The 72,089-nt window shown below is 39.8% G+C and overlaps 1 long non-coding RNA gene and 1 pseudogene across 2 annotated transcripts; one reads left to right on the top strand and one right to left on the bottom strand.

The window, feature by feature from the left end:
* Positions 1 to 2,491: 2,491 nt before the first annotated feature.
* On the top strand, positions 2,492 to 4,514 carry LOC148782259 (uncharacterized). Its single transcript, XR_016053203.1, has 2 exons — positions 2,492 to 2,953; positions 3,411 to 4,514. It is a non-coding gene; the product is annotated as an uncharacterized LOC148782259 (long non-coding RNA).
* Positions 4,515 to 10,225: 5,711 nt separating this feature from the next.
* Positions 10,226 to 52,727, bottom strand: LOC18442946 (uncharacterized; annotated as a pseudogene). The gene is made up of 10 exons (XR_016053282.1): positions 52,279 to 52,727; positions 51,715 to 51,941; positions 50,299 to 50,699; positions 42,637 to 43,172; positions 41,993 to 42,100; positions 15,795 to 16,097; positions 14,547 to 14,759; positions 12,446 to 12,829; positions 11,313 to 11,421; positions 10,226 to 10,650 (listed from the first exon to the last, which is right to left on the bottom strand). The product of XR_016053282.1 is annotated as an uncharacterized LOC18442946 (transcript).
* Positions 52,728 to 72,089: the final 19,362 nt, after the last annotated feature.

Below are 72,089 nucleotides of genomic sequence, written 5' to 3' on the forward strand. Positions count from 1 at the left end.
AAAACCTTGAATTTATGATTATCTCCAAGAGTGAACGAGTGCTTTTGAAATTAACCCAAAGTGATAGCAAATACGCATACTTGAAAAAAAAAAACAATTAACATGGAAAACTCACTCTTGGTCGCACCAAGGCACCGCTCCTTGGTATCCTCGACAAACGCTTAGGGGATCATGGCGCCCGCGCCACGAACTAGGTCGGGCCGGTTTATACACACGAAGGGGAAAGCCCCCATGCAAATTCCTCCAGCTGGTGTGGGGTTACTGTCTGTTGAATATAATCATGAATTGGGAAATGGAAATTAGGGATGAATTATTTACTATAAAGTGAAGTATGGATGAACAAAATTTAAGAATCTCAAATTGATTATTTATGACAATAATATTGAAGTTACTACAACAACAAAATAAAATATACTAATAACACCAACAAGAATATAAAATCCAGAGGGATTATATTGCAAGACGCGTGTATATAGGGCATGGTATATGGTCCCCAAAAGTTCAACTATCTTATGTCAGCCAGAGTTCGAAAAATCGAACCAGCCTCAAAAACCGATGAAGGACAGGGTCCGAGTAACCGCTAAGTTCGCCGGTTCAATTCGCCTCACCAGGCATGTCCTGGGCGGTCCAAAAAGCATTAAAAAATAAAAAAAACAAAACAAATTAATAAAAATAAAAAACATACATATAAGCATTATTAAACAATGCACATTCAAATGAAGTTGAAAAATAGAGAATAAATTGGATTTTAAAAAATCAGACTGTTCTTAGGGATATTTACAAAAAATTTCAAGATAAATGGGAAAATATAAAAATACATATTTTAAATCTTTGCCAAAATGATAAAAAAATATTAAAAAACAAATTACAAACAAATCCCTTATTTTTTTAGATTTTTTACGTTTTATTTTGAAATTTTTATAAAACACCCAAGCAGACCTCCACAACCTTTGAAGTTTTTATAAAACACCTAGCCAGACCTCCACAACCGGCCAAAACCAAATTGGCTAGTGCTCAATTCCGATTTGACCAGCTGGTTCTGAGTTGGACCGGCCGAGTTTGCGAACACCTATCCATTATTAACTACGGATGTTGTTAACAACTCAAAAAACATAGCAAACAAAATTATAATTTTATACATTGGTTCAAGTTTTTTTGAGTGATTTACCTATGGAATTTAAAATTTTAGGTAAAATACGACATGCTACACATATAAGTGAAAACTACCCTATTAACGAAAAAATTGCCCCTCGATCAACCCTCTTATTTTTTATTTTTTTTTCAAAATTGTCCCATTGTAATCCCACAAAATAGGTGGAGCGTTTTGTATTTTACCTACAAATTTTGGATCCGTACATAAATCACTCTATTTTATTTATACATTTTTATCTATTTATTTATGTATTTTTTAAAGTGGCCCGAGTTGCCCCAAGGTACTCGGGTCGGCAAAACTCGGCCAAATCCAAGTAGATTTGAGAGGTTTTTAATCATTGTTCCTAGCTAATTGATTCACGAAGGTACATGAAGATTCCTTCGCCATATTTGTTTTGTACCATATGTGAGATAAGCATTCCGCTGTTAACAATGGATAAGTGATATTTACTTATTTCCTCCACTCTAGCCCATCATCTCCCCTTGCGCCCATGGACAATACCAAACAAATCCACTCAGACTCGGCCAAGTTTCTCCACTCATATCAAGACAAATCCACCCAAACACTCAAACAAATCCACTCAGACTCGGCCAACTTTCTCGCCTCATATGAGGACAAATCCACCCAAACACTTAGATTCGGCCGAATTTCTCGTCTCATATCAGGACAAATCCACCCAAACCGCCCATACAATACCAAACAAATCCACTCAGACGGATGAATCCACTCAGACTCGACCAAGTTACTCACCGTCAAATCCACTTAATCTAGGCCAAGTTACTTGCCTCTTGCCCATACAATACCAAACAAATCCACTCAGACGGATGAATCCACTCAGACTCGACCAAATTACTCACCGTCAAATCCACCTAATCTAGGCCAAGTTACTTGCCTCTTGCCTCATGTCAGGATGAATCCACTGAGACTCGTCCAAGTTACCAAGTTACTCACCGTCAGAAACACTATTAAAGGGCCTTAATCCCCCATGATCGATGAATTACAAAAACATTATAGAACCCCAAATTGTGTTACACAACCCACTCAATCTCTTCCAGCACGCAAATATCACATCCTATTTTATAGGGCTACAAAACGTTGTGGTACCGCCTGTGTATAGGCTGTTTAACAGATGTGCTTATCCACAGTCAAAGATATCATCCGGATATCATGTTGTTCACCAGATATGCATATCCATAGTCAAAGAATCTATGCGGATATCATGCTATGTATACAATTAGTTGTTTATATTTCCACGCTTCCCCTCGATCTCAAGATGCTTTTAAGAGAGAAATTTGTGTTTGGACAATATAAAATAGCCTTTGAAGCAAAACAAAAAACAGAAAAAGCTTGAGCAACACCAAATCAGCTATCCTTAGAAACCCACACCTAGAATAGAGCAAACCCGCATAATTGCAAATCAATAGGCCACCTGGAAGCCACTTGGAATGGAATAGAGCAAACCGTATAACTAAATCAACAAGCTTTCGAAATAGATAGGATCAAACAGGAACAAGTATCAAAAAATTGACCATCAAACGGGAGGCATAGGATGCACTGATGGTGGAGATGATCAACTGGTGGTGCTGCTTTCCTCAAGGGCAAATGGTAGAAGCTTCAGATCAACAAATAGCGGAGTTTCAGATCCAGCTGACATATTGGGGCAAGCCAAGAGGGAAATATCACATCCAACTAAAGCAATGATGAATCAAGGAGAGGAGCAACCAATTCTCTCTCTCTCTCTTAAATGGAGATCTTAACAAGGCAGCAACCAACTCTCTCTCTAGACTTACGAGAAAAAAGGTTAGAACCTGCCTGACACCTGACGAGACAATAAAAAACTGAGCGACATATTTTTTCTCTAAAAATAAATTTTTTTCAACCGAACAAGATCAATGAACCAAAACCTTGCTTTAATACCATGTTAGAAACTCTATTAATGGGCCTTAAGGCCCTATGATCGATGAATTACAAATGCCCTATGAACTGTATTATAGAATCCCAAATTGGGTTACAAAACCCGCCCAACCTCTTTTAGAACGCACATATCACACCCTATTTTATAGGGCTACAAAACGTTGTGGTAGAGCCTTTGTACAGGCTGTTTAACAGATGTGCATATCCAGGGTCCAAGATATCATGGTACACAAGTGTCATGGTGAGTTAGAAAACATTGGCTGTGAAATTTGTCTAAAATATTTTACCTTCTTTACTCGAGTGAACTAATCCCTAACTCTATAATACTTCCCGTCATTTCCAGACCTCAGAGACATTAGATGGTTGCTTCAATAAGGCAATAATTGCTCTAGAACTTAAATAGAAGATCACGATTTTATTAAGCATGAAGATTAGCTATGGAAGTCTTCAAAAATATTCCCTAATTATGTTCCAAGGTGCTTAATATCCAAGATTACCATGATGCCGCCGAAGTTCACATATACCACAAATCCTGCAGGTCTGTCATCGACCCAATCGAGCATGCTAGTATCAATGCTCCATAGGCTGGAGCCTATGGAGCCCAATTTGGAGTCGGTGATGGCATGCTGGCATAGCATGTGTCCAACTGTGTACAAGACAGGGACCTTAGCATGCATAGCGTCGAGCACAGGTTCTTCAAAGGAGTCAAAGGTGTTGAGGATGACTGCGGTGGATTTGATGGCACATAAAGTATATCTTTATAGGTTTATGTGACATTTAAAGATCTTATGAGTGCTTGTAAAATGAAATGATATAGTGGAATATGAACTCAGTGGGAGTTGGTCCCTCGTGAATCATACTATGCAAATGATATTTGCATATATCGAACTGTGCTTGACGATCTAGGCCAATCGATTGGAAAAAACCCATTTTACTTGTGCATAGAGAGCAAACCAAGAAGGGTTCTAATGGGAAATCCCTTGATGAGGTCGACGCATATGCCTGGATGAGTGAGCTGAGGAACTGTGTGACCCTTGTATGTGATAGTGGCCTACAGAGGCAAGGGCCAAATCTCTTCCATGTGCCATCACAAGGCATGCATATGGATAGATCGTTCAAGAAAGCAAGTAAGTTACCTTCAGGGTGAAGCGTATGTATGTGCTAGAGATACCCCTATGCGTCATAGAGCTGTGGTCGCATTAAGTCTAGATGACCTAGACTCTTCTCTAGGGGAGGATCTGTAATCCATAGAATGAGATTGCCACCCCTTGGCTCATTAGCCAGACTTTAGTGACTCGCTAATCAGCCCCTGCTTGGACTGTAGGTCATGGGAAACACTGAGTCGGTATGATAAAGAAAGTATGATATGTAATCCACAGTTGAAGGTGGAGTGCCCCATGATTGTTGATTCAATTCCTAAACCATATGAATTTTTTTTCCAAATTAATTTAATTGTGTTTGTTTTATGATAAAAATTATTTTAGAATTTTTATTTGAATTTTTATTAACCCCTGAATATTTTATTTATAATTTTTGGAGTTATAAAATTAAAGATATTAGTTTTACAATAGTTTAAATATTCAAATAATATTTTAAATTTTTTTTTTAATTTGAAATATATAAAAATATCATAGGGATCTATTATGTACATGGGCCCACCATATTTCTAGAAGGTGGGTCCCATAAGTGCCTCCCCTCCCTTGGGTGGCACGCCCCACCCTTTATTCTCTTTTATATTTTTTTGTGATATGGCTTGTGGCCATATGGTTGGAAGATATTGACTAAATATTAACTTGATATATATTTGAAAGATTTTTGTGGAAAGATTGAGTAGACTTGTGCTATTTTATTTATGCACAATATTTTGACTAGATTTAATTTATTTAATTTCTATTGATAGGAAAATGGTTTAAAAAAAAGGGATAAAATGCACATTCCATAAATCTATAGAATGAATGGCTCAGATCTATCACCCCACAAATCACCCTTGATCGACGGTCCATGTTTAATATCACTTAAGAGGTAAACTATGAGAAACCCTAACATTGTTCAAAGCCTATAAAAATTGATTATCTCTACTAAAAAATATCTACACCTTATCTCTTATACCTAATTTCATATTTCTCTCTCTTACAACTCTCTCTCTTTCCTTTCTTTAAGGGGCAGACCCCACTCTCTCTCCTCTCCTTCTCTCTAGATCTTCTCTCCCCTAGCCATAGAGGGGGTACGCCCTAGCTCTCCACTTTCTCTCATCTTATATGCTAAGGGTTGGGAAGTATGCCAAAATATTTTTTGGGTTAAGATCTAAGCTTGATGAATTACAAAAGGGTTATTTGTAATAGTTTGGCCAAAATTTACTTTTTCGGTTCAAGATTGAAGCTAGACCGTTGATCCGCACCATCGGATGGTGGTGACTCGGTGTAGAGTGTAATAATCCCAGTTGAGATAATCTTCGGCACTCTCCATTTCATTTTTCATAATTTAATCTTTTTATTCTCAAGCATAAGAAGTGGCATCAAGGTTTTTAAGATCTTGGATTTGTTTTTTTTATGTGAAGCATGAGTTATTGTAATAAGACTATTTGTTATGATCTTTGTCAAAAGAAAAAGAAAAAAAAGGGGTGAAAGGAAGAAAATAAAAATTTATATTCCATGGAAAGATCACATTAGTCTTTCTTTCATATCCAAGTATATCATGTACGACCATCAATGAACAAAACAAAATATATATATCTCATTTTGGATAAAATTGGAACAGGACCCCGTACATCACTATGAATAAGATAGAAATTTGCAGTTGATTTATTTACTCTAGTTGGAAAAAGAAAACTGGTGTTTTTATTCAAAGAGCAACTAATACCAAATTTATTGATAGAATTTAAAACAAGTGCTTTATTGAGCAATGAACCAGAACAAAATGAAGAATCTAATTTATTTGCATTCGCATGACCAAGTCTCCGATGGAGAAAAGAAAGAAGCATAACGGTTTAATTTCTCCAACTTCAAGAAAAACAAACGACCAATTCTAAGCCCTTTCCCTTTCACTGTCCCAGTACGTAGGTCTTGTATTATACAACCATCACGAGAAAATTAAATATTCCAACCATCATCGACAAGTCGGCCCACAGAGATTAGATTAGTAGTTAATTTAATAACTAAGAGAACATAACGCAAATGAAAATGTGTACGTGGGGAGACAGAGAGTGATAGATTATCAGTACTAGTAATATTCAGTGTCTCCCCATTAGTAGTGAGAATCCGACTATTACCTTGATATGGTTTAGTACATGCTGGACTTGTATGCACTCCAGTCATATGGTTAGAGTTACCCGAGTCAATAAACCAAAGGGGATTCACACTTGGGGATAGGTGAGAGTTCATACCAGACAAACCCATAATAGATTAAGCAGAAGAGATAGTCGTAGATAATGAGTTTTATACCAACTGTCGAATATCATCGTATATAGATGATGTCTAGGACACTGTCATATTTGGGTCATGAATAGTACTTGATGGAGGGGTCTCAACCATTAATCCCTTTGATGCATCATTAGCAGCTTGGTATACTCTCTAAAAAGGTTTCCTTGTATCTAATTCCTAGTTGCTTCGTATCTCGACACTCTACGATAATATGCCCAGGATGTTTGTAATAAGTACAAAAAACTTTCTTCTTGCAATAGGATGCTATATGATCATACTCTTTATATTCATAACATTGTAGCGAAGATAGGCCCTTTTTGTGATGGCTTTCCTCTAGCTCGTTGACCCACAAAGACAAACTCTATATCCTTCTTTCCCTCAATGGTTGCTTATGTCGTAATTCTCGTCTCCTCTTGAAGTAATTCACTCAGAATGGCATCCATATTGGCTAATGTTTTGCAATTTAAATTATTGGCTCAAATGATCTTATATTCTTGGCGCAACTTCATAAAAAACTACATCACCTTCCTGTCATCATTTGTCTCCTTTATGCTTTTAATGCAACAAGCACTGGTGATAGCCTTCAAGTTTACAGATTCATATTTTGTCCACAAGTTCATAAAACCAGCGCTATATTCCTGGATGTTTTTCTCCCCTTATCTGTAGGTAAACATATCGTACACAATTTGGAAGGGAAGATTTGATTGTTGATAAACCTTTTTCAAATATTCCCACATTTATTTCGCAGTGCGGAAGCCTCTCATTGTACTTCTAATGTCCAGATCTACAGAGCCTTGGAACCATGAGACAATTTTGGCGTTGTTGATCTTACATTATTGGGTATCTTTAGTGTTGGGTATAGCAGGTTCAGGTTCAGTTCCATCAACATACCACCACAAACCTTTCTCTTCAACAAAAAATTGAATGGAAGTGCCAATCGGGATAGTCTTTTCTATCAAGTTTTATGGCCAATACATCTCTTTTTTCAGAAGCCATAAGCAAATGGTGGGAGCACCCATAATTTCAATCAAAAGACTAAAGCCAAAATCAAAACACTGACTTGAGAAGTACCAGCTGGTATTCCATTTCTTTTTTTTTGGTTGGCTCAATGAGTTTAATTCAAAAGTGCCTCTCTTTAATTTCTCTCTAAATAAGAAGGCTAGGATTGATGTGGGTATCGAAACAACCCTCAAGATATAAAAATAATAATACCCGATTGAAAGCTTGGACCAAACAATAAAACAGAGGAAAAACAACTTGTAACAAAAAAAATACATGGATTTGTGACGGTGAACAAATAATAGAAATGACAGTAATCAATTTGAGAACCCAAAACCAAATTAGAGAACCCCACACCAAATACCCAATCCCAATACTTGACCAAATTGGATAACCCCAAACACTAACTACACCAATCAACGAAGATCTTCAACTATCTCTACATAACCAATTAGGATTAACAAGTTATCATCAAAATTTTAATCCTATGTAATGAGCTAAACCTATCATTAGTACACCAATGACTCACATAATAGGATGTCATCCATGCATTCTTACAATTTGATAAAATATATTTAGAAATTAAATAATTTTGTACATCTATAATATAAAAAAACAATTCATACAAAGAATCTAAACACATCACTGGTTTTTTCCTCTAGTCACATTGGGTTTTCCCTACAGTGCATCCTATAAAAGCTCCAAAATGGATCTTAGTATATGGCATTGTCTCATGTCAACCATATGAGACAACATGGCTTTCGTACCATTATTGAAAAATAAATTTTCGAGATAAAAAGGCTTAAAAGGCCACATTTTCAATAGTATCATCTAACTTTAAGTGCTATTCTAGTTACTTTTTTAATGTTCAAAATATTTTTTATATATTTTTGTATGCCACATAAAATATACATTAGATAAACACGACTCTTTAAACAAGAATAAAAATAGAAATAAAAGTTAAAACAATTTTATAGCCATAGGATATAGCCTTATTCAATGTGAACAATTTTGTTTTTGGTAGATCAGTGGGGAATACTGGCCCTTTCTGTTTTTAAAAATAATTTAGTGGTCCTTTAAATACGTTTGTAGAAATGAAAACCTAGACCAATAATTGAAACTCAAGTGATGCTACCACCACAACCTCAACCCCATTCCCGTTTTCAATGTGAAGAGTTGGAATGGCTGTTGTGCACCCTTCTACTGTCCACGTAGCACATGAGACTTTCCATATAAGGAATCAATTCCATCACTAGCAATAACCACGATATACCACCTTTATTTAATATTTTCAAATGAGGCCCATGGAAATGTGGATTATTGTGGAGAAGAGTGGGGCTTCAATAGCCTAATTTTATTTTCTTTTGAGAAACAAAAGATTTAGACTCAGTTTCAATAGTCTAATTTTATTTTCTTTCGAGAAACAAAAGATACAGACGCATTAGGAAATAGACAGACGTGCATAACATGGGCGAAGTCGTACTATTTTTTCTTGTCGTTTTCTCTCTCAACTGAAAAAAATATACCATAAAAAGTACAAGAAGTTCCCACAACCAATAAAATAAAATAAAAAATGCCAATTCAGACACCAGGAATCACGGAACCTGACCCGAATATCCAATTTCGAAAATTCATTATTAATGTTAATTACCTTGTATACGCCGTTGTTATTTAAGAGCGTGTTAAATTTTCACCTCTTGTGGACTTTTCAATTGATAGCATATTTCCAATCTTTATAGCAGACACCAGAAGCCACTTCCATGTCTTTAGCATTACAAAAGGGCATTATACACTCTTAAGAGAGTTACACAAGGACAATTTGAATATTTTGTGAAAAATATCAATAAAATGATTAAACCATCTTAAAAAATAATAAAGGTGTCGAAATGACCTTTAACATCTTTTTAGTGTTTCAAAGATTAATTTGACTTATGTACCTCCTCGACAACCTTCCTTAAAAGAAGTCAAAATTTCCCCTAATCCAAGATGTAACAAAGAACAAGTAATGACTTTTCTCTAATTGAACCTCAATTTAAGTGAGTCAACTAATTTTAATATTCTTGCTTGTTCCGGCATCCAAACTCATAAGATGTTTATTTTAATTAAGGGTCTTGTTCTAGGTTTGGAATCCAAAAAAAAAAAAAAAGCTGGGTATTCTACACCTTTTGGCTTGGGTGACTCACGTGGGCAGGTCATAAAAATGCTCATAGTTGTTCTAGGTTCCATATTTGGAAAATAATTTTATTTTAAAGAAAACCACTTGTTACAGGAAAAGGGTTGAAGTCGTGGTGGCAGCACACCTCATATCTCAGTTGCACATTTTGGCTTTTATTCACACTACCTAATTTAAAAACAGGTAGGGGCCGATGATCCCCACTAAATTACCACACAAACAAAAAAAATAAAAATAAATAAATAAATCCTTACGGGTTTGAAACCTAAGGAGGGGGTAATAAGTTCATTTTGCTCAAGCGATACAAGTGGGTCAAGATAGCAAAATGTTATAACTAGTTTACAATCTCAAAACAAGGGAATTTAGATATTTTGAACAAAATTTTAAATTACATAAATGAATGAGTACTGCAAATGGTTGATATAATTGCCGTTCTAAAATATAATAGGGATTGTCCCAAAAAAAACAAAAGCACTAAACCTGTGACCCCTTCAATAGCGGTACATCGTTTACTAGGGCATCGAAATTAGTAAGAGAAGAGCCTCCACATTGGATTGCCTTCTTACATTCCTCCTTCCTCTTCATGGCTTTCTCTCTCACTTCTTTCCCTTTTCTCGCTTCATCAACTCCCTCACCTGTGCTTCCACTTCATGGCTTTCTCTCTCTTCACATTGTTATCTATCTCCATCCCCATTCCGTGCAAGCAAAGAAACAGTTTGTCTGCTGCTCTGTGAAGAATGGCCAACATATCATCGGGACCCCGCTGCTCAGGCTCTCGATAGTCGAGTTCCAGCATTTGTGCGTTAGGAACCCACCCACCGTTGGGTGCTGGAGAACTCGCTCTTGCTCGCACCAGCTTGCCAAAAGGCTCCTCTCCTTGGTATCCTTGATTAACGCTTCGGGGATCATGGTGCCCTCGCCACAAACTAGGTCGGGAGCCCACTGTTGGCAAGCCTCCATGCAAATTCCTCGAGCTGCTGTGGGGTTACTATCTGTTGAAAATAAATCATGAATTGGGCAATGGAAATTAGGGATGAATTATTTACTATAAAATGAAGTATGGATGAACAAAGTTTAAGAGTGTCAAATTGATTATTTATGACACTAATATTAGAGTTACTGCAACAGCAAAATAAAATTTATTAATAACAGCAACATGAATATAAAGTCTAGAGGGTTTCTATTGCAAGACACTCGTAAATATGGCATACTATATTGTCCCCAAAGACATTCTCATGTCTTACATTGTTCCAAAATTCGAACCGGCCTAAACAACCGGCTAAGGGCCAGATCTGAGTAACTAGTATGCCGGCCAGTTCAACCGGTCTAACCGAGCAAGTCCCAGCGGGTCCAAAAATATTAAAAATAAATAAAATAATATAGAATAAATTAAAAAAATATAAAAAATATACATATAAATATTATTAAACAAAGCATATCCAAATGAAGTTAAAAAGTAGAGTAAAAAATGGATTTCAAAAAATCAATTTGTGCCAAAGATATTTCCAAAAGTTTCCAAATCAAATGGGAAAATATGAAAATAAGTATTTTAAACCTTTACCGAAAGGATAAAAAATATTAAAAAAATACATTTCAAACAAATCCCTTATTTTTTGACATTTCATATATTTTATTTTGAATTTTTATTAAACACATAAAACGCCCAGCCAGACTACCACAACTGGCCAAAACCAGATTGGCCCAGTGCTCAGTTTTCGTTTAACCAGCTGGTTCCGAGTAGGACTGGCTGAGTTTGCCAACACCTGTTATCAACGGACGGTGTTAGTAACTCAAAAATCATAGCAAACAAAATTATACTTTTATACATTGGTCCTCGGACCCTAAATTAGGTACAATACGACAAACTTTACATATATGTAAAAACTTCCCTGCTAGCAAAAAAAACTGCGCCTAACCCACTTGTTTTTTTATCCAAAATTGCCCCTATGTCAACATGAAATATGATTTGTTTTTAGTTTTTTTTATTTTTTTCATTAGTAGGGCAGTGCGGTTTGACCAAGGTGTAGTTTTGAAAAAATAAAAAAAAAGGATTGACTAACTTTTTTTGTAATTTTCACAAATAGGTGGAGAATTTTGTATTTTACCTAAAATTTTAGATCTGTACATAAATCGCTCTATTTTTTTATAGATATTTTTATATATTTATTTATGTATTTTTTGAAGCGGCACGAATTGCCCCAAGGTACTCGGGTTGAAAAATAGTGAGTCTGAATAACTCAGGACTCGAAAGGTTTTAAATCATTGTCCCTAGCTAATTGATTCACGAAGGTACATGAAGATTCCCACACCACAATGTTTTTGTACCATATGTGACATGAGCTTTCATATGCTTACAATGGATAGGTGATATTACTCATTTCGTCCACTCTGGCCTATCCACTCCGCTTGGCATACATGCAATACTGAACGAATCCAGTCAACCCGGCCAAGTTAATTGCCTCGTTCAAAGATGAATCCACTCAGATTCGGTCAAGTTAGTCACCTCATACAATCTCAGAATCCAAGTGTCATGGTGAGTTAAACACTGGTTGTGAAAGTTGTCCTGAATATTTTACCTTGTTTACTCAAGTGAACTACTCCCTGACTACATAACACTCCCCGTCATTTCCAGACCTCAGAGACATTAGCTAGTTGTTTGAATAAAGCAATAATTGCTCCAGAACTTAAATATTAGGATCACGATTTTCTTAAACACCAAGACAAGTTATGCAATTCTTCAAAAATATTCCCTAATTATGTTCCAAGGTGCTTAATATCCAAAATTACAGTGATGCTGCCGAAGTTCACATACACCACAGATCATGCGGGTCTGTTGTCGAGCCAATCCAGCATGCTAGTGTCAGGGCTCCATAGGCTGGAGCCTATGGAGCTCAAGTTGGGTTCGGTGATGGCTTGCTGGCATAGCATGTGTATTGGTCCAACTGTGTACAAGGCAGGGGCCTTGGCACGCATAGCATCAAGCACAGATTCTTCGAGGGAGTCAGAAGTGTTGAGGATGACTGCGGTGGAGATAAGGGGCAAAATTGAGCATAATGTCGCCCATATCGGTGGTTCGGAGGAAGCTCAGCATGTCTCGTAGGCGTATTGGCGGCATTGATTGGATCCAATTGAGGGGCGTCTCTAGGTAGCCATTGCTTAGTTGGCTAGCGTCTGGATAAGTGAAAGCCAAGGAGAAATTTAGGACGAACCATGTGCTATAAATAGGATCTGTTTATTTTCACCCAATTTACTAGTACCTGCATTACCCCTTTTTTAGTAGTTCACTGGGGAAAGGGAAAGGGTCCCCTACCTATTATAGCAGTAAAACTCAAGACCTCATAGTCCTTAGACTACCATTTTTTGGGTTGTTATGTGGAAAAAGTATCCCCCACCTACGATAGAAATGAAAGCAATATCACATTGTATCATTTCAATATCCTCTGTCTCTCTCTCTACCGTACCAGTGTTAGCAAACAGGAACAGAGAATGGAACCCGGCCATGGGCTGGGTCTGGGTACCCAACACTACTTTGAGTAATGACCCTAACCGGGCGGGTCCCGTCCACATCAAAAGGGTTAAAAAAAAGAGTAATTTATGTATCGAACCTAAATAAATAGGAAAAATACAAAATGCTCCATTTATAGCTCGAAATTACAAAGAAGATCGGTAAACTCGCAATATGTTTTTCCAATATTGCCCCTTGGTCTGAAGATGGCATCCTCAGATCGAATTTAATTCGTTTTTTTAGTTTTTTTTTTAGTAGGCCAGTGCCCTAAGTTTTAGGGGTAGTGCCAAGGCAGTCCAAGGTTGGCATCGTCGGACCGCTTGGAATTCCACGTATCAAAGAATATAAGGCCATCCTAGGATGGCATTCTCAAACCCGATATGTAGTTGACAAGGCAATCCGAGGATGCCAACCTCGGACTGCAAATGAAGTTCTAAACGGTCCGAGGATGCCAACCTCGAACTGCAAATGAAGCTCCAAGCTGTCTAAGGATGCCAACCTCGGTTTATGTTATTCACGTCACACCAGGAGGTGCTCCGAGATTGGCATCTTCCGACCGTTGTTTTTTTCTAAAGAAATAATACTATGGGTCCGAGCATTCTAAACTTGGACCACTTGGGCACGACCCTAAAACTTGGGATAGTGCTCTACTAAAGAAAAAAAACTAGAAAAATAATAATATTCTAATTCGATCTGAGGATGCCTTCCTCGGACCGACGAGAAATTTTGGGAAAAATAAAAAGTCACACGTTGATCGACCTTCTTTGTAATTTTGGGCTATAAGCGGAGTATTTTGTATTTTTCCTATTTTTTAGGGCTATAAGTAAATTACTATAAAAAAAAACATAAGAAAAATCTTTAAAAAATCTCAAAAATATAAAAAGCATGTTTAAAGTATAATAAATAAAATACAACCAAGTGTGATTAAAAAAGTAGTGAAAAAGTGGATTTTGAAAAATTAACTTGTACCTGGAGTATTTTAGAAATAATCCAAGAAAGATGGAAAAATGTGAAAATAAGTACTAGTAGTAAAAAAAACTTCCCAGAAAACAACATAAAACATTTAAAACTATTGCACACAAATTTCTTTTTTTTTTTTTTAATTTTTAAATCTCTGAATTTTTTTTGTTAAGTTAGGGTGATAATTGGCCAAAACCGGCCACTGTTAGTGGCCGGTTCGCCAGGTCCAGGATGGCCCAGCTAGTTTTGAAAACAGGGGCCTCTCTCTCTCACTAATAGTTCCACAAAAACAAACACCAACGAAAAGCCACAAGTTAAAAGAAAACTAAACAAGAGCTTCCAATGCAAATCACGTATCAGCTCATGGAAGCCAAAACATAAACGATGGTTTCTTATGATCATATATCATGTATGTTCCCTCACCTTTTAAAGGCTTGTACCCTCTCTCTATGAGCTCAGGGTACTGAAGGTAAGCCCATAATCCACAGGCACTCGTCGTAACACAACCCTCGGGATCCCTAGCTCGTCGGTTACTGTCCGTGTAAAATTCATGATCCCATCCGAAATCACGCAGCTCACAGGGAGCAAATCTTCTGTCTCGCCACAAGCTCCCTAAAAGGAACAAGGCAGCTAAACCTGTAGAATTCATATTAATTCTTAATTAATCAGTATAGTGATTGTTTATCTTAAAAAAGCGAAAAATCAGTATATTGATTTATATTTTTGTGACCGAATAAATTTATTGAAAAACATAAAAATGTATACAACATTACTAGTGCTAAAACAAAATCCCAATCACTAAAATGTGTTGTGTATTGTGCTTAATCTTGAATCTTTTTTCGATATACTTGACCAGTGTTCAGAAAATCAACTCGACCAAAGTACTGAGGCCCTGTTCGTGTTCGAGTAAGTCAGGTGAGTTCATGTCATGCTTAAAAAAAATTGGTTGGGACCTTCTCAAGTGATTGAGGCGTCAAATTTGTGTCTGAATAAATTTTTAATAAGAAAAAGAACCTTCTTTAATTGTTTAATTAAAACAAAGAACTGCGTACTTTTCAATTAAAAGAAAAACCCTCTAATTGTTTAATAAAAAAGGAACCCCCCCCCCATTAAGACGACTCCTAATTGTAGGGACGTGCATAATACATTTAATTGTTTCATAAAAAAAAAGAACTGCGTATTTTTTTAATAAAAACGGAACCCCATTAAGACTCCCTCTAATTGTATCTAATTGTTTAATAAAATAAGAAACTCTTATTTTTTTAATAAAAAAAAGAATCCCCTTTAATTGTTGAATATGTCTTTGTTTTTATTTTTTTTACCTCGCTGGATTCAGGCGAGTTTAACTTGCCTGAGAAATTTTCGTCGGCCAAGATCCGGGTGACTTGGCCTAGTCATTTTTCTGTACTCTCGGTAACATTAACACCAGAGGAGCCAATCTCTCTTCCTACTTCCCTTTAACCCATCTCCCTCCTCTCTCTCTCTCTCTCCATAATTCAATAAAATACCGTGATTTGCGGGACTTACAAAACCTTCATTTTGGGTCTCCTTTAAAAGGGGTTTTAAATTTTTAATTTTCATTTTTTGACATTAACCAATGTTCAAGTTATTAACCTTTGTCGATTTACCAAAGAAAAACAGTCATGAAAATATTCCCCAATTTTAATTTACCTGGTGTAGTAGCAAAGATCAGGGACACTCTGCGTAGCCTCGATTTCAATTGGCAGGAGGCCATCGGGGATGGACTCGAAGACAAAGCCATGGACGCCCATCGATGGGTCGGGTCCTCTTGATTTGAGGAGCCTCTTGTGATTGTATTCGCTGTTGACAAAGGTTATGTGGAAGCCTCTGGCATGAAGGAGCTTGGCCAGCTGCATCATAGGGATTATGTGCACTTTTGCAGGGGCGGGGACGCACACGGCGTGGGGCTTGTGCTCGTATTTGGAACCCATTTTTCGATAGCGAATTGTGGGTCTGCAAATTTAAGATCTCACTCTCTTTTCCTATATCTAATATATGTAGAAACGTTAGTGTATGAGGTGGTTTGTGAGGGTGTATGAAAAGAATTGGTACATATAGGAGCGATGCGATCATGGTGAACTGATTTCTTAACGCAGGTTGGTTTAGGCAAAGTTTGGTCCTTGAAGAGAACTTTCCATCGTGGGAAAGAGCTTTTCAAGGGAAGAGAACGACTTTCTTAGGGCACAACTTTTTCATGCACAACTTTTTCATGAAGCCAATGTTTTGGAATCCGGTAATTTCTGGTCTGCATCGTCGATTTGGATGGGAATTAGTCGGGATCGAACTGGGTCAAGGATGGTGTGGGTCTCAGACCTGTTGTCCCATAAAAACTCCTAAATATTTTTTTTTTTATTTCTTTTTTTAAGCTTGTCTACTGTTTTCGGAGGTGCCCTAGAAATTCCCATCCCATTTTATTTTGTCTCATTTATTTTTAAATATTTTTTAGATCACCAATTCAGATCCGATTTGAATCGTCGATTTAGCGATCCGACACAAATCTGTGGGTAAATAATCAATTCCATGAGTTTAGAAACATTATATGTGACAAACATAGGAAAACTATAGTGTGGTGGAACTGAATCTTTTGGAGATTTCTTTCAAACAAAACAAACGTCAACCTTGAGATACACATCTTATATATAACATAAAAGGGAAAATTATAGATACTCTACCAATTTCAACTTTCTACATAACCTACCCCGCAATACTTTTTGTATTATATCCTAAACCCCTATGCTACTTTTCTTTGTATTTATCGCAGTCAAATAATCAATGCATTTTATATTTTTTAGGTTTTAAAGTTTTACCTCTCTTTCTACTGAAATTTTATAGCCTTCTTCAATTCCACCTCTCTCTCTCTACCGAAATTTTTATAACCTGCTCCTTAAACCCCCATCTCAAAATGCTTCATGCTCTCTGAAACATTCTCCTCCTCCTCTTCTCTCGAGCTCCAATTTGATTGTCGAGCTTGGCAAAATGACAATCATTCCACTCTGATATATCAACGTTTGGGTTAGAGCAATTCAATGGCCCTGACCTATTAGCCGGTGTGTTGTGCCTTGCAAGTGAGTAGCTCTTCAATAGAGTGCGGCAAAACTCATTTCTGGTAAACTCTGATATATCAACGTTTGGGTTAGAGCAATTCAATGGCCCTGACCTATTAGCTGGTGTGTTGTGCCTTGCAAGTGAGTAGCTCTTCAATAGAGTGCGGCAAAACTCATTTCTGGTAAATCTAGAGAGAAGATTAGACTTCCCAACGCCTGAATCTCCAATCAAAACCGTTTTGAATAGATAATCATCTGGTCTGCTTGCCATTTGATTTCAACCAAAGAAAGCAAATCCCAAGAAAAAGAAAACAATCTCAAAGGAAATAAGACGACCAATAAATTTCTATGCAGAACTAAGGGAATAAATAAAAAGAGAAAGAAAGGAAGAAATGGAGAGTGTTGTCTTTTGGGTCCCAGGTGTAGAGAGAGATCGAAATGGGAATGGGGTGCAGTAGTTTCTCTCTCTATTCTGGCGACTTAAATGAGTTTTTTTCTCTCCGATTTTTCCAAAAAAAAAAAATTCTTTCTTCTTTACAGGTGGGGATTCCTATATCTTTATGATGAACCGCTGAAACCACTTCAGTTGAAGCATCCTTCATAGAGTCACACCCTCCATTACTGAACAAGAATCCTTCTTTCATGGGGCTCTGAGTATCTCATGTCAGCCAATACTGATTCCACATTGTTTTGTAAATGAATATGCAAACGAAAAAGGGGATGTTAAAAATGTTAAAGTGTATTTTCTAGAAATTATGTTAGCTTTTATTTTATTTTATTTGAAGTGATGCAATGAGTGTTATTTGTAATATTGTGTAATGGGAAGTTGTAGAACTAATAAGTAGTTGGTAGTATTTTTATAAATAGGTAGTTATTGCTGTGAAAAGTATTCTGGTAAATGGGTAGTTTAATTTTAATTGTAGGAACCTCTATTTCAAAAAGAGGTATGTGGTCGGATACTTCGATTTCGCCATCTAGGTGATCCGGATCTAGGTGATCGGGTAATACGTGTCTCGGATTCAGAAGACTTAGGACCTGAAATCGCTCTCTCGGGAACCTTGTTCACAAAACAAAGGCAGGTGCCCAATTAGTGAAAGAGGAATTTACTCGTGAGGTGGGGACTAACCTCACTTGGGTCCGTAATTTACTTGGGCTGACTCACGTTGGCGCTCTCTTAGATCATGACAGAAAGCCTTCCAGCTGCTTCAGCTAGTTAGGAATCGCCTCCCTTGACCTGCAACCTCCCTGTTTTCTACACAACACTATCATGTTAACTTGCAAGACTAGTAGGCTGAAGGACCCACCCTTGTCTTAGGGCAATGCACATTCATATGGCAGAGAAGATGAGAAGTTATGATGATGAAGAAGAAGGTTCGAATAAAAAAAGAAAAGAGAAGATGACTTGATAAGGGGACGAGACTAGCATGATACCTGGATCAGTACAGTGACCAAGTTGGAGTGGTAGCAAGACGAGCACGGTAACTCAAACCAATGGGCATAGTACACAGGACCAGCACGACGGCAATACAACTCGACAGCCAGACCGCTATGACAGTGCTAGACTAAGTATGTCCTTTAGTCAAGCAAGAATGAGGAGAAAAGAGAATGAAGAGAAGGCATGATATGACGAAGAGGGAGGGTCCCGATGATGTTAAGATCGCCACCCACTGCCGTCAAGTACCAATGTCGCGGCCCCTAAATGGTGTTGGACACTGCTACTCACGGCGAAAGGGGTAGGCAGTGAACTTCAGATAGCGTTAGGCATCATCGTTGGCAACACGAGAATGTAGCACATCCCTCTGCGGGTTGTGATAGCTTCTTGTGAAGCGCACGACAATAGGAGAGGGATGGGAGAGAAGCGTGCAGACGGCGATAGGCACTGAGCGCACAAAAGAAGCCCGCGGATGGCGATAGGCAATGAGCTCATGAAAGTAGCTTGCAGACAGTGATAGGCACCGAACGCATGAAAGAAGCTTGCGGACGGCGATACGTATCACCGTCTGCGATAGGCACAGGATGTACGAGAGAAGCTTGTGGACGGCGATAGGCATCATCGTCTGCGATACGTGCGAGACGCAAGAGAAGCCTGCGAACGATGATAGGTATTGTCGCATTGCAGGTGGCGATAGGCATCATCGTTTGCGATAGGCGTGCAACAGGATGAGACCCCTGCAGGCGGCAATAGGCATTGCCGTCTGCGCTTACGCAGGACGTTGAGGATACGTCTGCGGACAACAATGAGTAGCGCCATTTGTGAACTTCGTTGAGAGATAGAGACAAATAAAGATAGGAGGAAAGAAACTCATGCATAGCACTACCATCGCCATGCACGACCTGCAAAACCATAGGAAAGGAAAGAAAGAAAGAGGCATGCACGGCACTGCCACTGCCGTCCATGGCCTCTGAGAAAAAACTCAGATGAAGGAGAAGAAAGAGAAGAAGAGAGAGAAAAAGAGAGGAAAGAAGATAAGAGAGAGAAAGAGATTTACCTTAAGCCCAGGGGTACTGACCTAAAAGTTTCTCTCTCCTTGTCTCTCTCAAAACATGACCCAACAATAAAAAGATACGGAAATTTTATTAAGCAAAGTTCGGTCCATGTATAATGATAGTACGTGATATATATAGAGTTTTGCCCAAACAGGGGTGGATTTGTCAATATTAAACCCAATTATTGAAAATTAAGATTTAATTGATTTGCCCCTTTCTAACAATTGGAAAAATTCTAAAACAGTCCCTGCTGCTACCTTAGAACATGCGTGATCTTTCATTGATGATCTGAGGTTGCTCTGGTGCCCGTTTGTCCGAAAGATGATTGTTTTCTAGTAGGGCTCGGCATGGCGATCGATTTGATACCAACTTCGAGCCATAGATCGTGTTTTTGAGCCACGATCATGTGACTTGAAAATTAGATGAATCTTGCTAACTTAGGCATTGCCGTCTGCGCTTACGCAGGACGTTGAGGATACGTCTGCGGACAACAATGAGTAGCGCCATTTGTGAACTTCGTTGAGAGATAGAGACAAATAAAGATAGGGGGAAAGAAACTCATGCATAGCACTACCATCGCCATGCACGACCTGCAAAACCATAGGAAAGGAAAGAAAGAAAGAGGCATGCACGGCACTGCCACTGCCGTCCATGGCCTCTGAGAAAAAACTCAGATGAAGGAGAAGAAAGAGAAGAAGAGAGAGAAAAAGAGAGGAAAGAAGATAAGAGAGAGAAAGAGATTTACCTTAAGCCCAGGGGTACCGACCTAAAAGTTTCTCTCTCCTTGTCTCTCTCAAAACATGACCCAACAATAAAAAGATACGGAAATTTTATTAAGCAAAGTTCGGTCCACGTATAATGATAGTACGTGATATATATAGAGTTTTGCCCAAACAGGGGTGGATTTGTCAATATTAAACCCAATTATTGAAAATTAAGATTTAATTGATTTGCCCCTTTCTAACAATTGGAAAAATTCTAAAACAGTCCCTGCTGCTGCCTTAGAACATGCGTGATCTTTCATTGATGATCTGAGGTTGCTCTGGTGCCCGTTTGTCCGAAAGATGATTGTTTTCTAGTAGGGCTCGGCATGGCGATCGATTTGATACCAACTTCGAGCCATAGATCGTGTTTTTGAGCCACGATCATGTGACTTGAAAATTAGATGAATCTTGCTAACTTAGGCATTGCCGTCTGCGCTTACGCAGGACGTTGAGGATACGTCTGCGGACAACAATGAGTAGCGCCATTTGTGAACTTCGTTGAGAGATAGAGACAAATAAAGATAGGGGGAAAGAAACTCATGCATAGCACTACCATCGCCATGCACGACCTGCAAAACCATAGGAAAGGAAAGAAAGAAAGAGGCATGCACGGCACTGCCACTGCCGTCCATGGCCTCTGAGAAAAAACTCAGATGAAGGAGAAGAAAGAGAAGAAGAGAGAGAAAAAGAGAGGAAAGAAGATAAGAGAGAGAAAGAGATTTACCTTAAGCCCAGGGGTACCGACCTAAAATTTTCTCTCTCCTTGTCTCTCTCAAAACATGACCCAACAATAAAAAGATACAGAAATTTAATTAAGCAAAGTTCGGTCCATGTATAATGATAGTACGTGATATATATAGAGTTTTGCCCAAACAGGGGTGGATTTGTCAATATTAAACCCAATTATTGAAAATTAAGATTTAATTGATTTGCCCCTTTCTAACAATTGAAAAAATTCTAAAACAGTCCCTGCTGCTGCCTTAGAACATGCGTGATCTTTCATTGATGATCTGAGGTTGCTCTGGTGCCCGTTTGTCCGAATAATGATTGTTTTCTAGTAGGGCTCGGCATGGCGATCGATTTGATACCAACTTCGAGCCATAGATCGTGTTTTTGAGCCACGATCATGTGACTTGAAAATTAGATGAATCTTGCTAACTTAGGCATTGCCGTCTGCGCTTACGCAGGACGTTGAGGATACGTCTGCGGGCAACAATGAGTAGCGCCATTTGTGAACTTCGTTGAGAGATAGAGACAAATAAAGATAGGGGGAAAGAAACTCATGCATAGCACTACCATCGCCATGCACGACCTGCAAAACCATAGGAAAGGAAAGAAAGAAAGAGGCATGCACGGCACTGCCACTGCCGTCCATGGCCTCTGAGAAAAAACTCAGATGAAGGAGAAGAAAGAGAAGAAGAGAGAGAAAAAGAGAGGAAAGAAGATAAGAGAGAGAAAGAGATTTACCTTAAGCCCAGGGGTACCGACCTAAAATTTTCTCTCTCCTTGTCTCTCTCAAAACATGACCCAACAATAAAAAGATACAGAAATTTTATTAAGCAAAGTTCGGTCCATGTATAATGATAGTACGTGATATATATAGAGTTTTGCCCAAACAGGGGTGGATTTGTCAATATTAAACCCAATTATTGAAAATTAAGATTTAATTGATTTGCCCCTTTCTAACAATTGGAAAAATTCTAAAACAGTCCCTGCTGCTGCCTTAGAACATGCGTGATCTTTCATTGATGATCTGAGGTTGCTCTGGTGCCCGTTTGTCCGAAAGATGATTGTTTTCTAGTAGGGCTCGGCATGGCGATCGATTTGATACCAACTTCGAGCCATAGATCGTGTTTTTGAGCCACGATCATGTGACTTGAAAATTAGATGAATCTTGCTAACTTTGGATCGATAGTGTGCTCATTCCTTAATGTTTCTTTGTGATTTCTTCATTGTACTACACTGAGCATGCCGTCACGGTCACGTGGCAACAAATACTGCTCGATTTCGTGCCCGGATGAAGATTTCGCAACTTTTGAGTTTCTATCGGAATCTGAAATTCCAGAGCGGGAATTTGCACCCACTTCATCGGCTTCGTGTGAAAACTTTGACCGTTTATCATGCACGGTTTTCAGACCAATGATAGCCATGGACCTTACACACTCGATGAAACTAGTTTCACATCGATCGAGTTTGTGAATGTCATGATTTGACTGATCGAGTGAGGTGTGTCGATGCTGATTTTCCTACAACTTTCTTCACAGATCAGCAACTTCTCTCTAGCATTTCTTCGTGCTCGGGCGTCGTCACGGGGCATGCCATATATCAAAATGCTCATCTTGATGAGATGAACATGCTCACAAAATTTGTACGCGATCTGAATCGAGACGAGTGAGATGTGAGGGTCTCAAGTCACTATTCATGACTGTCCCTTTAATGCAGTTTAGTTGTAGGGTGGCCGCACGGGAATAGTGTGCGAGTCCCCTTGTTTTGATCTTTTACCCATAACTTCTTCCTAGAGTGTCCGTTTAAGTTGAAATTTGACCCCTAAGGGTTTTCAACAGTGCTGGATCCAATGACACTTCTCCCATAACCGTTTGATGCTTTGAATATAGGGCTCCAGTTATCGAGGTCCGTTTAAGCGTGCTAGAGGTTGATTCTATTAAAACTGTTTCTCAATCTGCACTGCCTTAGACATGTCGGATTTCAACTAAACTTGGCAAAATACTTTTAAGAGTCTTGATGAAGATCTTGACCAGTTTTGGGTCCATTATGAGACTGTCAAAATTTCCTTTGTTTGTCAGGCTTTATTAACTGGATTCTCCGTTTTATTCCGTATCGAGGACCCATGGTACTGAAAAATGTCTTCAAACTATATTCCCCACCGAATTTTCTGCTTTGAGAGAAGCTAGAAGGATAACATTCAGAAAAAAAATTTCTAGATTTATTTATTTGTTCTTCTTAGCCACAGGACCACGTGAATGCCGAGGAGATCTACACAATGCTGTAACTAGGATGCTCAGACTTTTGGATGCAATATACAGGTCCATCCATGCAGACTTTAGGGGGAGAAGAGACTTTGAGGGATATTTTGTTCATCGCCCTCACCCTCAGGGCGATTATGAAAGTTTAGGATTTTGTATGGACCTTGTTGGTCAAAATCGGGCCTATTTGGCGGCCAAGTGCTATGAGCCTTTGGTCGGCGTTGTTTGCTGCTACACCAGGTTTGTTTTTGACAATCAAGGTACCTTTGTGGGCCCTCATCCAGTCGGGTCCAGTTGTGGGCTTTTCGTTAGCCTGTCAGCTAGGGAGGGATTTTAGCGACGCGACCTCATGGCGAGGCCTCACCCTGAAGTCTCTGGCAGGTTTCACCCCAACTTTGTCAGTTTCTTGCCTTCATGAGAATTTTTAGCATTTTGAACGGATCTTTCGGTCATCATTCTCACCTTCAAGGACTCTTCATGTTTTTGGAGGGATCTTTCAGTCATCATCCTCACCCTCAAGGACTCTTCTTATTTTTTGGAGGGATCTTTTGGTCATCGTCCTCACCCTCAATGACTCTTTTTATTTTTGGAGGGATTTTTTGGTCATTGTCCTCACTCTCAAGAACTCTTTTTTATTTGGGAGATCTTGTGAGGCTCTCACTCCCAAGTGAGTCATCTGGTGTTGGTGATTGGATCCTGACAGCTGAGGATTTTGTGTGGACCTAGTTAACCAGAATTGTACCTATTTGGCAATTGGGTGCTGGCTGAGGTTATGATGCTGCTTCAACCTGTTTAATTGGTTCAAGCTCTATTTGCGGGTTTTTACCTAGACTGGGGAAGTGGCGCTGTAAAGACGGTTTTCACCAATCTCTTTTATTTTTTGGCTCTTTTACCCAAGATCTTGTGGTCATGTCTGCCCTTTTCATCGGTTTTTTTCTCACGACGCCCTTTCGGGATTTCACTGTGCCTAGGTTTTATTTACGGAACTCTCTTACTCAGGGTTTCGTGACCATGCCCGTCCGTCATTTTTACTCATGGAGTTCCCTTGGTATACACCATCCCGTTATTTTCTCTTTCGTTTTTTTGTGAAGGCGTGTTTAAGGTCATGCCTTCTGAACCTCTACGAAGCCTTTTAACATCATGCGGTTAGGATGTGCACTATAGTTTAGGGTCATACAACTAGACCGTAGTAGTGATTGCTGACAACCTTTTGAGGCCATGGAGTGAGCATGGTGGTGGTTTTGACTCACTTTGGAGAGATGGCACGAGGCTACCTGTGAAAGATGGATGATGTATATGTGGAAGGTGAAAAGTGGTGACCTACTAGCTTACGACGAGTATGGATGGCGGGATGGCTCGTTGTTTTGTGAGCATTGGTAAGACTCACTGGGGAATGATGGATGATGGTGATGATGTGAATGGACTCACTGGGGAAGTAATGAAGGTGGTGCGTGCACATGAACGGGTAAGTTAGGGAAGAAGTGCGCGAAGATGCACGTAAACGACGTGTGCGCATGTGTGGGGGGTGTCTTTAAGGTCATGCCTTCTGGACTTGGGCAAAGCAGTTTAATATCATGCAGTTAGGACGTGTACTATGGTTTAAGGTCATATAGCTTGGACTGTGGTTATGCAGTTTAAAGTCATGGAACTATGACCATGCAATTTAAGGTCGTGCAACTAGACTTCCGCTACAGTTTAGGATCATATAGTTTGGACAATGGTGCTAAGCCTTTTAACATCATACGGCAAAGACGTGCACTACAGCTTAAGGTCATACAACTAGACCATAGTTATGCAGTTTAGAGTCATGCAATGAGGATTGTATAGTTTAAGGTCGTGCAACTAGACCTCCGTTACAGTTTAAGGTCATATAGTTTGGACCATGCAGTTTAGGGTCGTGCACCTAGACCATTTAGGTGGGTTGCCGTGTAGGTGATTCTCCATGGGGAATAGGTCCGTGGATAGCAATCCGACTCCCTTGGGGATAAAAATGGTTAAAGCTAGCTAGAGGTTTAGATGGAGAAGCAGACTTCACTGAGGATTAGGGGACAAATATGATTCCCTAAGGTGAAAGATGGAACTCCATGACTCACGGGAAAGTAACCCAATTCCTAGGGATAGGATAGCTTGGTGCGCGATTGACCCAAGTGTATTGAAGGGGTAAGCATGACTCCACAGGGATAATGAGCAATAGTATGCATGTAACTCCGTTGAGAATGACAGGGCAGAGCACAGGTGCAACCCCACTGGGGATTGAAGAGATAAGAATGACCCTAACTCCACTGGGGATAATGGGCTGCTATACGAATATGACTTCTACTGGGGATGAGGGAGGTGCGTCCATATTAAAGTCATGCACATGGACTATTTGTAATGTCGTTTTAACGTCTTGCTACAGGGACGTGTGCTACAATTTTAAGGTCTTGTCGCTTGGACCATGACTATGCAGTTTAAAGTCCTGCAGCTAGGACTATGCAGTTTAAGGTCGTACAACTTGACCTTCGCTACAGTTTAAGGGCATATAGTTTGGACCATGGTACTCATCCTTTTAACGTCATGCAGCCAGGATGTGCACTACAGTTTAAAGTCATACAACTGGACCATGGTTATGCAGTTTAGAGGCATGCAATGAGGAATGTGCAGTTTAAGGTCGTGCAACTAGACCTCCGCTACAGTTTAAGGTCATATAGTTTGGACCATGCAGTTTAGGGTTGTGCAGTAAGACCATTTAGGTAGGTAGGGAATATGACTCCATGGGAAACAGAGCCATAACTGGAGACTTGACTCCTTGGGGATGCAAAGTTGTTGCCTGCTTGTGGGGATGACAGGTCACGTTATGGGGAAAGGGAAACATCCACAGTCGGCAGCGCTATAGCATGTGCACGGCGTTAGCATAGGAAATTTCAATGGTGCGGCGCACGACATTTAAGCCTTTAGTGAGGTGCAAGACGATAACACTTTGTGGAGCGTGCAATGATAGCTTTTTGTGAAGCACGCGGCGATAGCTTCTTGTGGAGCACGTGGCGATAACCTTTAGTGAAGCACGCGACGATAAGGCATAGCGATAGCAATAGATGGCAACAGATTCATGAGGCATAGGCGGCAACGATTCGTATTCGGGCCTCGGGCTTGACTCGCCCCTGCCCGGACCTATCGTCATCTGAAGATAAGGACTTGGAGCATCATTTCGAATTTGTGAGGGGCACTTTACGACACTACAGACTATAAAAGGGGGTAAACCCCCATTTTACTATTTTACCGTAAGGTAAAATAGTGAAGTGAGTTTCAAAGAGAGTAGGAGCTTCCGTCGAGAGACTTCTGGCAAGAGCTTCCGACCAAAACTCACAGCGCGCAGGCTTTCAGGAGCTCTTCAGTGAACTTGAGCAAGTCTTGAGCCTTGCGGAGTGTTTTGAGAACATTTTTTTCAAAGAGTGTTAAGGCCTCTCGGGCAGGGAACATGGAGCTTCACAGGGCTTCTCCAAGGCTTTTCCGATTAAGAACGGAGGCCATTGAAGCTATCGTGAGAGAAACAATGGTGCCATTAGGTTGTAACACTATTTTCAATGAGCACTGGGAGTCTTTGGTGGACTTCTGGTTGTCTTGCGTTCAGCGGCAGGGAAGGAGAAGGTACAGTGGCTATGCTGGAAACTTTGTGATTTTTTTTGGCAAATAGAGGAGTGAGAAGAAGGGAGAAGGAAAACCCACAGGGTCACAGGGGAGCTTCTATAGGAATTCCAGTGGTTTATTGTTAGCTTCGGTCGCCGGTGAAAGAGAGGGAATAGATAGGGAAGGGTTTCTCGACGAGTAGGAGTGAGTTCCTAACGAGGAGAAGAAATACCAGTAGAACTTGAGGCATCACAAGCTTGTAATAGTTGGGGAGGTGAAGGGTCGTGGGACAGCGAGCGGTCAGCCTCCACAAGCGCGACGATAGGCCTCGTCGCGAGTGTCAAGCGGCGTGCTCAGATTTTGAGGGACGTGGTGTGCCACAAGTGTGATGCGTGTGAATAGCTTGCAGCCGGCGTTAGACGTAGATGTTATTAACCGACGCTTCATCTTGGTCTTTACGTGGTGCTTATGCTTTACTTCGGCAGACAGCGATAACCCCTTAGTCATGAGACAGCGATAGCCCTACCTTCTGCGCATGACGATAGACTTTTGGGTTGTGAGACGGCGATAGCCTTGCCCTCTGCGCATGACGATACTACCTCAGTGGGAAATCGACGATAGCCCTTACAAGAGCAGTCGGCGTTACGCCTTAAGTGACCAGTAGGCGATACGCCCTTGCGAACTCAGCTGGCAATATACCCTTGCGAAAGCAGTCGGCGCTAAGCCTTAGTGTTTTGTGGAAGTCGTACGCTGTCGGTGATAGCCTTGCCTTCTGCGCACGGGGATAAGGCTGCCTCTTAGTGACTTGCGCGTGGAAGTGAAGCCTTTGTTCTAGCTTCATGGCCCCAGCCTTCAGGTGCCATTCCAGATGTGAAGAACCTCCCACGAGTAGGGGAGCTTGGCACTAACGAATTCACCTGCAAAAGCTTGGTGAGGGGTGAGCCAATCTGGCTCACCGAGGCTTTATGTGAATTGAGGTGGCCTTTGAGTGTCACCTTTGCTTGTGACCCTATTCGCTTTGAGGTTAGCGAATACGGAAATGGGAATTTAAGAATAGAAGAAGGGGTAGGCCTCCTCCACTGTTTACATCGAAATATAGCATCAGGCGGGGACCCGCTGATCCAGGCAAGACAATGGTGAAGACCCCGGGCTTGAAGTGATCTTCTGCTAGTCTCCGAGTGCAAGGGGAGCACCCGTATCTGAAAGGGTATTCTTCCTGGACTGTAAGGGTGTTGAGTCGATACAGGGACACGATGAAGCGTGCTTCCCTGCTGGGCACCATTCAGTGCTCGACGGGATACTGTGACTGTTGTTCAAACACGGTCAAGGTGTTATTGAAAACTTGGAGCCATGCCAGTAATACATGGCTACTTGGTCATGGGGAAGCAAGGATGGCTTTGCTAGACTTGTACTTCATCGGTGGGCTCCCGCTCATCGGTGGTATATATGACGAGTTTGTACCCCCGAACTCGATCATTTTTGGAGGTAAACGAGTTGGGAAAGATGACCCGTTAGTTGGATTGCAAGAATTGTTCGAGATTACCAGCCGCTCTACTCTAAGTCCAAGAAGGGACGCATCTCCTTCACCCAATGGGTGGCATTCTTCTATGGAGATGGTGATGATGAGGCTGGTCCAAATCCTAGAAGAAAGGGGAAGACATCCACGGCGGGAGCCCCTCCAGTATTTTAGCAGCATAGAGGGAACAATCACATCTTTCTGGTGGCGTACCTGGTGCGCTTTTTGTGCAAGTTTGCTCTCCCCGGAGGAGTAGACACCATTCGTCTAAGCACTTCCTATGTAACCTGTGACATCGCGAGGGGATGAAGGTACGTGCTCGCACAGCCGGTCTTGTGCAGCATCTATTATAGCTTGGGAGCCATATCCAAGGGAAAAATCTATTAGGGCGACGATGGAGGGAACAACATAGTGGATGGAGAAGCCTTCCCAAGGGACTTCAAGACGCCTTTCCCCATCCACTATGTGTATGACTGGCTTGGGGCTTATTTCTCCAACACCTACCTCAAAAATAGGGTGTTGGATGAAACAATATGCCCATTTCACTTGAGGATCGCTGGGCAGAAAGCGATCTTCCATACTCTTGGTCACGCACGTAGCTTGTTCTTCAATGACCAACTTCATATGAGTTGAACCGCCTTCCCGATATGAAACCTAACAGATCGTGCTTTTGTTAATGAGCTGAGCAAGAGCCTAAATGGTGCTCCTACCACTCATAAGGAGCTGATGTATATGCTGAGTGTCAGAGGCGGGGTGCTACCTTACCGTACCATTCTTAGTGCCTAGCTTGAGGGGTATTTCTCTCATCGATTTGCCCGACAGCAGGGGCTGGACCAAGGGTGTCCATTCTCGGTGTTCTTTGAGAAGCAGCATAGCAAAGCCAATCGTAGGAAGAAAGATAAGCTAGGGACCCATCGTGGGACCTGGCTCCCAAGGCACATTTGAACAGCTTGGGCCACATGCTTGGAGTTTATAGAGGTCAACAACTACGTGCTGCCATATTTTGGCAGAATAGTGCGAGCAATAGAGGCCCACAAAATCTGGTGGCAGATCACTAATAAGGGGTATTGGGAAGCTGACCACTCCTGAAAAGGGGATAACTCTCGTTGGAGCCAGAACACATGACAAAGGAAAATGGCGATGACTCCTGCTTTGGGGGGATATTCACCCTGGGCTTCCCCTGGAACTGGAGCGTCGTTGGGCGGCCTCGTCAAATTGCCTTGGACAAGTCTTTGTCATGGTTTCTCAACGTGGAGAAGAAGGCAGAGAGAAATTTTAAAAACCTCTCTATTATCTTCAAATGGAAGGAGGGCCGCAAGGTTCCAGGTTATGAAGGGTGCTCGGTCCACGATTTGAGCGAGTTGATGGGGAGCGGCCCTCACAACAAGCTTGTTGCCTGCTCTCTCGAGGGGGTGCTTCTAAGACTGCTGCACCCTCTCAAGTGAAAGGAAAGAAGAGGAAGCGGGCTGCCCCGATCGTTCCTCGTGCACCTGCTCATCGGGCTCCGAAGCGTAAGGGGATCAAGCGTCCAGTGGTTAGGAAGTCGGAAGATGGCCCTTCACCAGCTGCTTCTTCGGAGTCATACGTGTCTCCCGATGGAGGTGAAAGGGGTTGATGAGGCGATCGAGGCAAAGAGGACCTCTAGAGCTCAGGAGGTTGCCATGCCTACCAAGGAAAGGGAAGCCTCGGTAGAGCTTATGATCATAGAAGAGGCCGGTGCCCCAGGGACTGAAGAGGGGCCACCCGAGTAGCAGGAAGTTGCTGCCCCAGGTGATGTAGCTGTAGGGAATGCAAAGGAAGGAGATCCTCAGGGGTCGGACTTTAAGGGCCTAGAGGCAATACCCTGGCTGTAGAGGAGGCGGACCCTATGGGAGAGCCTGTAGCTGAAATGGTTGCCATGGAGGACAAGGGTGAAGAATAAGAGGGGGAAGGTGTCGAATTTACTGAGGCGAAGATGGCAGTTCAAGAAGAGAGGGAGATGGAGTTGGCCCTGAAAGGGCTGAGGCCGCTTTGGAGCATATTGCAACTACTCTAGAAAACGAGGGGCAAGGAGAAGAGGTCAGCCTTGGAGGGACCATGCTTGCTAATGGTGAGGCTGACGGGGTAGGTGAGGAAGTTGTGAGGACCGAGCAGGTTGAAACTAGGGCCCCCTTCGCACTCACAAATGATGAGGGCTTGGGCTTCACAATCTCTCGGTAAGAGCAAATAACTCACATGGCTATCATCCCTTCGCGTTCTGCCGTGGAGACTGATACTCCTTCCATTGTAGCGGCCCCAGCAGCATTGCTTAGGCCTAGCTTGAGTGGGATGTCCGGTATAATTATGGACATGCTTCTTTTGGGCATGTAGAGACTGAAGGGTGTGCCTCTTACTGAACTTAATGGTGCAATCCAACAGTTGAGGAAGGTCGCCCTTGCAGGGGGTACACCAAAGGTCATCCCTTACTTTGATGATGTCGTAAACGAGCCAGAAGGGTGGAGATTAAAGGCCTTGCATGAAGAAACAACTGCACAGCGACTGGAGAGCTCGCAATTACCCCCTTTGGAGTCCTCCGTTATGGGCAATCGCGAACAGGTAGAATCTCAATTGCAGCAAAAGGATGCCGCAGTCTCTCAGAGATCCAACCTTGCGGAGAAAGCTGTCGCTCGTCACCGCAAGCTGATGACCCTGCGGATGAAGATATTAGCGCTGACGTAAAATCTTGACAAGCTGGAAGAGGAGACTGCGGCTTGGGAAGCAAAGGACCAGGTGCTTGCCGATAATATTCTGGCCCTCGAGTGCTCCTTGGAAGAAAGGACTACCTTCATGGAGCATGAGGCGGAGCTAGTGGCCAAACTGAGAGGCGAAATCCAGCGGGCAACGGCATGAGCTGCAACATATAGGGGGAAGATCAATGAATTGATTGATCGATTTTGAAGTGTCATCTTATTTTATTTTATTTTTCCCATATTTTTTACACTTGTAATATCCCCTTGCTTTATGAATAAAATTCTTTCTTTTGCTTCAGTGTGATGCGTGGCTCTTTTATTCTTCCTTCTCTTTCTGTTTTGTTACTTCTACCCTTTCACAGTGTGAGACGAAGAAGAATAACCCACTACTTGCTTTGTCTTTTGATAAATTATTGTGGCTTCAATGATCTCAAATGGAGGAGCAGTTGCTTCCTCGCCCCTTAGTGATTGATTCGACAGGGGTTCATAATCTATGGTTCTCATGATTTGGTGAGCCTGTTCGCTGTAAATACTGCAATATGGGGAAGCCTTGACTTCGATTTGAGGTGCATTGCTTTTGAGCTCGTCATAGGTCTTAGTCTCAGGGAAAGACTCCTTCAAGTACTTTGAAGCGACGCGAATAACCTCCAACTGATTCTGGAGGCTGCGAGCCTCACTTCTCAGCTTTGCCATGTGGTCTTGTTCTTGAGAGATGGAGGACTAACTCTTCTCCGCCTGTACTTCTCCGAGAGCCTTTAAGAAGCATAAGACCTTCTTTTTGCTGCTAGTGATTTCCTTATTCAAGGAGGACGGGATTTGGAGTACCTTCATTGGTGGTTGGTATGCCAGTTTTGCTTCTAAAAGATCAATGGGGACATGCATGACCTTTTGCTGGTCCAGCATATAGGTAACCCTCGATGCTGGAAGGTCTAGGGCTTCCTCAGACTTAGGAGTTGCTTCTATCTCATCATTTTGTTTCGACGAATTAGAAGTAGAGACAGAGGCTTCATCTTCGGGAGGTGGCAAAGTATACTTGGGTAGATAGGAGTCAAGGGGAGGATCTTGCCTTGTCTTTCCTCTTCTTTGAACATATATGTAATCATTCACCCAAGGTCTTCAACATCCTCATGAGACAAGGGTCCTGTCTCTCTCACATGGTTCCAATCATCATCCTTTGGCCTTTCTGGTGCTGGAAGGTATGTGAAATAGTACTTAACGTCAGCATAGTGAGTCTCGGTTATAGGGAATGATCACTTATCAGCATAGACCATGTGTTATCTCCCATCTCAACTATGCTTGAAGCATTAGTGGAGCATAGAAGGGACCACCCCCTGATCATGAACCAAGGGTGGCCGAGTAATACATTGTAAGATGTATCGGTGTCGATAACGTGAGACTGGGCTTAATCATTCAGGTCACTGATCTTGTGGCGAAGACAAACTGCCTCAGCTGGCTTTTCTCCTAATTGGTTGAACCATTGCACAATGATGTGGGTAGAAGTGAGGTCGTCAAATCCTAATCCTAGTCGGGTGAGGATCCTTCTTAGGATCAGGTTGACTGCTGACCCTCCATCCAACATAATCTGGTTGATAAGGCAGGCGTGTAATTAACCATTCACGAAGAGGGGGCCATTGTAAAATTTTCCTCCCAACTGCAGGTCATCTTCGAAAAAGGTGATTGCTAAGCACCTACCCAGGATCGCTGGGTCCACCTCAATAGGCTCCACTTCAGTCTCGTACACTTCTGGGTTAGAAAGGGCTTGAACCAGGGCCATACGGCAGTCTCTGGACAACATAAGGGCATCACAGATACTTAGAAGGGCCGGAAGCTTTTTCAAATTTCCAATTACGTCATATTTCACCTTATCCTCATTAGCCTTTTGTGTTCTTGATCCAGTCACTGGTTTTGGTGGTAGGGTAGTTTTAGGAGTAAGTTTTGGTTGAGTTTTGGTTTGTGACACTGTCTGACTTTGTTGTTCAGCCGGTGCTATCTGGGCTGATGGGCAGGTAATAGGGATTTATATTAGGGATGTAGAGGTTTGAGGTTGAGGTTTAGGGAAAAGTGAAGGATCATGAAATTTGAGGACCTTGAGCTTCTGAGGTGTGGGTTGTAGCTTCTTCCCTGATCTTAGGCTCATTTGCCCCGTGCTAGATGGCACTTCTAATATCTGTACCATATGGGAGGCCTCCTTTGAACAAGAGCTTGAAGATGGTTCGGACTTGGCTTAGGCTGTCAAGGCGTCGGCGTTGACATGAATTCAGCCACCTAGGCCAACATCTTTCTTAGGCGCTTCCACTATGATCTGATGATGTTGGTGCCTTCGAGCTCTCTGTTTAGAGTGTCGAAATCTGGGCACTGCCGAACTGCACCTGTGAAAGAGATAGAAGAGGAGGGAGGAGAAGAAGAGTTAGAATGTTCTAGGCAGCTTTTTACGTCGTCACCAGAATTGGATGTGGGTAGGGGGTATTTTAGGTCTTGCCCTAGCTTTTATCGTTGGGAGATGCTTTTAACGTCGACACCCGTATTGGACGAGTCCCGAGCAGTTGATGACTCAGGGACGTCCACCTTATTGGATGAAGGGATAAGGCTAGCTGCACCTAAGATGAAGTCATGTAAGGTCGGCTGTGGAGGAAGGGGCTTGAGAAATTCTTTGTCGACTGGTGGCTGATGAAAGTGGTTCCTTCGGTGCGCTGACCTAGGTGCTCATCTCTTTTTGGGGCCCTTAGTAGGTGTTTGGTCTGTCCTATCGAGCTGATGAGTAGCCCTAGCTTGGTGGACTGCCTCACGCATCACGGACTTGAGCCTACGTCGCCCATGGTAGACTTCCCAAGGCTGAGAAGTCGAGGGTTTTGAAAGGTCTGAGATATCCTCGTAGGGGACCTAGAGTGGAATTTTCTCTTGAACAAGAGTAATGGCTTGAAAGCATTCTAGGAGAATGACGCAAACAATGTGGCCTTCCTCTACCTTCTCCGAGACTATAGCATCGAACCTAGAGCATTCCGCAAGCTTATGGCCCCATACCTGGTGATATGGGCACCAGAGATTTTCTGTATCATGGGCAAGACAGCTAGATTGCCTGGCAAGCTTGGGAGTGACGAGACCTTGTTGGAGCATCGCCTCGAAGAGGGTCTGTAGAGGGTCTTGTACAACACTTTCCTGAGCTTGTGTCAGGAGCTTTTCTTACACTAGTGGAGCAGTGACTTGAGGGTGTCCTTCTGGGTTAACATGACCTTCTTGGTGCTGCTGCATCTTCTTTGCCAATAGCTCGTGGAAGCCAGTGTATTCGTTCAGGTCATGGCCTCTTATCAGATGATACAGACACTAGAGGTTCTCAGTCCCTGGAGGTAGGAACTTGGGCTGCCTTGTCGGCTTTGGCGTGATGAGACCTTCTTCTAGCATTATGGAGAATAGTGCATGGAGGACAGTGGGTACCTCGTCATCCTCTTAGATTGTCACTATGTGGGAAGCCTCAGTTGCCCCGAATGCTTTCTTTAGCTCTTCGAGCTTTATCTAACCCTTGTTATTAAGGGCATCAATAATGTCTTTGAGCGTATAACACTCTTGAGTGGGGTGGCCTATTCTCCTATGATAGGCACAATACCTCTCATTTGTCTCTTGTCCAGCTTGTTCTGGGGTGTTGACCCGGCAGTTGGATCATGTTTTGCTCTAGTGGTAATCGAAGCAGTGCAGGAACCCACTCCTTCTTGAAGGGTACGCCTTGTTCTGGTGTTGGATCCAGTAATCACTTCGATTTATATTTTAAGGGGCGGGACCTTGTTATAGGACTGCTGCTGCTTGCCCCCAGCTTGCAGTGTCTGTGCCTTGGAGAAGTCCAACGTTTGAGGGGCGGCTTTCTTAGTGTCAGTCACGGTGACGACTGCACTAATCACCACTTTTTGCTGGTTGCCCAGATTGTTGGAGTGAGAATTGCCATTGCCCAAGTTGTTTCTCGAGCTAGAGGGCTGCTGACAAGATCCACCATGCTGCTTGAACAGACCTTCTATACGAACCGCTTTAGAGATGAGCTCTAACATGGAGTATTGGAAGCCTCAACATGTAGGGCGATCTCGGGCAACATATTTCATATACAGGTTTGAATTGCTTCTCTTTCAGTCATGGAAGTGGCATGATAGGTTGCCAATTCTCTTCATCGGGCAATGAACTTATCGACTGGCTCACCAGAGTCTTGAGTCAGAGTGAGGAGCTCTAAACTTCATAGAAGTGCTGGTAAAACAATTGCGCCATTTCCTTCCACGTGTGTACTGAGTTTGGAGGTAGCCAAGCATACCACTGAAAGGCTGGCCCTTCGAGAGTCTCGACGCACTTATGGAGGAGGAGTCGCCCATTAGTTTTTGTCTCTCAGCATGGCGCTTGGAAGTGAGCGGTATGCTGATGCGGGGATGTAGTACCATTGAACAGGGGGAGCTTCCCTTTTTGATAGTTTGGGGGAAACGACACCTAGTCGATATACGAGGGGTATGACTTTTGGTAAAGCGGCACCCCATGCATGCCGGGGACTTTATTCTTAAGACTGTGGGTCACCATGGTATCTATGTCGGTTTGTGTAACCAAGCGGGGTGCAGAGCTGTCTTGGGAAGCCAGTGGGGGAGTTTGCTCGTGAGTTGTGTCCTCTCCAGGCTGGGAGTTAGCCTCATGGTGAGGAGGGGAAGCAAGGGACCTGGAGGCCTCTAAGCGATCCACCTTTTCGAGAATGGACTGCATCATCACCTCGAACTTATTCATCCGCTCTTCTTGGGCGTCATCCGGCTAGTTGATCACCATAACACTGATTGTTTCTTTTGAAAGGTCGGAGCCAAGTGGAGTCGTGGACTGCCAAAGCTGCGAGTCGTACATGGAAAGTCTGTCTGTAGGGGCTCAGCATGCCCCGACTGGACTCGAACCTTGTACGCTGACCTGTGAGGGCCGGTTCTTGACGGTCTTGAGATCGTTACTTCTTGGCAGCTCGATCTTTTCTACCGAGCAATCTTGGACTTCTTGCCCAGGTTATGGACTTCGAAGAGGGAAGAAGGGATTGTGAGGCAGGAGGTCATCAAGAGTGGTAACTTCAACTGCCTTAGGAGTCTCTCTAGTTAGGAGCTGCAGGCCTCTCTTCTGCTTGATCTTGAGACTGCAATAGATTTCAGTCCAGAATAGAGCCTAAGACTTGGACTGCCCCGTCTTTCTTGAGCATGCGAGGGTTGTGTCTATCAGTTGGAGCAGAGAATGAGGTCCCAGGATATAGGGCAATCCGGGCTGCCACCTTGGAGTTTTAGGGTTCTATCTGCCATCAGGCCTTTGCCTCGAATTCCCTTGTGAGGTCCGGGTGCATGGCTGAACTAGGGTGGCTGACTCAAGATGGTACTCTTAGGTAAAACCCTTAGGTACCAGGTCTCGAGGTGTTTACTTGGCTAAGGAAAAGTGGCAAACGAAGGAACTAGCCCACGACTCCGCCTGAGTCGAGATCGAGGAGGAACCTGTGAAATTGGTGTGTGTGCACCTTTGGAGGTAGCCATCCGGGTGAATTGGGGGTCAGCCCAGGCTCGGTCAGCTAGTTCGACCTTAAGAGACCGAGACATATGAGCTTGTGTTTGTGTGGGACCGGAGAGGAACCTATCTCTCACTGGATGTAGTCGTGTGTGCTGAGAGGGAGGACGAAGTGGTCAACCCTAGTGTGCTCGATTTGGCACAGAATTAGCATTGCCCTGAGCAGTGGGATGCAGATGCATGATGCGTCCAGGGTTCAGCCCGAGAAGGCCTAGAATTGAACACGAACTTAAGGTAGCATGAAAGTGGCCTTGAGGTGTGGTTCGAGTGGATGGACCACGAGTCTTTAGGTGTGTGCGAGAGGTGGAGGCCCCAGGATCTCCCCCTCGATGTGTCAAACCTCTAGGTATAGCGGTTCGGGGTGATGAAGGAGTTTGTGGGGTGGTCGTGCGACAACGTCAAGAGCGATGGCAACCTGCTTGCCTTTCTCGAAAGCGGACATGGCAGCATTCCGACGTACCTTAGCAATGTGACTGGCAAGGGACTTGCCAGTAGCAGGGTGCGTGCTGTGTGTGGTGGCATGTGTGCCACCAATGCAAAAAGCCTTAGTGGAGGGTCCGCCAGGGCTACGAAGTGGGCAGTTAGGGACCTTCAAGTCCCTTCTCACTCCATGAGAGAACCTGATAGTCGGACTGTGAGTCCTTACTCAAGAGGAATGTAGGGAACGAGGCTTGAGATGCTCGCTTCCCTAGAACGGTCACAAGTGCGGGGATGAGAAAATCCCCAACTCGGATGAACGGATTGAAGGACGAAGGGGTAATAAGTCCTTAGTGGAGTCGCCAAACTGGACCTCTCCTCCCTAGATCTAAGTAATCGAGTGACACATGTCTCGACCTGAGATCACTATCTCGGGAACTTTGTTCACAGAATAAGGACATGTGCCTAATTAGTGAGAGAGGAATTTTGTTCGTGAGGTGGGACCAACCTCACTTGAGTCTGTGACTTACGACGAAAAGTCCCCCTAGCTGGTATGGAATCGCCTCCCTTGACCTGCAATCTCCTTATTTTTTGCACAACACTATTATGTTTAACTTGCAAGTAGGCCGAAGGACCCACCCTTGTCATTGGGCAATGCACATTCATATGGCAGAGAAGATGAGAAGTTATGATGATGAAGAATAAGATTCGAATAAAGAAAGAAAAGAGAAGAGGACTTGATATGGGGAAGAGACTAGCATGATAGCTGAACCAGTACAGTGACCGACTCGGAGTGGTAGTAAGATATGCACGGTAACTCAGACCGACGCAACGACAATACTGCTCGAAACCAAGGTCATATCGACTGTCTTAATGTGGTGTGGCAGCAAGACGGGCATGGTACTCAGGACTAGCACGACGGCAATACTACTCGACAACCAGACCGCAATGACAGTGCTAGACTGAGTCTATCCTTTAGTCAAGCAAGAATGAGGAGAAAAGAGAAGAAAAGAGAACAAAGAGAAGGCACGAGAAGGCAAAGAGAGAGGGTCCCGACGGCATTAAGATCTCCACCCATGGCCATGGAGTAACAATGTTGCGGCCCCTGGACGGCGCTGCACTCTGCTGCTCACAGTGAAAAGGACAGGCAACGAACTTCAGACGGCGATAGGCATCGCCGTTGGCAACACGAGAAGGCAACACATCCCTCTGCTAGTGGCGATAGCTTCTTGTAAAGCACACTGTGATAGGCGAGGGATGCGAGAGAAGCCCGTGGATAGAGATAGGCACCGAGCGCACGAACGAAGGTCGCGAACAGCGATAGGCACTAAGCACATGAAAGAAGCCTGCTGACAGCGATAGGCACCGAGCTCATGAAAGAAGCCTGTAGATGGTGATAAGCATCGCTGCGACCCTTCACCGGTGGCGATAGGCATCTTCATCTACAATAGGCACAAGGCATAAGAGAGAAGCTCGCGGACAACGATAGGCATCGCTGCGACCCTTCACGGGGGGTGATAAGCATCGCCGTCTCCGATAGGCGTGGGACGCAAGAGAAGCCTGAGGGCGGCGATAGGTATTGTCGTAACCCTTTGCAGGCGGCGATAGGCATCACCATCTGCAATAGACACACAACAAGATGAGACCCCTAAGGGCGGCAATCGGCATCGCCGTCTGTGCTTACACGGGATGCCAAGGATGCACCTGCGGACAACGTTGAGCAGCACCATCTACGAACTTCGTAGAGGGATAGAGACAAATGAAGAGAGGGGGAAATAAAATTGTGCATGGCACTACTATTTCCATGCCTGACCTGCGAAACCACAGGAAAGGAAAGAAAGAATGAGGCATGCACAAAACTACCACTGTCGTGCATGGCCTCTGAGAAAAAACTTAGATGAAGAAGACGAAAGAGAAGAAGAGAGAGAGAAGAGAGGAAAGAAGAGAAGAGAGAGAAATAGATTTATCTTAAGCTTAAGGGTATCGACCTAAAATTTCTCTCTCCTTCCTGTCTCTCTCAAAACTTGACCCAATAATAAAAAAAGATGGAAATTTTATTAAGCAAAGTTCGGTCCGTGTACAATGATAAGACATGATATATATAGATTTTTGCCCAAACATTGGTGGATTGATCAAAATTAAACCTAATTGCTGAAAATTAAAATTTAATTAAATTAAATAAAATAAAAAAATAGGGTGTAAAATGACCGATTTTCCCCTTCCTAACAACTGGGGAAATTTCATAACAGTCCCTGTTGCTACCCTAGAACGCGTATGATCTTTTAGCGATGATCCGGGATTGCTCTGCTGCTCGTTTATCCGAAAGATGATTGTTTTCTTGTAGGGCTCGGTATGACGATCGATTTGATATCAACTTCGAGCCATGGATCGTGTTTTTATGCCACCATCATGTAACTAGAAATTTGGATGAATCATTATAAAATTCAGATCAATAGTGTGCTCATCCCTTAATGTTACTTCATGATTTCTTCACTGTATTGCACTGATCATGCCATCATGGTCGCATGGCAACAAATGCTGTCTGATTTCTTGCCCGGACAAAGATTTTTCAACTTTTGATTTTTGGTCGGAATCCAAAATTTCGACACCGAAATTTGCAGACACTTAATCGGCTTCGTGTAAAAAGTCTGGCTATTTATCATGCACGGAGTTTGGACTAGTAATAGCCATGGACCTTATGCACGCAATGCAACTGGTTTCACATCGATCGGGTTTGGAAGCGCCATGATTTGTCTACTCAAATGAGGCATGTCACTGCTAATTTTCCAGCAACTTTCTTCACGGATCAACAACTTCTCTCTAGCTTTTCTCCTCGTTCGAGCGTCGTTACATGGCATGCCATATATCAAAACTCTCATCTTCGTGAGGCAAACAAGCTCACTAAATTTGAACACGATCCGACTCAGGACGAGTGAGATATGAGCGTCACAAGTCACTGTTGGTGACTGTCCCTTTAATGGAGTTTAGTTGCAGGGTGACCACACAAGAATAGTATGCGGCTCCTCATGTTTTTTTCTTTTATCCATAACTTCTTCCTGGAGCATACATTTTCAACCATGCCAAATCCAATGGTAATGGTCCCATGGCCATTTGATGATCGGAAAGTAGGGTTTCAATTATAGGGGTTCGTTTCAGGGTGCTAGAGGTTAATTTGCCGGAACTGTTTCTCAGTCTGTACTAGCTTAGATATGTAAGATTGTGACTAAACTTGGAAAGAGACATTTAAGAGTCTTGATGAAGATCTTGACCAGTTCTGGGGCCATTCTGTGACTGTCAAAATTTTTACTGTTTGTCAGGCTTTATTGACTGGCTTCTCCGTTTTATTCCACATCGGGGATCCATGGTGCAGCATGTGGTGGGAAATGTAGTTACCTTGTGTGTCAAGCATAACACCTTAGTGTACTCTATTTTCAGTTTTTTGAATGCAAGTTTTTCTTCCACTTCATCTTGGGTCTTCTTCTTCTTCTTTCTATTTGCTTTTGAGTCTTTGCCTAGTGTAACAAGGTTACACTAATTGAGAAGCAGATAGTTCGATATTGTGGAATCCGTCTTTCTCTACATGGTATCAGAGCCACAAGGTTGGTGGTGATGTTGTCTTAACTCCCTTGGTGAAGAACATGTTTTTTTTTTAAAATGAATTCGGGTGGAAGGATGAATGGTTTTTGCATTGAATTGCCCAACCAATCAAACTATAAGATATAGAGGTCATATATGGACTCTTACCTTGCTGGTGAAGACTTATGGGAAGTTGTCAGTGGAAATGATAAGGATGTTCCTACACCGGAATATATTGATGCATTAAAAAAATGGAAGGTAACAAATGCAAAGGCAGAGTCCATCTTGAAGAGATCTATTTCTCCAAATCTATTTGATCATGCTATGAACTGCAAATCGGCTTGTGATATTTGAACTACTCTTGATGGGTTATTCAATAAGAAAGATGTGGCTCAATTGCAATTGTTGGAGAATGAGCTGCTAACTCAACTCATGGTGATCTTTCCATTTCCTAAATCTTCTTGAAGATCAGGAATCTTTGTTTGAAGATTTCTCTTCTTGATCCGGAAGAACCAATTTCAGAGGCATGAATGAAGTGGCATATAATTCATGGTCTAAAGAGGGACTGTACTCCATTTGTTACTTCTATTCAAGGGTGGGTTGGGCAACCATCTTTAGTAGAGTTTGAGAATCTTTTTACTTCACAAGAATCTTTGTCCCCCCAAATGGCTGAATTCTTTATTTCGAGAAGTGATAGAGATGCTTTATTTACTAGCAACAATAAATATTATCAGAAGGAGAAAGATAAAATTCAAGGTTCCAATGATCATGATGATGCAAAATCATCCGGTAAAGGTGATAGAAACCAGAAATATGTCAAAGTGTTATCGGTGTGATAAACTTGGACACATAAAAAATAATTGTTGTGCTAAATTGAAAGGTGGAAATGTAGCTGAGAATGAAAGTTAGCCAAATTGTAATGACGGATGGGGAAAGTGTTTCTTGGCTGGTACCACAATGGTTAATACATTAGCCTCTATTAATTTTGAGGCTAATTGGATCATGGATTCTGTTGTGGGCATCATCTCACTGGAGATGATTCTAACTTCTCAAGATTTCGAGATTGCAATGGCAATGATGCTATCATTATTGCTGATAATACCATTCATCCTGTGGAAAAAGGAGTCGTCACTATTAATAGGGATAGTGATGATTACATCACACTTAAGGGTGTTTTCCATGTACCCGGTATGAAGATGAACCTTTTCTCTGTTGCCAATGCTATAGATTCGGGCCAATATGTTCTATTAGGGCCTAACGATGTGAAGTTCCTAAGGAACATTACAAGTTTGAAGGCGATGTTGTTCATACTGGTAAAAGAGTTAAAGATTTGTTCGTTTTATCATCTACCATGTTATACGTTGATAAAATGAGTACAAATGGTGGGGGTTCAATTTGGCATGCTAGATTGGGGCATCTTAGCATGCACAAATAGTTGGAAAAATTGAAATTTATGGCGCTGAAAAATTTGGTAAACGAACTACCTAAATTTTTAGTATCACACTCTAAACTCAATCACTATTTTTTCTTGCTTTTACTCCCAGTTAAAAAGTAAATCATTTAAAGACTAAACTACCCTTCGTCTATCTCTCTTTGTTCATATCCTCTCTCTCCCTCGACAGAGAAAGATAGATGGCGGGTAAAGACTGAGAAGAGCGAAAGACTAGTTTAGTCTTTAAATGATTTACTTTCTAACTTAAAGCAAAAGCAACTAAAATAATAACTGAATTTAGAGTTTAATACTAAAAGTGGGCTAAAAATATGATATTACAGGTACCGAATGGATAGGATGTTTACTACCTTTTAGAGGTATCCATAATTTTGAAACCAAAGAAAACAAACGGACTAAGCCCGTGACCCCTTCAATAGCATATCGTTTATAAGGGAGTCCAAATTAGTTAGAGAAGAGCCTCCACATTGGATTGCCTTCTCAGATTCCTCCTTCCACTTCATGGCCTTCTCTCTCATCTCCTTCCCTTTCTCTCCCTTCATCAACTCTCTCACCTGCGCCTCCACTTCCTCTCTCTTCACATTGTTATCGATCTCCATTCCCACTCCCCATTCCGTGCAAGCAAAGAAACAGTTAGTCTGCTGCTTTGCGAAGAATGGCCAACATATCATCGGGACCCCACCGCTGAGGCTCTCAATAGTCGAGTTCCAGCCACTGTGCGTTAGGAACCCACCCACAGCTGGGTGCTGGAGAACTCGCTCTTGGTCACACCAGCTTGCTAGAAGGCTCCTCTCCTTGGTATCCGCGGCAAACGCTTCAGGGATCATGGCGCCCTTGCCACGAACTAGGTCGGGCCGAATGATCCAAACGAAGGGGAGCCCACTGTTGGCGAGCCCCCACGAAAATTCCTCCAGCTGCTGTGGGGTTACTATCTGTCGAATTAGGGCCGTATTATTTACTATAAAATGTTTTTGAGATAAACAAATTTAAGAATCTCAAATTGATTGTTTATGACAATAATAGTAGAGTTCCTGCAAATCTCAGATAACAGGAACAGGAATATAAAACCTAAAGGCATTGTATGCAAAATGTATCCACAAAGTATTAAAAAAATAAAATATGCAAAATGCATTAAAAAACGAGTAAATTAGGATAGGAACCATATTGGGGGTCTATTACTATTCAGAGTCCAATATTAGGAGCACCAGCCCCACCTTGGGGCCTTTTTTATCTCCTAAGTGACCCCTTTTTCGGCAATAAGAACACGGAACATGGAGATATTATTTCCTAGTTCTTTGTTATCCAGTATTCGCAATACCGGATAGCTATCTGATATTCCCAAAATCCAGCGACTCCTCTCTTCCCCTCATTTCTCTTCTCTCGCTCTCTCTCAACCGCAGCGTGAAGCCTGGGTAGGGTGTGCGTTATTTTTCCATACAACCATGATTGTAAATTCTCGTTCTCTCTCCTCTCTTTCTCTCTCTAACCTCTTCAGAACCCCTCCCGCATTGAATCCTCTCAGAAAAATGAGCACTTATTTGCCAATCCTCACTCCCAATGCCACTTCCTCTCACTGGATTCTCTCCCTACAAACCCATCAAACCTTCTCTGAAGCACACAAGACTTAGACCCCATATTTCTCCCCGCCCTTCATGAATCAGAACAAGATCAGGAATCAGAAGCGTCAATTGAACAAGAAAGAGAAGAAGAAGACAACTTGGATGCCACATATAAGCTTTTCAAGTTAAGACCGGCTAATCGAGATGCCGAAGAAGAAGGGCACCTTCGCTTTAAGAAAAATCGGAAGTTATCATGGCATACTGCGAAGGTTGGTACCCTAGAAAAACCAGCTCAAGAAAACCCAACTTTTTCAAGTTTAGCATTTGTATCAAATAGCCTAGATTCAACCGACTCAAGTATCACAAAAAAAAAAAAATGAGGAAGTAAAGGAGAAAAATTTCGTAAAAGATATTGTGGGTATTGCCAAGAGTCTTCCTGAAAATGCACGTATGAGTGGGTATCTCCAAGAGTAGTCGTGAAAATGCAGGTCCGAGTGATTTTATGTGGCTGAGAGAGCGAGCAAGAGAAGCGAAATGATGGGAACAGAGCGCTCATTGGGTTTTAGAGATGCCAGATAGTTGTCCAGTATTTTGAACACTGAACAACAAAGAATTAAAAAAAAATAGCCTCATGTTCAGTGTTTTAATTGCTAGACATGGAGGCGACTTAAAAAAAAACAAAAAGGCTACGACAATGGGCGCTGGTACTTGCAATATTCAGCATATTGGACACAAAATGGTAATAATCCCCTAATATGGTCAGCTGTAATTTTTTCTTCAAAAAATTATGAAATATATACTTAAAGCATTATTAAACAAAGCACATCCAAATAAAATTGAAAAGTAATAAAAAAAATAGATCTAAAAATTCAATTTGTGCCCAAGGTTATATTCAAAAGAATTCAAAAAAATGGGAAAATAGAAAAATAAGTATTTACAATCTTTGTGAAAATTATAAATAATATACAAAAAATACATTACAAAAAGATCCTTAGTTTTTTAGATTTTATATGTTTTTTGAAGTTTTTTTTAAAATACCCTGTTAAACCACCAAAATCAAATCGTTTAGTTCCCAGTTCCGGTTTGACCGACCGGTTCCGAGTTGTACTAGCGGAGTATGCGAACACCTATCCATTGTTAACATCAGACCTTGTTAACAGCTAAAAAATCATAGTAAACAAAATTACACTTTTATACATTGGTACTCTATTTTATATATATTTTTGTCAATTTATTTTTGTGTTTTCTTAAGTGGCCCCAGTTGCCCGAGTGTACTTGGTCTCCATTAAGAAGCTTTTTTAAAAAAAAAAAATTTTTAAATTTTAATTTTAATCTCACTCTTCAAACTTTTATTATTTATAGTACACCAAAAACAATTATGCAAAATATTTTATTTAACAAATTAATATTTCAATGTAATTTTAGATATTTACAACGAAAAAAATATGGTATTCGTGGCCCGGCTCAGAGCATTGGCAGCCGTACTTGTATCCCCCGGCCCAAGCGCTCTCTGTTTTATCCGTCATCTCTCTCAGTTCTGAGGCTGGTTTCTAGAGAGAGAATGAGTTTTAGAGAGAAAGATTAGGTTTCTAGAGAGATAATGGATTTTGGGAGAGGGAAAGAGAGATTGGGTTTCTAGAAAGAGAGAAAGAGTTTTTAGAGAGAAAGAGATTAGGTTTCTATAGAAAGATAATTAGTTTTAAAGAAAAAAGAGATATTGGGTTTCTAAAGAGAAAGAATATGCATTAATTTTCCGAAAAATATTTTAGTATCTATTTATTTTTATTTTTTTGACTTACTACAAACAAAAAATGTTTGGAGAGAGAAGATCTTAAAACAACCAAATAACAAATAAGTCTTGCAAATGGAAGGGGCCGGGCTTATTTGGTTGGGTCAAAATATTTTCGGGTTTACCAGACCAGCCCGGCTTGGTGGCAAGTTCTCAAGCTTTTCGAGCCTGCCCAGCCCCGGCCCAAAAAGGGAGTGCCTTTCTTGTGGCCTGGCCTGAAGCCTGTAATAGGCCCTGGATTAGGCTCAAAAAAGGCCCAGATGCCCGAGGCCCGTAGACTTGAGGGGTTTTGAATTATTGTTCCAAGCTAGTTGATTGAAGAAGGTACATGAAGATTCCTACGCCATTATGTTTTTGTACCATATGTGATATGCGTTTAGTTTGTGTGAAAATATTTTTAAAAAAATTAGTTTTTCTTAGAAGGTTCTTAACAAGATTAAGAAATCTTTTTACTTCTCAAATTCAAATTAATTGCTAAAAAGCATTCAAAATCTAAGAAACTAGAATCATTATCACGTAGGTGAGATTCCAATTTCCTTTAAAACCATCGGGTAGGCTGCCTACCAAAGCTCGAAAATACTTTTGGCCCATCCCGGTAAGACTGAGCCCAAAAATTGTACCCCAAAACCCAGCCCAGCTTGAAAAGACTCTATAGGGCTTGGGCCCGGTCCCACCCTGCCCATTAACATTAAGAAGCTTTTTTTTTATTTTTATCTCACTCATCAAATTTTTCCTGTTTGTAGTGACCTAAAAATATTAAAATATCTTAAAACATTGTTTAGAAAATTTAAAAAATATTGACTTTCTAGAGAGATAGGTATTGAATTTTTTGAGAGAGAGATTGGCTTTTTAGAGAGAGAATGGTTAAGAGAGATTTGGTTTTTAGAGAGAGAGAGAAATTAGATTTCTAGAGTGAGAAAGAGAGCTTGGATTTCTAGAAAAAGAAATAGAAATTGGTTTTTAAAGAGAGAGAGAGATTGGGTTTGGAGAGAAAGAATGAGCGATTGGGTTTCTATAGAAAATGGTTTTTAGAGAGAGAGATTGGGTTTCTAAAAAAAGAAAGAGAGATTGAGTTTCTAGAGAAAGATAATAGGTTTTTACAAAGAGCCACAGAGATTGGGTTTCTAGAGAGAGAATTGGATCTTAGAGAGATAGTGGATTTCTAGAGAGAGACATAATGGTGTGTTAGAGGGAGAAAGAGAGTGGGTTTTTCAAACCAGAAAGAGAGATTGGGTATTTAGAGAGAGTGATTGGGTTTCTAGAAAGAGAATATATTTCTAGAGAGAGAAAAATAATGGGCTTTTAGAGAGAGAAAGAGATAAGTTTTTTATAGAGAGAGAATCGATTTTTAAAGAAAGAAAATGAGAATGGGTTTTTAGAAAAAGAAAAAGAGAATGGGTTTTTAGAGAGAGAGACTTTGGATTTTTAGAGAGAGAATGGTTTTTTAGAGTGATATTAGATTTTTAGATAGACAATGGGCTTTAGAAAGAGAAAGAAAGATTGAGATTTTAGAGAGAAAAATAGAGAATTGGTTTTTAGAAAGACAAAAAGAGATTGGGTTCCTAGAAAGATAATGATTCTTTCGAGGGAGAGAGAGAGAGATTAGGTTTTCGAGATAAAAACATTTTTTGGGTAAGAGATTTGGTTTCAAGAGAGAGAATGGGTTTTTAGAAAGCGAATGGATTTTTAGAGAGAGAAAGGGAGAATGGGTTTTTAGAAAGAGAGAGAGATTAGGTTTTTTGAGAGAGAGATTTGGTTCTTAGAGAGAAAGAGAGAATGAGTTTTTAGAAAGAGAAAGAGAGATTGTATTTCTAGAGAGATAATAGGTTTTTAGAAAGAGGCAAAGATAGAATGGGTTTTAGAGAGCGAATAGGTTTTAAAGAGATAAAGATAGAATGGGTTTTTAGAAAGAGAAAGAGAGATTGGGTTTCTAGAGAGTGAATGGGTTTTTAGAAAGAAAAAGAGAGATTGGCTTTCAGAAGAGCTTTTTTTCATGTGAGATTGGGTTTCTAGAGAAAGAATGAGTTTTTAGATAGAGAAAAAAAGATATTCGACTTTTAGAGAGAAAGATAATGGGCTTTTAGAGAGAGATAATGGGTTTTAGAAAAAGAAAGAGATATTGAGTTTCTAGAGAGATATTGGATTTCTAGAGAGAGAGATTAGGCTTTTAGATAAAGAAATAGATAATCGATATTTAAAAAAGAGAAAGAGATATTAGTTTACTAGAGAGAGAATGGGTTTTTAGAGAGAAAAAGAGAGAATGTGTTTTTAGAAAGATAATGAGATTGGGTTTCAAGAGTAATATAAGGGACTTTTAAAGAGATAAAGAGATTGGGTTTCTAGAGGGAGTGAATGGGTTTTTATGGAGAGAAAGAGATTTGGTTTTTAGAGAGTGAATGGGATTTTCAAGAGATAGAGAGAATGGGTTTTCTGAAAGAGACAGAAAGATTATGTTTGTAGAAAGAGAGAATGGTTTTTTAGATAAAGAAAGATAATGGGTTTTAGAAAGAGAAAGAGAGAATTGGTTTCTAGAGAGATAATGACTTTTTAGAGAGAGAAAGAAATTGGGTTTCTAGAGAGAGAAATTGGATTTTAGAGAGAGATTGGGTTTTTAGAGTGAGAAAGAGAGATTGGATTTCTAGACAGAGAAAATGACTTTTGAGATAGGGCAAAAGAGATTGGGTTTCTAGAGAGAGAAAATGAGTTTCTGAAAGGAGAGATTAAATTTTTAGAAAGAGACAGAGAGAGTGGGTACTAAGAGAGAAAGAGAATGAGATTTTAGAGAGAAATAATAAATTTTAAATTTTTTAAAAAATATTGTAGCATTTGTTTATTTTTATTTTTTTAGCTTACTACAAACAAGAAAAATTTAATAAGTAAATATGTTTTAAAAAAACAAATAAAAAAAAAAAGAGCCTTCCAAATTGGCTGGGCCAGGCTTTTACCAACCAAAAGAAGCAATTTTCATAAGAAATCTAGACAGTATTACCAAGGGCAGTCTTCGCATTGAACATTTATATTATAATATAATGCAACCACCCTTCTAGAAAACTATGTTTGAATTTTACACACACACTCTTTTCATGTCAATAACTAATCCAAACAAAAAAGTTATTTAAACTTTAGATGTGGTAAAAACGAGTCACGTCCAACAATGAATATAAGCCATTCATTTGGTGAATTTCAAGATCTTAGTATTTACAAAGTCAAAATCATTTATGTCTTTTTTAACATTGTTCATCTAATAATAATAAAGCCATCTAAAAAAATTGGAAAAGAAAGAATTCTTCTAAAGGCTAGATCTAAACATCTTATTAAATTGGACGGCCTATATTAATTCGGCTAAAAAAATACTTTCGATGTTGCCTTTTCAAATTTCTCTTTTTTGTAATTGTTCATTGGAATGAAAAGAACGTATATTTTAAAATTTGTATCAAACAAAATGGTCATAACATAGTTTTTGAATGTTGTTGCATTATATTACTATACAACCATTGCATGAGATCAATGCCCTTATTACCAAACGTGCAAAAACAAAAAAGTATAAATTCTAAATCTAAAAAATTTACTTAGTAGGAAATTAATTTAGTACCAGAAAATTATTTCAAACGAGGAAAAAGTTTATATAAGGATGCTACCTTATAATATAGAACTACGGATGCCCCTCAAAAATCCATCCGAAAAGGTAGTTTTAATGTTCAAAAATCCTTTGCTTGATCATCTCGACATCGAGATGTATGACTATGAAAAATAAAAAGATTTTAAATCTCAAAAATAGTGCATTTTACAACATATTATCTATACCGTCTATTTTCAAGATTTTCATATGTTTATAGATCTACTTGATTTTAACTATTTTTTAAATTTTAAATTTTATAATTAGATATAAAATAGATTTTCGGATAATCCTAACAGCATTTTACATCAAAATTATATACCATGATAAAATTTGAAGGTGCATCTTACCTCTACACCTATGGATGCATCCGTATGCAAACTATACCCACCAAACGTGCACCTAATGTCTAGCCCATCAACTTCGCTTGCGCCATTTACCATATGAAAAGAATCCTCTCAGACATGGCCAAGTAACTGACCTTGGAACAGGGTGGAGTCCAAGTTAATTGCCAGTTATCTCCAAAATGTCTAGCCCATCAACTCTGCTTGCGGCCATTTACCATACGAAAAGAATCCTCTCAGACATGGCCAAGTAACTGACCTTGGAACAGGGTGGAGTCCAAGTTAATTGCTAGTTACCTCCAAAATATTTTACCTTGTTTGCTCAAGTGAACTACTCCCCGACTAGACTATAATACTCCCCTCATTTCAGGCTTAGGAGACATTAGTTGGTTACTTCAATAAAGCAATAATTGTAAAATATAAGATCATAACTTTCGTAAGGAAAAATATACACCATTTACCTTTGGTATAAGGTGGTCACAATTAATCTTGAGCATTAGATATGATATTGATTTGATTTATTTCATTTAATGATCAAGTTCAAAGTTTAAAATAAATTTTTTCGATCTTTTTGACCCACCTAACTTATCAGATTTCATATCCAATGATTATATGTAATTGTGATTTCCTTGTAACAAAAGTAAATAATTTTATGTATACAATATGTTTTTTTAAGGACCACGATAAGTTATGCAAGTCTTCTAAAATATTCCCTAATTATGTTCCAAGGTGCCTAATATCCAAAATTACCGTGATGCTGCCGAAGTTCACATACACCACAGATCCTGTGGGTCAGTCGTCGAGCCAATCGAGCACTCTAGTGTCAGGGCTCCAAAGACTGGAGCCTATCGAGCCCAATTTCGGCTCTGTGATGGCTTGCTGACACATCATATGCAACGGTCCAACTGTGTACAAGGCGGGGACCTTAGCGTTGATCGCGTCAAGCACTTGCTGCTCGAGGGAGTCAAAAGAGTTGAAGATGACTGCGGTGGATTTGATGGCGAGGGTCTCCTCAGTCACAAAATTGAGCTGGATATCATCTGGGTCGGTGGTTCGGAGGAAGCTCGGCATGTCTCTGAGCCGTATGGACGGCATTGATTGGATCCAATTGAGGGGCGTCTCTAAGTAGCCGTTGGTTAGTTGGCTAGCGTCTGGACAAGGAGAAATTAGCGTGTGCTATAGTATCTGTATAGTTTCAAGCAATTTAACTAGTCGCTGCACTACCATTTCAAGTAAGTTTACTGGGAAAGGGTCCCCTACCCATGATTGCAGTGAAACTCAAGACCTCAGAATCATAATACTACCTTTTGTTTTTCTGGGTAGTTCAGTCGGGAAAGAGCCTCTCACCGATGATAAGAATGAAAGTCAAGATGTTATGCTGTGGCACCCGACCAACCTGATTGCCTAGCCTTGAGCATATTCCTCTACCATATCACCTTGTATCGTTTCAATATCCCTAACTATTTGCGCTCTCTCTCTACCCTACCAATGTTAGAAAACACCAACCAAGAATGGAACCCAGCGATGGGCTAGGTCCAAGTAACCCAAAACTTCTTTGGGAAATGGCCCTAATCAATCATTGAAAAAATGTAAAAAAAATCTCAAAAAAATCAAAAAATATGTAGTATGTTTGAAGTATAATTAATAAAAGACATCCAAATGAGATTAATAAAATAGTGAAAAAATGGATTTTAAAAAATCAATTTATACTTAAGGCTATTTTAAAAGTAATCCAAAAAAGATGAAAAAATGTAAAAATAAATATTTATGGCCAAAATACTTCCCAATCTTTTCTAAAACAATAGAAAACATTTAAAAACTATTGGAAACACATTTATTTTTATTTTTTTTTTATTTTTATTTTTTTTTTGAATTTCTATTTTATGTTAGGGTGGTAACTGGCCAAAACCAGCAATGGCTAATGACCAGTTCACCAGTTTCGAATTGACCTCGCAGGTTTTGCGAACAGGGGCCTCTACTCTCTCTTTTATCTATATATATCTATCTCTCAGAAGTTCCACCAAAGAAAACCAACAAAAACCACAAAACAAAAGAAAACCGACGAAAATCACGAAACTAAATTTTCCAATGCAAGTCAGGTATCAGCTCATGGAGACCAAACAAAAACGATGGTTTCTTATGATCATATATTATGTATTCCCGCACGTTTTAATGGCGTGTACCCTCTCTCTCTCAGTTCAGAGAAGTGAAAGTAACCCCAAAATCCACAGGCACTCGCCGTCCAAAACGCAACTCTCGGGATCCCGAGCTCATCGGCTACAGTTTGTGTAAAATTCATGGCCGCATCCGAAATCACACAGCTCACAGGCGGCAAATCTTCTGTACTGTTGAGCCTCGCCACAAGCTCCCTAAAAGGAACAAGGCAGCTAAACCTGTAGTAATCATATTAAGTCTTCATTAATCAGTATAGTATTTTTTATCTTAAATAAATGAAAAATCAGTATAGTGATTTATATTTGGTGAGTGAATAAATTTATTGAAAAAGAGCAAGACTAGTGCTAAAACAAAAACCCAATCACTAAAATGTGATGTGTATTGTGCTTAATCTTGAATCTTTTCTCGATGTGCTTGACTATGATGCTTGAAAGATTTCCTTTAAAAAGGGCTTTAGATTTTTAATTTTCATCTTTTGACATTAACTAATGTTCAGGTTGTTAACCGATTTACCAAAGAAAACAGTCATACAAATATTCCCCAATTTTAATGAACCTGGTGTAGTAGAAAATATCAGGGATACTCTGTGTGGCCTCGATTTCAATGGGCGGGAGCCCATCAGGGATCGACTCAAAGATGAAGCCTTGGACGACGGCCATCGACGGGTCGGGTCCCATTGATTTGAGGAGCCTCTTGTGATTGTATTCGTTGTTGACAAAGGTTATGAGGAAGCCTCTAGCATGGAGGAGCTTGGCCAGCTGCATCATAGGGGTTATGTGGCCTTGTGCAGGGAAGGGGACGCACACGGCATGGGGCTTGTGCTCGTATTCCGAAGCCATTTTTCTCTCTATGTATCACTGGCAAATATTGAGTCTGCTCTAGAACTAGAAGATATGGGTTGTGTTGTATATAGAGAGATGTATTTTTCTATTGTGGGTCTGCAAATTTAAGCGTTGACTCTCTTTTCCTCTCTCTAATATCAGTAGAAACGTCGACTATGAGGTGGTTTGTGTGAGTGTGTGAAGAGGATTGGTACTTATAGGAACGATCGTGACAGAGATGGCGAACTGATTTCTTTACACAGGTTGGTTAAGGGAAAGAGCTCTCTCATGAGTTTCGTTCTTGAAGAGAACTTTATGTTGGCGGGGAAGAGCTTTCGTAGGGAACATAACGACTTTCCCAGTAAAATACAGTTAAATGTACCGAGTGTCTTTCTAGGGAAGGTGACAGAATTTCACACGCACTAAAATTTCTCATGGGACCAATGTTCCTGTCTGGAATGCCAATTTTGATAGAAATCAATTGGGATCGAACTTACTCTAGGATGGAAGTCTTGGACCCGTCCCCCCTAAAACCCCAAACGCATTTTTATTTTATTATTTTTTTAAGCTTGTCTATTGCTTTTTAAGGTCCCCTCTAAATCCCTATGGTATAAACCCTACTTTAATTTTTATTTTGTCTCATTTATTTTTTAACAGTTTTTAGACCACTGATTTGGACTTATTCAAACCCGATCTAAATTGCCGATCTAGCGATCTGACAATAAACTATGGATAAATGATGTACTCCATCAATCTAAATCTTAAAACACTACATGAGACAGACATAGGAAAGGTGTAGTGCAGTGGGTAAGTCACAACACCTTATATAACATAAAATAACAATACCTTTTTTTTTTTTCCGGTAAGTCAATGAGGAGAATGCCCCCTACCTATTTTTTCATTAATATAAAATAAGGAATTAACAAATCTTTATTTTACAACCGTATAATAGGGCATTCGCGCTAGATCTTGAAGTAAAAGTTGGAAAATAAAGTCCGGCGGTCAAGACCGCCAAATGGTAGTTCCAAAACTAAAAGAAGCTTTCATAGCAAGGGCCTCAATTTCGATGTTGGTCTTACGAAAAATATGAAAAATTTATCATGTAGGAGTGGAAAGTTTGTTTCAACAATTAGTTGCAACCATATGTGACATCCATGGAGCACGACTACGCTCATGATGACATTTACAAGTAAATATTAATCGCTTTCTACTGGAGAGGAAAGCAATCATTCTGGATAGCAAAGTGTAGTCCTTCTTCAAGTGCAAGAAAATTTTTAGAATTGTTAGAGGCAATACCAAATGGTTTAGCAAAGGCAGCGACAAAAGAACCATTACTCTTCCTGATAGCACCACCACCACCATATTAAACCTGGTTTCTACAAAGAAGCACCATTGATATTTAACTTGAAATGTTGGGGCTTAGGAAAAAACAAGCCACCAAAATGATGGATCTGGGTTTCTGCCGATACTTTGTAATTTGAAAATTGTCAATGATTGCTCTCTCTGATAAATGAAAAACCCATTTTTTTGCATTTGTCATCTACTTAATATGAGTGGAGACCCGCTTAACAATTTGTCCTTTTCTTGTAGACCTGGATTGAAAGATTGTCTATTTCGTTCCACTCATAAAAACCAAATTGTTGTGAAAAAAAATATAAGTTCAAATATTAAGAAGTTCATGTGATTTAAATCTGAATACTAACCAACTTCTTAATATATCAAGAATATAAATACCAGTGGGGAAACACTTACCACACCGCCATAAGATGGACCTCCATATGCCCTACAAGAACACACTGTGAAACAATAAATGATAAAAATTGCCATCATTGTTCTTACAAAAAAAATCATACATAAGCAACCACCGTGTTGCAAAAGAAATGCAGTGGGCCAGCAATAAAATTACAAGACCTTATGTAACATAAAATCACAACTCCCAAAGCGGTGGGTACGCCTTACCTGAAACTGAAATTGATACTAGGGTAAGTTTTCAATTTGATCTACATGAGGAAATGTAGGCCCCAACTTTTTCGTAAAGTTGGTGGCTGTCTAACATACATACAAATACGGTTGTGAATGAATGCACATGCATCAACTGGTAAAGGTCCTAAATTCAACCATTTCTGTATACGCAAGTGGATACTACCTATGCCCTCAAATCCATACGTGCATGACATATGATTTCACATAAGGCGGGCCATGGGCCACTTGAGACAGCCACAAAAAGTTAGGGCTCGGGCCATAAAATGTGGCTTGAGGGTCGGGATAAGGTCAGGCAGCCATGGCATGAGGACAAGGCTAGGCTTCGGTTTGGAGCGTGATAGCACCGGCCAGCCCGACCTTTTAATTTCCTTGTGTTCCTTTGTTTATCGTTTTTGTATTGTCCACGCCCGATCTTGCTTGGCTATATTAAATTCATGGCCAGGCTTAGGCAAGGGCCTCTTTGCCCTAATCCAGGCTGGGCTAGGCTTGGGCTGGCCCTATAAGGACGTGGGCAGAGTAAGGGCTGGCCCGGCTGAGCCCTGGCCCATTGCCTCTCTTAATTGCACCAACATTTTTCTTGGTGCATGTGCATTGGAAGTACCCTCACATTAATTCTAGGTTTGTATCGGTAGATGCATGTGGTGGATTGGTGGTACCATGCCTGCTCATTTATATTTTGGGTCGTTAACCAATACTCTTTCGAGTTTCATTTGTGTCCTTAACTCATAACGTAGGTGTAGACCAGTGGTATGCAAGTGCATTGTACATGTACTAAATATTAGTCCGGAAAGGGGTTGGGTCTTGTCACACCTCCAATTCACACTTTTAAAACGTAATTACCTAATCTATTGAAAAAATAAGTGGGGACTGTTTTTTCCACTAAATTACCAAAAAAAAAAAAAGAAAAAGTATTAGTCCCTAAAATAAATTTTCATTCTTAAGTTGGTATATTTGATTATAGAGAGAGTTATAGAAAGAGAGAATGTTGGATCCATCTACACGTATAGGATTCTATTAGATAATATTTTTATATTTTAATTATAATATTCTATAATCTACTTTAAAATTATTAAAAATCTTTTATTTACTTATGAGTACATATTATTCTAGAGAATTAAGAAAAATAAAAATGCACAAAAATATCTCGTAAATTTTAAAATATGATTATTATTCTATTTATGATATGCATTTAGAGGGAACTATTTTTTAAAAATTAATTTATATTACATTATTTACATTAGTAATCTCCATTTACAATTAATTACTATAATGTTTTCTTATTTTTACATTTACAATTATATCATTCACTAATATAAATAAAATTATTTTTACTTATATCATTAAATATATTATTTGGTTTTAAGTATTATTTCAAAATTTTAAAAAACTAGAAATTTAAAAACTAAAACTATAAAAGGAATTATCTTTTTTTTATTGGATCAATTTGTATATAGCCGAGGCTCTAAACAATCAAATTAGACCCACCTTCAAATAGTTTTGAGAAAATATTGGAAAAGAGAAAAAGCATGTGTTGAAACGTAGGCTATAAATAGGTGCACTTTTGGGTTTGTCCTCTCTTGTAGAAAGAGAAAGTGCATAGAGAAAAATAGAAGGAAACTTTTGGGGGTTTTGCAGAAGATAAAATTGTAGAAACTAAGGCTTTGTGGGGATTGAGTATCCGGTTCTCAAGTAAGTTTCCTTGTAATTTTCTTTATTTGATTTCGCAAAAAACATCAATCATCTTCGTCCGTAGATGTAGTCACAATTGTAATGAACCACATAAATCCTAGTGTTCTTTTTCTGTTATTTATTTTCTGCGTTATTTTGTTTCTTGTTTTTGTCAATTCTTTTTCTCGTACTTTATTTGCCAAAAAATCAACCCAATGGGTTTAGAGCTTCTGCACACAACAAGTGGTATCAGAGCCCGGTTTGGGGTTGTCGAAATTGCAGTAAAAGTTTCTAATGAAAAATTCGAGGTAGAGAAATTTGATGGCAAAAATAATTTTGAAATTTGGCAAATCAATGTTCGGGATTTGCTAGTGCAACAAGGTTTACATAAAGCTCCGAAAGGAAAGTCGAAGAAACCATAATCCATGTCTGATGAGGACTGCAAAGACTTAGATATGAGGGCTATGAGTACATTCGATTATGCTTATCGAGTGAAATACTATTAAATATCGACAATGAGGATTCGGAATCAAATCATTTGTCGATGCTTAAGAGTTTGTATATTACGAAGTCCCTCACAAATCGACTATTTTTTAAGCAAAAATTGTACACCCTGTGGATGAATGAACGTACAGATATTTACGAACACCTGAATTATTTTAATAAAATTATTTGTGAATTATTGATTATTTTGTTATCCTCACTCCCTCATTCGTATGAGTATCTAGTTACAACATTGCTTTACAGAAAAGATACCATAGAGATAGAGGATGTGACTTCAACTCTTCTCTCTAACGATTTGAGAAAGAAACTGAATAATGTGCAACCACATGCAGATGGTTTAGTGGCTAGAAGGAGATCTGTTGAGGAAGTTGAAAGAGACATGAAAAACAGGGCTAGTCTAGATCCAAATCTAGATCAAGAAAAAGTAATATTTATTGGTATTACTGCCAGAAAAAAGAGCATGTTAAGAATGATTGTTGGAAACTCAAGAGAAATAAAGAAGAGCTTCTGAAGCATCCAATATAGTTGATGAAAGCTCGGTATGTGGAACAAATAATGTGTTGTTGCCCTCGACAAATTGTGAAAACTCTAAAGACTCGCGGGTTCTTAATGCAGGAAGTTCCTATAAGAACATTGATGGTGGATCAATTTTGACAGGAAATGATGCAGCTTGCAAGACCATTGGTGTTGGGACAATTGCTATCAAGATGTACGATGGATTTGTCAGAACCTTGACTGATGTTAGACATGTTCCAGATTTGAAGAAAAATCTTATTTCTCTAGGTACCTTAGACTCCAATGGCTGCAAATTTGTTGGAGAAGGTGGAGTTCTAAGGATTCTTAAAGGTGCTCTGGTTGTGATGATAGGCAAGAAGATCAGAACGAATTTATATGTGCTACTTGAGAATACTATCACAGATAAAACAGCAATTTTTGTATTTGATGATGGTGATTCTGACTTGACTCAGTTGTAGCATATGTGATTGGGCCACATGGTTGAGAGAGATTTGGCGGAACTTAGCAAACACCAATTATTCAATGGCGTGAAGAAGTCCAAGTTAGACTTCTGTGAGCACTATGTTTATGGTAAGCAGTGTAGGGTGCAGTTTTGCACGTCAGAACGTACCACAAAAGGTATTCTTGACTATATTCATTCAGATGTTTGGGGCCATGCTCTGTTGTCTCAAAAGGTGGATCTCTATACTTTGTTTCCTTCATAGATAATTTCTTTAAGAAGGTGTGGATTTACACATTAAAAAAAAAGGCAGATGTATTTAACATATTCAAGCAGTGGAAAGTAATGGTCGAAAGACAGTCTGGAAAGAAAGTCAAGTGCTTGAGGACTGATAATGGTGGAGAGTACACTTCAACAGAGTATGTGATTTTTTGGAAGAGCGAATGAATTGTTTGTTACTTCACCACTCCGAAGATGCCACAATAGAATATAGTTGTTGAGCGCATGACCATGACACTTCTGGAGAAGGCCCACAACATGTTGAGTAATGTTGGTTTGTCAAAAGACTTTTAGGCTGAGGCAGTCAATATGGCGTGTTGCCTCGTCATTAGGTCACCATCTATAATAATAGATTACAAAACACCAGAAGAGGTATGGTCCAGTAAACCTGTTGTTTATTCTCATTGAAGAATTTTTTGTTGTCCTGCTATGTTCATATGAAGGATGATAAGTTAAGTCCAAAGTCAAAGAAGTGTATTTTCCTTGGTTATGCGAATAGGATTAAGAGCTATAGGTGACCAGATCCTAAGTCGCCTAAGTTTATTGTCAATTGTGATATTAAATTCAATGGTCTTCTATGTTTAAACACATTAAGAAGCGTACAGAAAAGGGAAATTACAGCAGTAGTGATGCTGTTGAGGTGGAGTTGACAACTTTAGAAAATACTCCAAATTATGTACCAGAAATTCCCAACGAGAGAGTGGAGGAAGATGTTGACCATGAGGAGGACGTTGAATTTACTCCACTTGAGGAAGAGCCTCAGTTTGGAAAGGAAAGGAGAATAGGAAAGCTAGTTGTGCGGTATGGTTTTGAGGACATGATGGCTTATGCATTGGCTGCCACAAGCCAAGAGCCATCCACATTTAAGGAAGCTACAAAGGATAGTGACAGTAGCTGGTGGAGTGAAGCTATGGATGAAGAAATGGAATCTCTTCAGAAGAATCGCACTTGGGATCTCGTAAAGTTACCTAAAGGCAATAGAGCCATTGGTTGTAAATGGGTTTTTAAGAAGAAAGATGGGTCACCTGAGACTGGTGGTGATCGATTTAATACACGTTTTGTTGCAAAAAGCTATGCGTCGAAAGAAGGTGTTGACCATAATGAGATTTTCTTTCCTGTTATGAAGCACACTTATATCCAAGTTTTACTAGACATGGCTGCATTGTTTGATTTGGAGTTAGAGCAGCTTGATGTCAAGACTGCATTCCTTCATGGAGAGTTTGAATAACAGATTTATATGACTCAGCCAGAAGGGTTTGTTATTAAAGAAAATGAGGACCATGTCTACAAGTTGAAGAAGTCATTATATGGCCTAAAGCAGTCCCATAGGCAGTGGTACAAATGTTTTGATACATTCATGATTGGAACACACTCACACAGTCCTCAACATGTATTGGGGGTTCGATAGGCCTTTACCTTGCAAGGCATCAATCATTTCATTTCATTTCAAGAATTTAGGGTCCGACCCTCTATCCTTTCCCTTAACACGTTGCTATCATTATGCATGTTAGGGGATGCCGGCATCACTTCCTAACTACCGATGAGTGTACCATATCGTAGCAGGCGATATCATAACAGTATCCACTACAGGTGAGTGTCCCACTGCATAATAGTCAATAGCAATATAAGCAATCGTCATCCATCACAATATCATAACAGTATCCACTACCGGTGAGTGTCCCACCGCGTAATGGTCCATATCAATATAAGCAATGGTCATCCATCACAATATCATAACAGTATCCACTACCGGTGAGGGTCCCACCTCGTAATGGTCAATATCAATATAAGCAGTGGCCATCCATCACAATATCATAACAGTATCCACTACCGATGAGTGTCCCACCGTGTAATGGTTAATATCAATATACGCAGTGGCCATCCATCACGTTCAAGCATTTAATTCATTCACATTAGTCAATGTCTCATACAAATGAATCATATTTCATTATCTCATCATATCATTTAGCAAAAGTCATTTATTTCATAAGGTTTCACATGGTATTTACACATAAGTCTTCTCAGTAGCAATTGGTGCTAATGGCCCCCTTTCCTCACATAGCGCAGTCATAAGATATCATTCACATATCTTTATGGCATTCACATGAAATTCATCATATGGTATTCACATTTATCACATATCAATAAAGCTTAGTGTTGCATGGATATAAAACTGGTACAGTGACATGTCCCTCTTGCGAGGGTGTAGCTCCCAATCTAGGGCGAGTTTCAGAATGCCTCAAACATGAAGCTTTAAGCTTGCCCACCGATCATTACAAAGACAGTAATTTGAATGAATTTGGGTGTCATTAGTTGGGTCTATAGCTCAGAACAAGGTGAGCATTAGTTGCTGGAAATCTTCCCTGCAACAGTGCGCAATGACATGTTCTCGCATTTTGGGGCATAATTCAAAACTCGTGTGGAATTTCAAAAGCCTCAAAACATGCAACTTTGAGTACATTCATAGACCTTTCCAATAGTAGTAATTTGAAGGTTTTTGGACACCGTTTTTTGGATCAACATCACGGCTCAAAGAGGACCACAGTTGCAGAAATCCGCAGCGACTGTGAGCGGTGTTGTGTCTCAACATCTTGGACCATATCTTTTAATCCATACACAATTTTATCATGACATAAAAAGCAAACTTGGAGTAAACATATATATATTTCAATTGGAACCGATTTGGTCCCATTTTGATGCCATTTGGCCATCGAACATTTTGATACGAGAACAATCACAGTTCTGGAAATTCTTATTCGCAAATTAACATGCTTTCAAAGAACACTTAATATTTCCTGGCCAAGCTACACTTTGGGCTTGGAACCTTGTTCATGATAAGAAGTCTCACATTGAGAAATTTCATGAGTTTTCATAAATAAAAAGATCATATATGTGGTAAAACCTGTCATGGAATTTAGAAGCATAAATAAGAAATTTTAATCTCATGTTAACCCATTCATGCTTCACATTTTTCATTCTATCATCTTACCCATTCTAAATATTTTTTCTTTACATAAACCATAGATGCATAGAAGCTAAAATAAGTTACCTTAAACTCCCACGGTATCCCAAATCCCCACTCACTGCCTTCACGGGCATTCCCCTAGCTCCACCAGTAGGCTATCTTCAAGGGGTAGCAGTGAACTTCAAGAGAGAGAGAGAAAAACTTGAGAAAATGGGAGAGACGATGTCGCCCAAGGGAGGAAGAGGCTTAGAAAGGAGAGGGTGGTTGGAAAACACTGCGGCTGACACAATCGTACGCGGCTCTGACATGTACAGAGAGGTGCTGACAGGTGACAGTTGTACAATTTGACAAAACACACACGACAACGCTCCCATACAAAACCAGCAATGCTCACTTACACAGCCGGCGCTGCCTCTCACACGTGTGGTAATGCTCTTCTCTCTCCCTTCTACTCAGGCGGTGCTTGGTCTTGAATTCACAGATGATGATAGGTCTCTTTACAAAGCCAGCATTGCGTCTTCATTATACAGCCGATGCTACCTCTTCTCTTACACAGCCGATGCTGGGTTTCCTTTACACAGTTGGTGCTACCACTTCTCTTACACAGCCGGTGCTGCGTTTCCTTTACACAGCCGGTGTTGCTACAAATGGCACTAGGCCTCTATCTCACTCTCCCTTGCTGTGCGCGCCGCTGGACTGGAAAAAACATTGATGTCCTTACATTCGAAGAGATCAAAAGTTGGATAAATTGTGGCTATCTCAGAAGGAGTACATTGAGAAGGTCCTCACTAGATTTGAGATTAAAAATTCAAAGCATGTGGGTACTCCTCTTACTGCACATTTCAGATTGTCAGCAGCATTATCTACAAGTCCAGATGCTGAAAAGGGATACATGTCATGTGTTCCCTTTGCAAGTGCAATTGAAAGTCTTATGTATGCAATGGTTTACACTGGTCCACATATTTCTCACGTCGTTAGTGTTATTAGCAAGTATATGGCTAATCCAGGAAAGGAGTATTGGCATGCGGTAAATTGTATTCTACGTTACCTAAAGGGTACATCAGATGTGGGTCTGATGTTTGATAGAGATAGCAAGTTTGGCAACAAGGTTATTGGTTATACTAATGCTAACTTTGCAGGTGATTTGGACTGTACGAGATCTACTACAGGTTATGTGTTTACACTTGCAGGAACTCCAATCAGTTGGAGGTCAATGCTACAAACCATTATTTTCTTGTCTACGATGGAAGTAGAATGCATAGTAGTTACTGAGGCAGTAAAAGAAGCTATTTGGCTTAGAGGGCTTGTAAGCTATTGGGGCTTACGACAGGATGGGAATGTCATTTATTGTGACAGTTAAAGTGCAATAAATTTGGTGAAAAACCAGGTATATTATGCAAGGACGAAACATATTGATGTCAGATATCTTTTTATTCATGAGATCATAGCTGAAGGTGATATCTTGTTGCTGAAGATTGACACCAAGAAGAATGTTGCAGATATATTGACAAAGCCGATTCTATTATAGAAGTTCAAGCTATGCTTGGACTTGATTAATGTGTTGCCCAAGTAAACAACTGCGGAGGCACGTATGGAGAAGACAGTCGATGAGACTTTCTTTTTAAATTCAAGCTAAGGTAGAGATTTGTTGATATTTGTCTTGAATTCTTGAATCCCTAATTTTAAGGGATTGGTTTCCTCTAATTTAAGTTTCCTATTTATTTGGGTAGAACCTATTATTTAGGATCTAAGTTTATGGATAAGTCCTACTTGGATTAGGATAGAGCCTTAAGTCCACATGGATAAGGATAACGTTCCTTGTTGATAAAGTTAGGAAAGTTGAGATTGGTTTGACGTACCTTTTTTAGGGGCTTTATTCTCTCTATTAAAAGATGATTTTCTAGACAGAGAAAGCATGTGTAGAAAAGTAGGCCATACATTAGTGCACTTTTGGGTTTGTCCTCTCTTATAAAGAGAGAAAGTGCATATAGAAAAATAGAAGGAAACTTTTGGGCATTTTGCAGAGAGAGAAAATTGTAGAGAAGAAGACTTTATGGGAGATTGAGTCTCCAGTTCTCAAGTAAGTGGCCTTGTAATTTTCTTTCTTTGATTTAGTAAAACACATTGATCGTCTTTGCTCGTAGATGTAGTCATAATTGCGACGAACCATATAAATCTTGGTGTTCATTTTCTGTTATTTATTTCCTGCTTTATTTTATGTTGTTTGTTTTTGTCAATTCTTTTTCTCATACTTTATTTGCCAAAACATCAACCCATTGGGTTTAGAGCTTCCGCGCATAATACCAAATACATGAGGACAAGAGTACCGTTCTAGGAAAATGTCAATGAAAGAGACATAGCAGTCATGAAAGTTCACATGCAATTAATGAATATACTCTTTCTCTTTCTCACGCACACACATATTCCTTAATAAAAATTCATATTGAATATTATGAATTGGTTTTTTTATGAACCGAACCGGCCAGGTAAACTGGTGTTTCTCAGAAACAAGGGAAGCTAAGTGAAATTAAATGCACAAAAAGCACAAGGTGAGAAGTTAGTATGTCCCACTAAAAAAGTAGTGCTACGAGAGTAAGCAAGGTGCAAGCTCTGTCATGCTTATGGACAACAAACTTGTTAAAAAGACGGCATACCTAATGGGTGCGATTTGTATAGAGCCAAGGCTCTAAACATTCAAAACAAAGTGCACCTTCAAATAATGTTGAGAAATGTGATATCAATGCAGGAAATCTTTATAATGTTAGGCTTTAAGAACCCTCTTAGATCTAAAAACAGGAATCCCAATTATTGGATCCCACCAAGCTCGTGTACTTGTCTAGATAGAAATAAAATCGGCGAGAGCATAAGCCATAATACATGAAATATAGCATAAAACATACACCACAATAATACAGATTTACCTGGTTCACCCCACGAGGGCTACAGGCACGACAAACTGAAATCCACAATATCAATGAAAGTTACATCTCAAATTTTGGGACAGAGAGGTACCTCTCTAATCCTCGAGTAAAACCCAGTCAACCTCTCATCTCTATTGTACAGGTAAACCACTGTCTAAGAAGAGATCATCTCCGTTCCACAACTAAACCACTGTCCATGAAGTGATCATCTCCATTCCATTATAAAACCACTATCCCGGAGGAGAATCGTAAGAGCAACCGATACTTTCTCTCTCTAAAGGGGAAACCACCCAAAATATTCATGGGAACCACTTCTCTATAAGAAATCAACCTCTCAAGTTATAGGAGGCACATCTGTGGTGTTTCTCTCCGTAGGAAGCTCTCTTCTCTCTATGAAGGGTCTTGTCGATACTGATGAGGCCCTGCCTCTCTCTATAGATGAAGCCACATTTCCCATATGGTGACTCGAATAGGGCACACAAATTCTCAGCTCTTCATCCCATATATATATATAAATATATATATATATATATATATATATATATATATATATATATATAAGGACCCAAATCTTCCAGGATCAACCGACGTGCGTGTAATGTTACCACCACGCAAGAAATAAGGAGAGAGAGAGTGACGTGAGAAGAGAGCGCGCTCGACAGTGAGAAGAGATACGCGAAGAGAACGCGCTCGGCAGTGTGAAGAGAGAGCGTGCTCGGCAGTGTGAAGAGAGAGCGTGCTCGACAGTGTCAAGAGAGTGTGTGCTCGACAGTGAGAAGAAAGCGTGCTTGACAGTGTGAAGAGAGAGACGCGCTCGACAGTGAGAAGAGAGCCTGCTCGGCAGTAAGAAGAGAGTGTGCTCGACAATATGAACAAAGAGACACAAAGAGAGCATGCTCGGTAGTGTGATGAGAGACACGCTCGGCAGCAGTGTGAAGAGAACAAAAATGAGAGCTCGTGACAGTGAGTGCCGCCGAGAGCAGCCACCGCTCACGACACCATCGAGCCCATGTCTGCCACTGGAGTTCCATTTGTCCACCGCATGCTGCCCTTCATACCACCTACCCCATTTCATGACACTGTGAGTGCCACTTGTTAAACCTGAGTTGCCACCTCCCAATCTTGAGCTACTTAAGCCCCTTCTCTCCTCTCCCAAGCCTTTATTTTCTCTCCCACTCTTGGAAAACCACTCTCAACACTCAGAACTTTCATCCTTGGAGCCATTGTTGAGGAGCTTAGAAGAGATGTGTGGGGGAATTTGGGACACTTTCTGACACATATAAGTGGATCTAACACTCATGTTTCTATAATTTGATTAAACCATGAAAATCTAGTAAAGTATTACTGTGATTTTGATGGGTATATGGCTGCATTTTAGTTGGATTATGTGTGTTTGAGCACTGTTTTTAAGAGTTTTGGTCCTTATGGGCATGATAAAATGAGTACTGGAAATAACTGTATTGATCATGAAAATTGGTGGAAGAGTACCCTCTAAGTCTAACTCAAGATGAAAAATGTTTTGTGTTAATATCCACTTTAGTTTGGAAGTTATTGATCGTTAGATAAGGTGTGTAAAAACTTTACTGTGAATTTCCAGGGACCCTACATGTTTTTGTAACGAATTTTTGATTGAACAAATAGTCTCCAAATGACTTCAAACTACTTTTAAATGAAATATGGATGTGTCTACTTTAAATATGGTTGTGAAAATATGTCAAAATACCTCATAATTTGGGAGTTATGCATCTGTTTCTATGCACATATCACTGTTATAAGTTGCAGTAATTTCCTGAACCGTTGCCCATGTTGTACTAAACCTTTGACTAACCAAACAGTATCCAAATGACTTCAAACTGCCTTTATTTGAAAGGTGGATGTGTCTATTTCAAAATTTGATTTAAAAATATCTTGAAATTCCTCATGGATTAGGAATTATATCCAAGAAAGTGTGAACATATCACTATCATAAGTTGCAGAAATTACAGAACTATCATTCATGTTGTACTGAACCTTTGATCGATCAAATGGTGTCCAAATGACTTCAAACCACTATTATTTGAAAGATAGTTGTGCCTATTTTAAGTTTGATTTCGAAACTATGATGAAATTCCTTGTAATTTGGGAATTATACCCCCATTTGCATGTAAATGTCAATGTGAAAAATTGCAGTAAAAATTCAGAGATGTTGTTCGTTTTATGAAAGATTGTTCACTAACCCATATGCATCTGATTAAGGCTAAACCACTTCTAAATGAAAGGTGGCTGATTTTTCTTTCAAGTTAGTTTTAGGACTATGACTAAAATCCCCATGGAATGGAAGTTACGTCAAATTTTAAGAGGCGTTCATGCTGAAAATTTTGTTATGTTATGCAAAATTGAATATGCATGCCTATGACATAGTGAATGCTCATGAACTCTTGAATAATTGTGACAAGATATTCTTGAGCATGAGTGAACGAATTTTTAAATTATACATGTGCATAGTTATGATATGATATAATAAGATTGTGATGCTTAATATGATAAGCATGTTATATGATCCCCTAAGCAATGGGATATCCATTGGTAGTGGGGATCTAATATGAGAAGACTGTGATGTCTGATATGATAAGCATGTGATATGAACCCCTATGCAATAGGACATCCATTGGTAGTGGGGATCTAATATGATAGTACTGTGATATGATAGGCTACGCAGTGGGACACATATTGGTAGTGTGATATGAGATTTTTGGTATAAGGCACTACGCAACGGGTCATCTGTTGGTAGTTTAATATGTTCTAATGAGATAAGATGCCGGCAGTTATGATATTATCCCGACCCCAATAATAGGAATGGAGTCAGGATGTGAATGTGAATATCTAGAAAGGTTGTGCCTCCCAAATCTATATGGGCACTACGCATTGGGTCACCTATTGGTATTGTAATGCCCTCTCACCTGAAAGGCACGAGGAAAAGGTCGTATCTTGCAAGTTCACAGCCTATCAAAAGCCCAAAAGCGAGTTGAAGGATTGTATGCTAGTGTGAAGACATTACGAAAGGGGTCCCCCATTTGTCATTGTCTTCTCTCCTGAGTAAGGGTAGAAGCTCCAAGTTCTGGATTAGCTTAACTTGATCGGTGGGACTTCTACTTAAGAAGTAGGCGACACTAGGATTGCCTGTAAGCTCTATGTGTTTCACTTGAAATTTTGATCTGTTATTTGATAAAATGATGGAGTAACTATTAGCTCATGCGATATATAATATTCTGGCATCTAATTTATACTTCTTTCACCATTGCTAATAGAATTGTGATACATGACTTCATGATAGGACACTTGCATGGTTTTAGAGAGATTATTTATGAATGGCATTGAATAGGACGAAATGCATGAGGTTGATCTACTTATTGGGCTTTATAACTCATCCCTTTGATTTTCTCTTTGTGGAGTGATAACCTACGATCCTTGATAGCGTGCAGTTGGGCATTGGCAGTTGGCCGCTGAAGTTCCGAGCTTGACGTGAGAAAGCTCTATCTTGTTAGTAGGTGTCCGTTGTAGGTGCCACTTAGTTGTTTTCTGGGATGTCTTGTGATATTGTTGTTGTTGTTGGGCCTGTAGTGCCTTAGACATGATTGTAATTAAATTTGAAGCCTATATATATATATATATATATATATATATATATATATATATAAGTTGGTTTTTATTTGTCCAGTTCTTTGTACCTGTGTGCATGGTTTTTGTCTTTCGTTTTGCTTTGATTCCACCTTCTAAAAAAGCATCGAGTGCACTCCCACCTGAGTGGCATTTGCTATTTTTGGTCGCAATCCCGTACTTTGCCACCCTTCGACAAGTACGGTAGGGGTCAGGGGGTGGGGTCGTGACAATATATATATATATATATATATATATATATATATATATATATATATATATGGTTAGAAGTCCACCAAATAGGAAACCTCCTATAAGTATTACATATATCTCAAGAACTAAGAGATATATCTTAGAGTCCTAATATTTTTGGATTTCTATTTCCTTAGAAACTTATCAATCTCAATCCCACTTTATATTGGATTTCCTTATCTGGGTGATTTTGGATAATCACCATATCCAGCAATCTACTTTGATATCAAAATCACCTGCTCACCATGCCAACATCCATTGGATAGCTTTATGAATTTGTAATCTTTTGCCAAATAAATTATTTCATCCTTCTTTATGAAATATAGTGTTTGTTATCATATTTCTCCACCTCAAATAAAATTCTCACATATTTTGCCATACGTTTTTCCTCAACCGAATGTACAACCATAAGCCTTGTACTGAACCATGCACTCTGATACCACTTGTTAGGATTTAAAAACCCTCTTAGATGTCGAAACAAAAATCCTAAGTATTAGATCCCATCAAGATTGTGTAGTCATCTAGCTAGAAACAAAATAGGTGAGAGCACGAGCCATAATATGAGAAATAAAGCATGAAAGACACACACCCGAAGAACACAGATTTACACGGTTCACCTCAAGAGGGCTACATCCACGGGCACGAAAAACTAAAATCCGCTATACTAATAAAATGTTATATCACAAATTTTGGAACAAAGAGTTACCTCTCTAATCCTCGACAAAACCCAATCGAATAAACCCTTTTAGACCTAGTATCCCGATCGGCACAATTGTCGACCTCTCATAACTATTCCATATCTAAACCACTGTCCAAGAAGAGACAATCTCCATTCTACAGCTAAACCACTATCCAGGAAGAGACTATCTTTATTTCATAATTAAACCACTATCCAAGAAGAGAATCTTGAGAGTAACTGAGGCTCTCTCTCAAGAGGGAAAACCACCCAAAATCTTCATAGGAACAACTTCTCTACAAAACACCAGTCTCTCAATTTACAGGAGCTACATCCAAAGCGTTTCTCTCCATAGGAAGCTCTCTTCTCTTAAAGAGAAGCATTGCCAATCCTGACGAGGTCTTGCCTCTCTCTCTAGAGGAAGTCACCTTTCCCATATGGTGACCCAAATAGTGCACACAAATTCCCTACTCTTGCATCCTATATATATATATATATATATATATATATATATATAAGGTTAGGAGTCCTCACCAAATAGGAAACTTCCTATAGGTGTTACATATGTCTCAAGAACCAAGAGATATATCCTAGAGTCCTAATCTTTTTGGATTTGTATTTCATTTAGTAAACTTGTCAATATCAATTTCAATCTCAATCCCACATTATATGATATTTTCTTAATGGGTGTTGGATAATCACCATATTCGACATATGATAGCCTTAAAATATATTCTCATCTTTAATAATAAAATTTAAAGCTTAAAAAATATTATACATTAAGTAGATCTATGAAAACTTGAAAATCTTGAAAATTGACGGACTAAAAATACATTACAAGATACACTATTTTCAAATCTTAAAATCTAATTTCTTTTCTCATATCCACACATCTTGATGTTGAAATGATCAATTTGGATATTTGGGCATCACAACAACCTCTTCCAGTGAAATTTTTGAGGTGGGCTCTAATTTGATTGTTTAGAGCCTTGACTGTATATACCATTGAATAACATATTTTTGAATAGTATAATGGTGTAAACAGTCTTAGCCTAACTATGTAGCATTTGTGCAAACAATCTCATGTAAGGGGAATGATTTCATGCAACGGTTGTATAATAGTATAATACAACTATCTTCAAAGACCATCTTTAAGACATTTGTTTGACACGAATTCTAAAATGTATACTCTTTTTATTATAAAGAACAATCACAAAAAATAAAATTTTGAAAAAATGCTCGAAAAAGTTTTCATTCTAGCCCAATTAATATAAGCCATCCATTTTATTGAGATGGTTAGATATAGGCCTTAGAAGGATTTTTTTATTCCCAAAATTTTTATATAGCGTTATCATCATTAGATTGATAATGTTGGAAAAGATAAAAGTGATTTTGAATTTGTTAAGGCCTAGAAATTGAAATTCATCAAATGGATGATCGAGATTCATTGTTGGATGGGTACTAATTTTGACCATATCTAGGGTGCAAATTGAACTTTTTTTCCGCATAGGATTGATTATGAAGAGGAAAGAATGTGTGTACAAAATTTGGGGCCATACAAATGCCAAAAATATGGTTTTCTAGATGTGTGGTTGCATTAGATCATTTCCCATATGTCAATTTAAACAACAAGGAAAGCCATTTAGCGAGTACATTTGAATGCTTGGAGGCATGTACAATGAATTGTCTCAATATATTCCATTAATTGCTGATATAAATAGCATATTAAAAGAAGTCGAACAAGATAAAACCGTTGTTATGCTAGCAGGCCTTGCTCTATTAGAACCCAAATGTTAAGAGCTTTTGAATTTCCTTCCTATACTTCTGCATGTGCCACTATTTAGAAAGAAGAAATTAGGCGATGAGTTATGAACCCTGTCATTAAAAAGGAGGATCTCAATGACAACATTGAGAAATCAGCCTTTTTTATTGAGTCTCAAAAAGCTGAAAAAATTATCACTACCTAGATGATACTTCAACAAATTGGAAATGCAAACATTGCGTCCTCTTCTGAGATACCACCTACTAATTTTTCTGCTAGCTGGTCCTCTTCTAATTTTCATACTTGGATTGTTGACAATGGACCTACATATCATTTGACTAGCCAATGTAAAGGACATGGATGGTTTGAACACATAACTACAAAGAGCCATGTGTCATTAGCCAATGGGACTATAGTACCAGTTTGTTGAGTAGGAAATATTAACCTTTTTTCTAAGAATAAACCTTCTGAAGTTTTATATATTCATTCTTTCCCTTCGAATCTTTTGTCAATTAGTCATATCACAAAAGACTATAATTGCTTGGGCATTTTTTCTAACAATGTTGTCTTTTATATCGAGTACTATTTTATATCGGTGCTTGCTCGATCTAGTGTGGAGGCCGAATACAGAGCCATGACAACTACAACTTGTTAATTAATTTGGATAAAAATTTTCTCAAAGATATGGGTTTCAATATTTTACATCCAATGGTTATGAACTGTGACAATCAAGCTGCTATACATATTGCATCAAATCCTGTATTTCATGAACGAACTAAGCACATAGAAATAAATTGTCATTTTGGGAGAGTGAAAGCTCAAGCTAAGGAAATTACTACTCCATTTGTTAGAAGTAAAAATCAACTTGCAGATATCATAACAAAAGATATAAGCAAAGTAGAGTTTCAAAAAACATTAATATGGTACACGGATATAGTACATGGATGATATGGCTATCCATATCCCATATTTTTGGGTAACTAAATGTGAGGAATATCTTGGTGATAAGTTGGTGATATATTCCTTATAAGTTCTAACACTAGGTGAATAAAATACTAGGTGAATAAAATAATTGGATTCTATACTTTCACCACAGTAGGTCTTATTCATTGTTTCTCTATTTTTAGTTATTTGTGATCAGATAAAGTTTATATATGGGCTCAATCTTATACTATAGAAATAACGTGCACTCGAAAAACTCAATGAAAAAGGCTATTTGAGAGTAAAAAAAAAAAGCATCGAATTGATCATCTCGGTCGAGAAGTATGGATGTGAAAAAAATAAAAAAAAATTCCCAGTCTTTAGCAATCATCTTGTAATATATTATCTACAATATCCATTTTGAAAATTTTTATGTGTTCCTAGATTTGCTTGACCCGCGCTATCAATTCGAAATGCGCCTTACTATGATTGTTTAAGGGGGCCAACATTGTACATTACTCACACTTTATGACTTGATAATGAAAAGGGAACGTTATGTGCGTTGAGTTGAGCCTCAAATTATGAAGATCTGTTCTAAGAGAAAGTATGCAATAATAAATAAGGAAGAAGTTTTTACATGGACTAGGCATTATGAAAACAAAATAAAGCCCCACCTCAAATCCTCATCTGGAGAGCACTTTCGGCATCGGAAATCTTTATGATGTCTCTAAAATTAATTTCTAACACCGACAATAAAATTTGAAACTAAAGGTTTGTACAAATCTTGTGGATTTGTGAACACTTATTTTTTAGGTGAAATGGATGGTCTAGATGCTTTGCTGCAATATACACTATTTTTAGAATTTGAAATCCTAATCGTTTTTGCACAACTATAATGTTCAAGCTAAGATGATTGGTTTAAAGGTTTTTTAACACTTGAATTATAATTTTTGATGAGTTATGAGGTGAGGCTTTACTTATTTTGATAGGGCTACGGCTCTATCAACCCATTTTCCTTAAAAA

This window comes from Amborella trichopoda, chromosome 4, assembly GCF_054954075.1.
Source record: "Amborella trichopoda isolate Santa Cruz 75 chromosome 4, AtrichopodaSantaCruz75HAP2 v2.0, whole genome shotgun sequence".
In the NCBI taxonomy this organism is placed as follows: domain Eukaryota; kingdom Viridiplantae; phylum Streptophyta; class Magnoliopsida; order Amborellales; family Amborellaceae; genus Amborella; species Amborella trichopoda.